Source organism: Macrobrachium nipponense, chromosome 17 (genome assembly GCF_015104395.2).
Source record: "Macrobrachium nipponense isolate FS-2020 chromosome 17, ASM1510439v2, whole genome shotgun sequence".
NCBI classification, from domain to species: domain Eukaryota; kingdom Metazoa; phylum Arthropoda; class Malacostraca; order Decapoda; family Palaemonidae; genus Macrobrachium; species Macrobrachium nipponense.
In genome coordinates, this window is record NC_087210.1 from 88,942,665 (window position 1) to 89,002,664 (window position 60,000).

At 39.8% G+C, this 60,000-nt stretch overlaps 2 protein-coding genes across 2 annotated transcripts in view; both read right to left on the bottom strand.

Moving 5' to 3' along the window:
- The window catches only part of LOC135195985 (ubiquitin recognition factor in ER-associated degradation protein 1-like), a 37,680-nt gene extending 28,935 nt beyond the window's left edge, over window positions 1-8,745 (bottom strand). The window contains 1 exon segment of the mRNA XM_064222485.1: window positions 8,656-8,745. Within this exon segment, the coding sequence (XP_064078555.1) occupies window positions 8,656-8,745 (90 nt within the window).
- A 6,252-nt stretch (window positions 8,746-14,997) lies between these two features.
- On the bottom strand, window positions 14,998-43,908 carry LOC135196454 (mucin-2-like). The gene is made up of 2 exons (XM_064223296.1): window positions 43,628-43,908; window positions 14,998-21,421 (listed from the first exon to the last, which is right to left on the bottom strand). Exons 1-2 carry the CDS (start codon window positions 43,633-43,635, stop codon window positions 15,952-15,954), a joined length of 5,478 nt encoding a protein of 1,825 aa, XP_064079366.1. The 5' UTR covers window positions 43,636-43,908; the 3' UTR covers window positions 14,998-15,951.
- Window positions 43,909-60,000: the final 16,092 nt, after the last annotated feature.

Consider the following 60,000-nt stretch of genomic DNA (forward strand, 5'->3'; position numbering starts at 1 on the left):
CCCGTAACCATTATAAATGAGATGTATCCCCTAGCATAAAAATAAGGGGTAACATCCATGAGATCAAAATCCATAATCATCTGAGTGTCCCTAGCAAAAACTAAGGGGCACCACTACATCATCATAAAAGCAGCTAAGACACCAGGTGAATGTAAATGAACACGGTAGGAATAGACGACTGTTGGGTGAAGCAGGTAGAAAGGAGGACTGAATCTTCTACTACAAATTAACTAGAATCATAGAAACTATGTTTCCCGCTGCTACTGCTGAAATTTCAGAGCTTCCAAGGACTTAAGGTAATGGCGTTTGAACACTGTCGGCGATTTCCATCCTCGGTATACTTTTTCAACTCATCGAAATTCATGTGTTGGAAATAATTAATTGAGGTGGCTACTGCCCAACTAACATCATGTGCTTTCGGGAAAGAGTCAGGATTGGCTTGTTTAATAAAGTACAGGATTTGCTGCCTGATGCCTTTAATGGATAAGTACCACCTTTTTCCCTCTTAAAGAGGGGACCCGATGAGGATGAGGAGGTCCTGGACAGAAAGGCTCGTAAGGTTGTAACTGGGCAAAGAGATACATCTTGTGGAAGGGGTAGTACCTTCCAAGGTTCCCACCTCATCAAAGGATCTTCATTCTTTGCTAAAAAGCTACGTTCCGGAGAAAGTAGTACTTCCCCTGTGGGAAGGAATTGAATATGATCCGGATCTCGGATAAAGCCGACAGTTCTGAAATTCTTGCTCCTGAAGCTAAGCTTAATAAAAACAGGGTTTTATTTTTCCTTAAGAGCATTATAAACGAGCATGTGTCATTGTCGGTTTCTGAAGCCAGTTTTAGAACATCGTTTAAGAACCATGAAACTGACGTAGGCCTTACAGAAGGTCTAAGTCTAGCACATGCTTAGGAATAGACGAGAAGTAGGAATCCGTCAAGTCTATGTTGAACCCAAATTGAAATATCTTTTTCAAGGCTGACTTGTTTGTCGTAATCGTGCTAGCTGCTAAACCTTTTTCAAATAAGGATCTGAAAAAGGATATAGCTGAATAACTGTCATGATTCTAATATCAGATTCTCTCAGGAAGATTGCTAACTTTTTGACAGCAGCATCGTACTGTCTCAAAGTTGAATCCCCCTTTTATCGGATTCCAAGAAGAGAATATTCTGAGGGTCAATATTCGTCAATTCTCTTTTGCCGCAAACTTCATGAAATCCATAAAGTTAGGGTTTTGAGAATCCCTGAGGAAGCGAACACAGTCTTTTCGTTTGTACTGACTGGGAGAGCTTGGATTGGGGGATCCGAAGAAGACGAAGGCCCAGCTCCAGAATTAGGGGATACCAATTGCTCTTTGGACAGTCTGGGGCTACTAGAGCCACTTGACCCTGAACGTCCTGAGTTTGTTTAAAACTTTCATAAGAAGATTCACTGGGGGAAAGACATAAATCTTCTTCCAGTTGTTCCAGTCTAGAGCCAGGGCGTCCGTGGCATAGGCCAGAGGGTCCAGGTTGGGGGCTACATAACAGGGAAGTTTGTGATTCGCTTGAGATGCGAAGAGATCCACTGTAGCCCTGGGACTCTTTGAAGGATCCATTGGAACGAACTGTTGTCCAGTGACCATTCCGACTCTAGGGGCACTGATCGGGATAACGCGTCTGCTATGACGTTTCTCACTCCAGCTATGTGAGTGGAGGAGAGATGCCAACTGAACTTGTCGCCAGGGCCAGAAGAAGATGGCTACCATCACATGATTTAGATGACGTGACTTGGAGCCTCCTCTGTTTGATACAAGTACTACCACTGCGCTGTCCAGAACTAGCTTTATGTGGGAGTACTTTGGTGGGCGCAACCTTTTAGAGTCAAGAACACTGCCATTGCCTCCAGTACGTTTATATGGAAACTGACTGAACTGAGGTGACCAAGTTCCTTGAACCTTTTTGGACCTGTGAATACCCTCCCCAACCGCTTAAGGACGCGTCTGTGTGGAGGGTAATCCCTGGTGGAGGGAACTAGAAGGGGTACTGACACTGACAAATTCTTGACTTTCGCCCACGGTCGAAGGCGATTCTTTAGAATCAGAGGGACTGAGGATAGTTTTGTCCCTGGCCCTGACATTTGCTCGTGAGCGCCAGATTCTGGTTAGGTCTTTCAGTTTGGCTTTCATTAAGACGTTCGTCAACTGATGCAAAACTAGAGAGAACCCAGGATCCTCTCCTGAGCTCTCCTTGACGCCAGTTTGTGACTTAGAAATTGCTTGACTGACTTCGCTATTTCTTTCCTTTTGGTTGATGGAATCGACAGAGTATGGGAGGATAGATTCCATTGAATGCCCAGCCACTGAAAGTCTGACTCTGGAGTGAGTCTTGACTTGATCCTGTTTATCTTGAAGCCTAGATATTCCAGGAACTGAATCACTTCAGTGTAGCTCTGTTGCATTCCTCGACGTTGAAGCCCAGACCTCAACCAATCGTCGAGATACGCTACTACCATAATCCCTTGTGATCTGAGTTGTTGCACTACCGCTTCGCTAGTTTCGTGAACACCCTGGGTGCCACGTTGAGTCCGAAGGGAAACTACCTTGAAGGAGAATGCCTGGTCTCTATCTTGAAACCCAGATACGGAAGGAAGTGTCTTGCAATAGGGATATGATAGTAGGCGTCTGTAAGATCGATAGAGGTGGTGACGGCCCCACGGGGAAGTAAGGTCCGCACCTGTGAGATCGTGAGCATCTTGAACTTGTCGCAGCGGGATGGCTAAGTTTAAGCGGGACAAGTCTAAGATTACCCTTCTTTTTTGTGAGCCTTTCTTTGGCACGCTGAACAAGCGACCTTGAAATTTTAATCTCTTGACTCTCGCTATAGCTCCTTTCTGAAGAAGGTCCTCTGCGTACTCTGTCATTCTTTGGAAGGAAGTTGACGGAAAGGTCTGGATGGAGGTGGGTTCGTCAACCCCAGCCCCTCCAACCCGAGGCCTTTTGACACTATCTCTGAGCCCATTCGCTTAAGTTCCACCGGTGGCGAAAGTGAAACAGCCTCCCTCCTACTGAAATTCCTCATTGGTTCTGGTAACCGCCTCGGCCTCCTCTGAAGTGCTTTCCCTCTGTTAAAGGGGCCTCCCGAGTCCTCTCCCACGAAAGGAACGCTTACCTCTGCCTCCCCTTACCCGAGCGGTCATACTTCTGTGAAGCTTGACTCTCGAAGGCTTGATTGTAAGCTGGAGAGATGGCGTAAGAGGTGGAGGGCTGAGGCTGAGGGGATATCACATAAATTGGCTGTGATTGAGCCTTAGAGGTGGAAGGTTGGGCTGTTTGCACTAAGGGCACCGCTGGAACTTGCTGAGGAAAGCGTGGCTGCTTTTTCTGGTAAGGATGGAAACGCCTAGGTTTCCTCTGTCCCTTACCTTTAGGTGTTAGGTCTTGTCTCCTCAGCCGTAAGGCCCCAACGGTCCTTAAGGCTCTGGTTCAGCCTCGTAGCCTCTGACTGGACTTCCTTCACCATAGCTTCTGGGAAGAGATCTGCTCCCCAGATTTTTTGTTAGACGAGAGTAACCTATTCAGCTCATGTCGAATGGTTGCCTCTTGTAGGACATGCCTTCCTACAATTCGTTCTAGCAGTGGCAACTCAAACATATCCGACTGTACCGTTTGAGTCAGGGCTTTGGTCATGAGCTTAAAAAGTGGTTCTGAGCCATAAGCTATGGTTGCTACCTCGGACATAGCCATAGAGTTAATAGATCTGGCTAATCGCGATTTCGCGTCAAATTCAGCCTGAATAAGGCCATCTGGGAGCCTGGGTAGCTTTTCACCAAACTGCTCCATAGCACAGTCCGGTTTGAGTTTGCCAGCTGAGAAGGTGTTTGGCAAGTCCTCCCACAATCTCCGGCTGAGGGGAGAGCAACGGAGATGTGGGATCTGCTTCCTTCAATTGAGGCATGGGTTCCCCCTTCTGGGCCGCTGGGATGGTAGACCTCGCGATCTTTGTCAGGAACGGGAGCGGGGTACTCTCAATCCATTGTGAAAATGGTAAGGGGACTCTTGAAAGGTTGTATCCTGGTATTAGAACAATCCATGTCCTCTAAACATCTGAGCCATTCTCTCTGAGCCTGGTCTCGTGAATACGAGGACTGTCTCCTTTGGTACCCTTATCATCCCGTACCATGGCTGAAGCTGTAAGCCTTGCGTAGCCTCATGAACGGAGGCTGGAGGTCTTCCGGGAAGAACTCGAAGTCCTCTATCCTTCGAGTTCCGAATTCCGGTATGGAAATGAGACCGTCTTGGAAGGGGGCGTATGACGCTACTCTCCATGGATTGTTCATCGAGAACGGAGGTAGCGAGTCATACGGAGGAAGCTGAGTTCCACTCGTATTGGAAAGTGGAGGAGAGGCTAGAGGAGCTTCTCTCAGTCCGGCTATAATGGAATCTTGGGAAGTAATCCTATCCGACAGACGAGAGATCATTTGTTCCATGCTACTCTTTAGGGACCCAACCAGGTCGCCCACCTGTTGCAACAGGCCAGCATTGGAGTCCAAGGCCGGAGCTGCTGCGGAGGTGGAGGGGTGGCTCTGAATCGGAACCAAGGGTAGCGGAACTGGTGACTCTGCCGGAGTGCGAGATCTCTCTCTGGAGGATTTACTCCTCGAGGACTTAGAGCCGGAGCTAGAAGCTTTAGATCTGTCTGCTCCGGGATTCGTAGCCGGAGACTTACGTGAGGAGGATGATGCCGAAGCCGACTTCTTAGACGACGACGACGCCTTAGTCAAGGATTTCACTGCTTGACCCTTGACCTTAGGTCTAACCGAAGCGTCAGGAGGAGTATATAATTCATCACCTGTAAAGCCTTGGAGGATGGAGAGGTTGCAGGAGTAGAAGAAACAGTTACACCCAAGGGTGACCCTTGGGTGTCCACCCTACTTTCCTCGACCAACAGGTCGTCTACACCTACCATAGGTTCCACATTAATATCTAGAGTCGCGACGTCCGTGGAGATATCCTGGTCTTGATCAGTTAATGAGGCAGCCAGCTGTTGTTGGATGAAGGCGATAGTAGGGGCCGCCTCTACTGGGTCGACGTATCCTGTCGCCTTGCCTCCGGGGAAGATTAACAGCGCCAACCGCTTCTCCAAGATGTAGGGCATACCCTTGGCGGCGTTCTTCCCAAAAACCGCCGACCCAGGCCGCAGGGTTGCCAGTGCGGTATCCTTCACTGCCGGCGCCTGGAAGAGAGGGCGTAGATTAGATTTAAGAATCACTTAAAACTAAAACTTAAATTATAACTTAAACTTAGATGCCTTAAGTTAAAGTGGATGATGAAAACTTAAGCACTAAAACGGAAGCGGAGCAGCTACCGGAGATGGGATACTCACCCCTTCTAAAAGCTGGCTCACCAGATCGTAACATATGGTACACGTTTCATGGTACCAGACCTGGATGTCCCCGTGCAGCGTCGCGCATGGAGCATGGGACCGGCAAACTTCGTGTCCACATGGGTCCTGAAGTGTGGCGGCGCATCCGGATGCTCACAGTTGTTGGTGGCCTGTAAGTGGGAAGATACATGAGTATCTTTAAAGAATAACACTTACAGGCTAAAGGACAGAAGAACTCCGTTGCATGCCGGAGCTCGGAAAAAATTTGGGCATAACCCCCCCCTGCCTCGCCTGAATAGGCTATAAACCCGGAGATATCCGGTAAGACATGTAAGGGAGGGGGGGAGGGGGAAAAGGTTTAAGGTACTTAAGATAAACTTATAGTTAATCTAATAACGCTTAAACCTAAAACACAAACGAACCGGACCAAGTCCAGTGCGTGGCGGAGTTTAGTAACTCAGCAATGCGGTAAGGTTAGCAGGGACCCACTGTATGTTCCGGTCCACTCTACTAGGTGGACTAACATCTTCCCGCTGGATGCCAGGACTCCGATCAGGAAAGGAGTCCTAGCAAGGTCGGGAAGAGCGAGGAGACATACAGGCTCGAGCGAACCGGAGCGACAAGGAAGCAACGGATGTAAAAGGCCAGTACCCCCCACCACATCACCACCGGCCGGCCGGACCGAGAAGCCGGAGAGGTCATCGTCAGTAGGGCAGGGTGTCTGTCGTCTCCCTGGCCCCCTCCGCCTCCGCCTGGGGGGAGAGAGGGAGGCATGCTCGGGTATGTGGAGCGAGCGTGGGCAGACCGACCCACCCTCCCCCGACTCTATGGAAGAGCGGGAGGAGGGGGGAAGGGGACTGGGCAGGCGTCTGGCTGTCTCGTGATCGCGTAGTGACCACGAGGCGGTAAGACTAAAATAAGATAACTAAGCCTAGGACCAACCAACTGATCAGAGAGATGCTATCGGGAAGCAACTGAACTGAAAAGCCCGGTAGCATGGAGACCTACTCTGGGCCAAAACCGACTGATCAGAGAGATGCTATAGGGAAGCAACCGAACTGATGAGCGGTAACATAGGCTCAAGGAGCCAGGACCTAGGCTAAGCCAGACGCCTAACTAACCTAGCCACAACAAAATACATGGTATAATAAAATAAAATAAAAGAAAGAAAACAATATAGTAGGAGAAAAAATCCAGGATGTGTACGACTAACCCAAGAAGAAAGTCTATCACTCAAAGCTAGTCAGAGGCCGATACTAAGAGCCGGGACTAGGGTCTGGAAAGAAGAAGCCTACCATAAGGTAAAAGACATGCATGCATGACAAACCTGAGTAGACAGTACCCTAAGTAAAAAGGATAATAAATATAGAGCGTACATAGATAGGGGGATGTTCTAGGTATGGGAGACCGAGAACGAACCCACCACGCGGCAGAACCATGCTGCCATGGCTTCCGCCCCGGGGTTCGTATTTATACCTAAAAAACGGCAAATATGACTGAGGGCCGGAAAAAACCAACTAACCATAAATACTGAGTACTTAACTTAGCTGCTGCAATAGCTGCCGCCCCATCATAGATAAATCCAACGAAAGGGCACAAAAAAACACAGAGAGAAAAATATCACGTGTGACTCGTGTGCGCTAACTGAAAAGGATGGCCACCAGAGGCGCAGCAGTCGGTAGCATGGGATGGAGTAGTAGTAGTACGAGCTGCTCACTCTGTGGGTCGGCTCTCCTCATGGAGGGTTTTTGTAGTGGGAGATTTCTATTGGCATTTGGCTCGTGGTAGTGGTCTCACTCGCCTAGTGTTCATACCGACACCCCCTTGGAGGGTGAGCGAGTCAGTTACACTGACCTTTTTCTTTATTTTATTTATTCTCTGGTATGTGTTTTAGTACATTTACCCTAGAAATAATAGATTAAAGGATATTTCGCGCAGCGACACGAGCTGAGCCCAGAAATAAGCATGTGAGCTCTTTGTAAAATATGTTTTCAAGGCAGTTTTGAAATCCAATATGGCGGAAACCGCATGAGGTGCCGTTCGTAAACACAGCAGAGCCATCATCTTTCCCAGCCTTCTCAGCACTCATTTGAACAATGTTAGTGTATATATGTAACGTTTATTGATCTTACTCAAGATTGCAGTTGTAATCAGCACAACAAAACGACATTTTGTTGCCTATATTACCTTGTAATCAGTGGTTTTATCCTCACTGCCATCACAACTGAAACTCCAAAGTGCTTATTTGATTGTAATTATACATGTTTTGGTCTTAATTCACTCCAAATTGCACTTGAACAACGTTGTGGTTCCTGGTCCCTAAGAGCTGACTCCACAAACACCGGCAGCACATGAGTACCAACCTAACCGCGTGGCTGGCCAGTCTAACCATGGACAATCCACCATCTGTCCCAGTGATAACGAAGGTTGTGACCTAACCAAAGAAACCAACCTAACCACACTTAGGATGTAAACTACCCGTAAACTACCCTAAATACATTATTGCACTTACCTTAGACTTGAAAATCTTCCATGTCAGAGTCGGAGAATTTTGGTAGGGCGATTCTGGGCCTTTTGACTGGGGGCGGCACGTCTAGCATCGACATTTCGGTTTGAACACTGACCTTTGTTGAATTTACGTTTGCCAAACTTTGACTAGTCAATTTCAACAATGTGGCCGGGTCCACCGATTTTGCAATTGTCCTGAACCAAAATGTCGATACAGACTTCATGGCAGAAATTATACCAGTCCACCATGGTGTTAGGTGAACCGATCTGAAGAATCATTTGCATAAAGGCCTGTGGTAGCTCGTGGATCCAGCCATAAATTAATTGGAGGATTGTGCCGAAATCAAGGTGTGAGCGGGAGAAGACAGAGCTGTTCCGGATCGCGATTCTTTTACAGCACGTGCATAAGCTGCACCGCCACACGAAACTGTCTTCCTCTTTAACGAGGCTGACGGTTCCGACTCTACACTGGTCGCAAGTTCCACTAAAATCTCCCAAAAGTCCGCTTTTGAATAGATATGTACGTAGTACATCAACGTCTTGACAAAATGTATAAAGAACACCGAAAGTAACCGGACTTGCAGCCAAAAAAGCAGCGAGGGACGGGTGTGATGTGACTGGAGACGCCATATTGACTGCTTTGAAAACTCGCGGGGTCGAACCAGGTGAAAAGGGCATGCTGGGTCGAAGGGACTACTTAGCGCGGCGGATGGAGTTGGGTGTTGTGCGGCCAGGGAATTTGGAAATTGGCTCCCAAAACTGTAGGTAAATAATTACGGAATACGCCTACATCATCACCCATGTTAATAGAGTGCGATATCGTAACGGGAATTGCAGAAGCAAAAGCAATGGGGGCTGGGTGAGGTGTTATAGGAGACATGTTGCCTTTTTTGAATGTTCACGCCATGTTTCAAATATTCGCTGGGTGTAGGTTGTGATAGGTGAAATGCCACCCGAGGTCATAGGGACTACTTACCGTGGCGGATGGATTTGGGTGTCGCATGGCCCGGGAATCTGTAAACTTCCCAGAGTTGTAATTAAAAATTTCGAAAGCGTCATGTCATGGAGGTACGTGTGCACTGCGTACAGCCAGACTTTCATTAACCTCTGAACATACCTATGACCTTAATTTCTAACTTTGGGGGAAATACTTTCTTCGAAAGAAGAGCAGAGGTCTCGAGCTTTTGCTCTTACCACCAACTCGTGACTGATGCCCATCTCCGGTGTCAGGACGTGTTAAAGTACTTTTTCAGAGGGTGGCTTCACACGCGGAGGAAACTGGATCCGCTGGTCCTGTCAGTTGTTTCCCCTAAGTAGCACCTAGAAATTATACATTTAGGTACTACCCTAGTGTTACATAAGCAGTCTAGAATACTTAAGAAATTACTTTATAAGATGAAATTATAAGCAGGTAAAGTGACACAAGTCTCCATTAAACTCAACAGATGACCATCATGACCATTTCTACATACCGGGGTAAAGCTGACCTTAATTTAAGGTTAAATATCCTTAAATAACGGAATAGTGCTTTAAAATACGACCAGATAATTAAAGAATATACAAAACGTAAAGTATATTACATCTATACATTACCATGATGAGGTTATTTGGCGATCACGACAACAACAATGACAGTTTATTTTGGTTATCGATAATAAGCTACATTCAAGGGTTTGTGTTTAGTTTACTATTTCTGTGAGGTAGAACATAAATTTGTCCTGCTTCTCTTACTCCATATATATGAGTTACATCACATTACCGTGAGGTATAAGCGTAAATATAAGCAAATACCACAAGATAAATGATAGGCAGAAATCCAAGTGCTTTCGTCTTTACTAAGACATTGTCTTAGTAAAGACGAAAACGCTTGTGATTGCTGCCTATCATTTCCTGTGGTACTCGCTTATTTAATGAAGTCTCATGCATCTACTGTGATTTTTAAAGCATATATATATTATATATATATATATATATATATAATATATATATATATATATATATATATATATAGTTAAAATCCCCCTTAGAGAGAGAAGAGAGAGGGAGAGAGCCCCGAGAGAGAGAGAGAGAGAGAGAGAGAGAGAGAGAGAGAGAGAGAGAGAGAGAGACGAGAGAGAGAGAGATGGAGAGAGAGAGAGAGATGAGCGAGAGGAGAGAGAGAGAGAGAGAAGAAGAAGGAATTAAACATCCTCAAGACATATTGTCTACTTCTACATTTCTCTATAATTTTTTTCCACTTAAATTGGGCCCATTCAACCAATAAGTTTCTTATTTTCTTATGTCATTCGGCAGGGGAAAATGACACAAACCGCTGTCATACATCTTTAAAAGTTCCAATCAAGGAACTATCTCCCCAAACAGAAAAATTCAGTGCTTGCAGGATGCTCCCAAACATCATACTGCTGATCTTATATACTGTGCTCTCGCTCGTTTCTTGCAAGCAATAGTGCCTTTAGCTTCCTGGGTAGTTAACGGGTCCTTCAGAGGATTTAAAAATCATGCATCCATTTGTACCACATCTTCCTGTTACCCCTACACTAGTTGATCTTTCAACAGCAGCTCTATTCCCAATATCCTAAACATACTACTAATGTGGGCTTTGGGGCAGAAAATACGGCTTTCTACGATTGTTCAAAATAAGATTTTAAGGTAAGGGGCAATATACTATTATCTACCATTACATAGTAATGCTTGAAAACTATAAAAGGAAACAGCTGTACTGTACGATGAGAAACAATACCAATTAGCAATACACATTGAGGAAACAAAGAATGTAAACAATGTAGGTTGCGTTCATTTTTCGCAAATAGTCAGTATGTCGCATTTCCGTTCGTAACATTGCTTGTAGTCAGGCAAATTACACTTGATTTTGTAAAGCTCCAGTCAACTACCTGTATATATATATATGATATATATATATATATATATATATATATATATATATATCTATATATATATATATATATATATATATATATATATATAATATAAGATGGTGTTATAGACACGCTTGCAAAATTTTAGGAAGACAAAACGTCACAAGAGCGCTAAACATATGTTTCATTAAAATAAATAAATTTTAAAAAACCGTACTGTCAGTCTCTCTGACGATCAAGCCATGCATGTCATTCTATAAGGAATGTTCGTCTCTTATATGGAATTTCATCCGTTTACAAATTCTACGGGCGCATAAATAAAGTTAATAAATTATATAACCACTCAAAATTTGCTGCGAGCTGTTAATTTCAGCAACGATAAATGAGCTCTTGAACATTTACCACAATAAAAAAAAAAAATAAAAAAAAGCGTCGGTGTATGATAAAATATAGTTTATTTGTCAAGATACCGTTTTATTGGATACTTGGATATGATATATATATATATATATATATAATATATATATATCTATATATATATATATATATATATATATATGTGTGTGTGTGTGTGTGTGTGTGTGTGTATAATTTGCCTTGGGAATTTTCTAGTTCACGCATAGCCTATTGTGGCTATTTCCGGTAGGTGATGCAGCCATTGATAATACGTTTGCTATCTTGCAAGGTCTGCAACAGAAAATCTTTCTCTTTTTAGATGATATAAGAGGTTAAAGAGGGTTCAAGTAACCCTGAGTATGTCTTAGCAGGACAACAATGTCAAGGTACCTTAAAACATAGAGAAACAAGCTACAAAGTAGTAAGTTAAAGTTAATGATCATGTCAAAAAAAAAAAAAAATTCAGTAGAGTTCTATTCATTTGTAGTACTGGGACCATTACCTATTTTAAAAATAATATTCAAAGGATTCAGCCATATTTAAGTATCAAATGTTACTTGTTGGAACAACGCACTGACAAGCAAAGACCATTTTAAGACTAAGAATACTGAATAAAATAGAAAAAGTTTAATATCTGTAATCTGTAAGATTATGGAATGGTAATACTTTAGTATTTTATGTGCCACATGTTCATAAGCCTTTGAAAATTATTTTTTCCTTGCCTACTACATCAATTATGGTACTTCATCTGGCATTTGGAACTGGGAACAAATCACCTTTCTCACCAGACGCCAGGTAGGACTCCAGGCCTGTCAGTCGTCCTGCTTCAGGAACTGTCTCCATTCTTGGCGATCATCATAGAGCCTCATCTCATCAATTTCCCGCAAACTAGAGCCTCTCCTCTCTACTCCTCTCTCTATGTTTTGTAGCCATCTCATTTTTGGTCTTCCTAACGGTCTCCTTCCTTCCGGTGTCCATTCCAAAAACCTTATAGGATATCGCTCCTCCTCCATTCTTTTGGTGTGTCCAAACCATCTAAGCTGTCCTCTCTCCACAAAATCTAGTATCCCCTCCACTCCCAGTTCTCTTCTAATGTCTTCATTTCTAGCCTATCCAGTCTTGTTACACCTTTTATGAGTCTTAGGGCTTTCATTTCAGCTGCTTGAAGTTGGCTTCTAGTTCTTGATGTTAATGTCCATGATTCATGGCCATTAGTCAATATTGGTCTTAAAATAGAGAGGTATACAAGTGGTTTTCACTTTGCGAGGTATATTTCTGTCGTTCATTAGTGGGTAGAGCAGATACAGATTGTTACTGAATTTCTGTATTCGGGTAGTTATTTCCAGTTTTGAATCGTTTTGGTCACTAAACTCTACTCCTAAGTGTTTAAAATTTCTACACTGTTTCGATGTCTGACCAAATTCTACATCTACGTTACTTGGTGTTCGTGAGAGGTGCATGATCTCTGTCTTATTCTTGTTGATCCGCATTCCATTAGCTGTTAAGATCGCGTTCCAGTTGTTGACATTTTCTTGGAGAGATTCTGCGCTGGGGGCTATCATTGCATGGTCATCTGCATACCTAAGGTTGATGGTCATATCTGCAGCTTCATCCTCATCTAGTTCCTTCATACATTTATCTAGGAACAATATAAAAAGAAGTGGAGGAAGGACGCTGCCCTGTCTTACTCCTGGTTTAATTTCAAACCAGTCTTCATTCTCTTGATTTGTTTTTACTCTGGATCTGATGTTTTGATAGGTGTTATAAATTGCTCTTATAAGTTTCTCAGGGATTCCATAGTAAGGGTCTTTTAGGGCATCCCATATTTTCATTCTTGGTACTCTATCAAAAGCCTTTTCTAGATCTATAAAAGCAATATATCCGTCCCTGTCTCATTCCCAGCTCTTCTCAAATATCATCTTGATGGGAGAAAATCATATCAGTTGTCCCTCTCCCTGGTCGGAAACCGTTTTGCCATTCACCCAGCTTTGGTTCAACATATTCTCTCAATCTAGTTTCAAGTATTCTTTCATATACTTTAAAAGCATGTGACATTAGGGATATTCCTCTATAATTGCTGCAATTTGTCTTGTCACCTTTCTTATAGATTGGGCATATTAGATCTCTTCTCCAGTCTTCAGGTGGCATTTGCCCATTCCAGAGTATGTCGATTAGCTCTAGTAGCCGGATGACTCCATCCTCCCCCGTGTTTTTAAGGAGCTCTGCAGGTATTGTATCCACTCCAGGGGCCTTACCATTTCTCATCCTCTTGAGAGCATTTTTTTACCTCCAGTGTTGTTATGTCAGGTTCTGCATCCCCAACCACATCAAATTCTACATGGTCTTCAAGGTCATTGTTTTCGTTGTTTAGTAGTGTTTCAAAGTGATGTTTCCATCCTAATTCAATTTCTCGGGGTTCGGTTAAAATTGTCCCATCCATAGGGTCTTTGATTACATAAGTGGGTGGTTGGCTTCCCTTTCTATAGTTTTTGGCAGTGCTATGTATGAGTTTTCTGGTACCTTGGAGATCATTTCCCAGATCTTCTCCTATTCTTTCCCATGTTTCTCTTTTTGTTTGAGCTTTTATTCTTTCCGTTTCTCTCGAGGCTTCTTTATAGTTATTGTGATCTTCCAAGTTCAAAGTTTTCATCCATTTTCTGAAGAGTTTCATTTTGTTTGCAACAGCGGCCTTTAGTGTGTGGGGTCCACCAAGCAGTTTGTTTTTTCCTCCTACCTCGAACTCTTTTCTTTTGCACTGTATTATTAGCAGCCCCCACTACAGCCATTTTAAAGTGTCTCCATTTTTCATTTGGGTCATTGCTCTCCTGTTGCATTTGTTTAGCTCTACTTATTTCGTTTTGATATCTAACTAAGCACTCCTCCTCTCTAAAATAAATCTTTCTCTCACTTGGCTTTTAATTGGTTTGGGTTTTTTCATCTTTAATTTAATTAAGAGAAGCCTGTGATCTGAATCGAATGACACAGAGGGGATGCTTTTTACATCTCTGACCATATTTTTGTTATTTGTTATTGCCATATCAATCATTGATTTTTCAGTATGTGCTTCTAAAGCCGAGTTCCATCGGTACCACGTCCACTTGTGGCTGTCTCTATGATTATAGAAAGAGTTCATAATGGACATCTGGTTTAGTATGCAAAAATAAATTATGTTTTCTCCTTCTCTATTTCTGTCTCCAATGCTAAATGCTCCCAATATGCTCTCTATGCCTGTCCTGTCTTGCCCAATATGCCCATTCATATCTCCAATTATTAATGTATTCTCTACATATGGGACAGAATCTTTTACTTCTTGTAGATGTCTGTAGAATTCTTCCTTTTCTTCTTGAGGGCGGCCCTAATGTGGTGTATACACCTGAATTATGTCTATTTTCCTTTCCTCCATCATCATGATTACCTCCTCCTCCTTATCTCTCAAAGTACTTAGATTAATTGTTCCTAATCTCAAAGATTTATTTCCCTGTCCATGTCCAATAACATTCCGAGTCAGGATGTGCCCGGGCATCCTTTGATCAATGGGTGTGTCCTGAAGTAAGTCGTGCGGTTCATGAGCAATTTATAGCAGCTCACCGGCTTGCTAGGCCTGTCGTGAGCCCTCAGAGCTGTTAATTTGTACCATCCATAAGCCTATTGCTTCCCAAAAGGTCACAGAGGTTCCAACATAACCCCCAAGCAGTCTTATGGTAGGTTTAAGCCATTGCACCTCTACAAGGTTATACAGCTCCTTGTCCCAATGTATGCTGGCCTTGGGATACAAATAAATTTCTAAAAATGTCTAGCCACAATCTTGTATAGAAAACACAATACAGTATATATAGTAGAGGGCTATAAAAAAGTAATCGTATATATAAAAAATCTTTAATCCTTAAAAATATAATATACAGCTTAAATAACAATATTAGTGATTCCTTAACAGAGTGACTACTATTCTGCTTAGATTGAGCCTCCCTTTAATGACAACAGACCTGCTGTGTCATACAGCGGGGTTAAATAAATTACACAAATGTACAGAATATGTACTGGTCAAGGACACTTAAACGCTGGTCAGCCCTTTCAAAATAGGTGTACATGCAAAACTTGAGAGCGTATACCATTTGTTTTTACAACATTTCGTTCAACAAAATTTACTGAAGACTGTAACAATTCTAACGCTTCGACCAATATGACCTGAACAGAACTAAGTTTAGAAGTGAAAATCTGGATAAAGAGCAGGCTTACTGATATTCAGTTTAAATTTGATATAGCTTGCATATCACCCATAATTTGCATCAAGACTTTGTATGTATTTGACAGTATGCCAAGGCATACTTCATCAAACTCATCTTTTACCATATAAACACACATAATATGTATAAGATATAGACTGGGGAATTATCAGAATACACACCCAAGTCCCTTACTGTAGTTCACATTCCTCTACTCACAAGCATAGAGAAATGATCAAGATATACTGTTTATAAAAACATGCACCTATTATGAAATGCCATATTTACATGGTATGCTTCATGAGAATTATGTATATATCTTTATGTGAATATATATATATGTATTATACCTACTTGCATGTCTACTACATGAGTACTATATATTTTGGCTTCTTAACAGGTTGCCCTTTTCGGCAACAAGAATCAGAACAGGTGTCTTGAAATGAATGGCAACTCTTAATAGAAGAAATAAATGGATTTAGCTTAAGGAGGTAGTTTTAAGAAATTCCAATTTCCTGGTAAGAGCGTTATGAACTTATCTAATAGAAAAAAATGCAACTGAAGTCATAAATAAAGAATCAAGAATGGATTTCATGGCTTATAGTTGCCACGCCTTCTCTGTCCTCGTGCTCTGACACACTGGTTATCTCGGAAACAGATGACTGGATCAGAGGAACGAATCTCTGTTACAGTAGACTGGCCAAGAATTTTAGGATGTCTACCAAGTTTCTTTATGGCAACTTCTGCTTCTTTCTTTCCAATGCTCTGGAGGCGAGCATACAATGGACGTATAGAAGCAGGTCTTGGTGTTGTTGTCGATGGGGTGCTTATATTATTAAGTACTGGAACAGTCGTGGCAGGAGGAACTGTTGTTGTAGGAACAGCTGTGGTATTCTCTGTGCTTACAAAAGATTCAGAGTCATCTAGTGTAGACACAGGTACTTCCTCCTCAGGAATTTCTGTTACTATATTATAGTAAGGTGTTACTTCATCATATTCAACTTGGCTTTCAGTAACTGGCTCATCTTCATCCTCATCCAACGATGGATAATCTGTAGTAGCATCATTCCCTTCCATTCCAACTTCTAGTTCTTCAGTTGTCATAGGAAATGCCTCTTCAGTGGTTGGAACAGCAACCTCGGAGTCATTTATTTCTACATTTTCTTCTGTACTTTCAAACTGTTCTTGTATCCAAGTTGTGTCCTCTGGATAATACTCAGTGACTGGCACAGCGAAGACCACTTGTGCACTGCTTCCTCCGAAGTTCTGATCGACGCCCTCTATGCTGCCCTCATCTTCGTAGGAATCGTATTCATAGTAGTCGTACTCCTGCAACTGGCCTGGGGAAAGAGCAGTGAAGTAATCATTAGGGAAAAGTGTTAATATTTCAGGAGGCTCTGTACTATACTCCTGGTAGGAATCTTCCCTGGAATCTTCCCTATGTTCCTGAGACTCCCCATCCATTTCCCCTTCAGCACCCTCCTCCCCCTCCCCTCCTAGCTGATAAGTTTCATTGTCAATCTCAGAGCTATTATTTTCATGACTAAAATTTGTTCTTTTTGTTACAGAATCATATTCATTTTCAACATCAACTTCAATGTCAAGATTTAGTTCAGCTGTCTCTTTGTCTATGGGAAGAAGCGCTACAAGCTCATTCTCGTCACTACTCTCATTCCCTACATACCTTTCTGTGGCGTCCTCTACTTCATCTACTGTGTGATCTATAAGAGTTTCTACAGGATTTATTTCAGAATTCTCTACAGAGGGAATTTTTGGGATAATGAGTGGATGTGAGTGTGCAGAGGTATGTATAACTGTTTGTTGGGTAGGCTGAGGGTTGGGGAAAGAAGGGGGCTGCCTACGGGGCTGGTCATGGGTGTTATACGTCTCTGATGTGTCCTCTGTGTCGTCCTCATACTTGCTATAATCGGCTACATACTTGTCTGATGATTCAGGCTCAGGCTCAGGCTCTGGTACTGATTCTGTACTCTCATAAGTGTAGTCTTCATAAGATTCAGCAGCATCTTGTGGTTCCACTGACACTCCCGCATCTGCACTGGCAATAATATCCTCTGGAATCACACTAGATTCATGGTGAATGTTGGAATTTCCTTCGGAGTAATCAGTGACAACTTCAGCAACTTGTTCATCATCTGACTTAATTTGCTTTTCTTCCTGACTTTGTTCCTCATATTTAATATCGCCCTCCTCATCTAACACTTTCTCAATTTCTTCACCAACTACAGCACCTGAAACTGCATTTTCTAAGGGCCTGCTGAATACAACTAAGGTTGACTCTGCCCCACTAAATTCATTGTTTTCTATGGCATCTAAAGGAATATCATCCTCTAAGAAATCATCAACAACTCTGGCATTTTCAGTTGTTGTACTAGAAAGGCCACGGAATCTGCCACGAACTCGTCTTCTAGCTTTCAGCCAATCGGGCAGCTCTCTGGCTCTATTGCTAACTGGTCCTCGAGCCCTTACCCCACTAGGTCTTGGTGATTCAGCATCTGACTCGTCATTAGAGCGAGCAGAAGGTGACTTTGTACGAGGTCTGATACGCCTTCCAAAAGTTCCTGATGGAGGAACAGTTACCCCAGGCTCACCAGCTGTAGAAGTTTTATCAACTTCTTTCTTATCATCACGCTGGGGGTTAAGGGTACGTGCTACTGAAAATGGAGGGAATAGGGTGACTGGTTCTGGTTTCTTGTCATCAGGAATCTTTTCCTTTTTCTCATCTTCTTCTGTTGGCCTTTGTTTTCTTCTAAAGAATGGACGCCTGTTTCCAAGGTTAAAGTTAAACTTGGGTTTGAAAGTGGTGACCTTCACTGTTGTAGGCTGAGAGGGTGTAGACAGTGTGGATGGTGTAGTTGTTGGTATAAATTCAGTTGTCAGTATCTCTGGTTGTAAAGTCTGATCTTCTTCCTCTGGTACAACCGTGGTTACTCTTGGCCTCTGGAATCTAGGGAATAATGGTAATCGCTGCCTTCTTCCAGTCTCTTGAATTTCCTTGGAATTTTCATTTTCAGCAATTAGTGAAGGTGAAGGCCTTTGGAAAGCAGGTAATCGCGGTGACTGAGACCCTCCTGGAAAACGAGTGAGTGTCGTTGTTTGGGGTCTTTGGAATGATGGAATGCGCACAGTCACAGGTTCTTCACTGGGTGTAAATTGTGGGCTTACTGGAACCTGAGGATGCGCACTTTGAACATGAGGTTCTTGTATAAATGGAATTTGAGGTTCGTTGACCCCTGAAATTTCAATGCTCTGATGTTCATGAGGTAGAGGGGGCAAAGTTTCCAACTCAGTCTCTTCAATTCCAAATGCTTGCTGGAATGGATTCCTAGGTGAACTAGTTTCAAATAATGGAAGTGGTGAGAAGGTTACAGGCTGAGGATTTAGTGAGGAAAAGGGTGGGTGTGAAGAGGTCAATATTGGCCTTGGAGTTGTTATAAAAGATGGTGTTGGAGTTGTGAAATGAGCTGGTCTTTGGGTTGTGAAGCCAGCTGGTCTTGGGGTTGTGAAAGGAATTGGCTCTGGGGTTGTGAATGGAGCAGGCCTCTGGGTTGTGAATGGAGCAGGCCTCTGGGTTGTGAATGGAGCAGGCCTTTGGGTTGTGAAAGGAACAGGCCTTTGGGTTGTGAAAGGAGCAGGCCTTTGGGTTATGAATGGAGCAGGCCTTTGGGTTGGGAATGGAGCAGGCCTTGGGGTTGTAAAAGTAACTGACTCTGGTGATGTGAAAGGAACTGGGGTTGTGAAACGCTCTGGCCTTTCAGTTGAAGAAAAACCAGATCTACCAACAGTGTGTGAATCTAGAGACACAGGAACAGGCGTAATTGTTGTTGGACTGCGGCTGGAAGAGAATGGATTTGGTGATGACAACGGGGTCAAAGAAACTGGTTCTGGTGTTGAGAAGGAAGTAGGCCTTTGAGGAAATACTGGGGATTCAGTTGAAGGGAATGGTCTGGGTGATGACTGGAAGAAAGTTGTGGGTGTTGGAGAGCTTGAAGGGAACTCCTTTTGAGGAAATGGAGAGATCAGCTGTGGACGAGGAGTATTCTGTATAACTGACTTAGGGACAGAATGAGGGGCATTCACAAGGGGTGGAATGGTCTGAAGTGATGATGATGGAGATGGTACTGGAGTAACTGACTCATGATTAGAATTTTCGGGTTGGTTTAAGGAATTTGAATTAATATCTGGGAAATCTGACTGAACTGGAGCATTGGGGGACCTAAAGACACTTTGATTTGGATTGGTGTTGACAGGTCTTTGGCCAGGGTGTGGGAGAGGGTGGTTTGGCTGTTGGAAATGTTGAATTATTCTTGGGAAACCCTGACCAGGTTGCAAGACTGGTTGTCCAGAATGCAAGAATTGTTGATTATGAGGCTGACCTGCCTGTGGGAATGGTGGGAGTGGCCTTGGGATACCTTGATTTGGAAATACCTGATTTGACTGGACAAAATGATTATCTGGCCTTGGGGTACTTGGGTTATGCTGTACAAATTGCTGACCTGGCCTGGGGAAAAATTGACCAGAATGTGGTAAAGGTTGCACTACAGGTTGTCCAGGGAATAAAGGAAGTGGTTGACCAGGTCTGTGAGCAAAGGGATGTGGCTGATTCAAGTTTTGTATAGACTGTTGGGGAAAATGAGGAGGTTGGCGTGGCGGAAAGAATTGAGTCTGAAAACCGTTCTGAGGAAGTGGAGCTGGTCTCTGTGGAATAGGACGCAAAGAGTTCAGGGGTCCTGGAGGGCGCCTAGGTTCAGTAACTGCTTGATCTGATGGAACCAGAGACTTGGGTGGAATTGTGGGTTTTGATTCCTCCTTGGGAATAACTTGAGATATTTGTGCACCGGAAATTATATTTTTTCCTGTTCGTAAATTCTGGGCCTGGATATTCAAAGCAGCATCTGGACGGATGGGACCTGGAGTAGAAGAAATGGTCGGTCCACTGAATATAACATTTGGTTCTACTTGCGAATTTGGAACCACAACAGGAATGTCCTTCGATAATTTACTAACAGTTGATGGAAGGTCAAATTTGACAAAACCTGGAGGAGGATTACGTGAGTCTGGTGTAAGAAATGTGGGCGGAAGTGGCTCATTTCCATGAGATTCTGACTTTCCTTGAGGAACCAGAGGAATCTTTACATAACCAGGAGGTGGAGGTACGTGTGATGGAGCAATGAAAACTCTTGGTAACTTCTCACTCTCTTGTTCAAGGGGAGCAGATAAAGCTGCTTCTAAAAGTTTCAACTTTTCTCGGGCATCATTTTCGTGGCCACGTGTTGTAATCAATGACATGGGTAAGGAATTAGTTGCTCCACCAGACACTATACGTCCTTCATGGTCACGCTTCTGTTTATCCGAAAAGTCAATTGACTGAATAACTTGCGGGGAGGGCAGTGGCGGAATTGAATCAATACTTTCTCGTATTTGGTTAGGGACCTGAGATGTAGGAATGATCCTTGCAGCATTGGCTGATGAGAGTTGTTGAATGGAACCTTCTGGGAGGTACACCAACCGTACTTGGTTGACTCCATTAGCACCTGGCACAGCTGGTGTTAAAGGAAAACCTGGTTTTGTTGGTGGGAATGAAATAGCAGGTGTACGAGGTGGTGTAGATGGGACCAAGTTTTTAGCATTGATTTCGGAAGGATTAGTCTTGAAAGTAGGTGGTATAGTTTTGACAAAGTTTTCAGGCTTGATCTCGGGAAGATTTGTCAGGAAAACAGGTTGAAGTTGTATCACAGAAGAAGAATCTTCAGGTTGAAGCTGTAACACAGAAGAGGAATCTTCTGGTTGAAGCTGTATCACAGAAGAAGTATCCTCAGGTGGGGGTTGTGCCACAGCAGAAGTTTCATCCTCAGACTGTGGCAAGATAGGCTTCCCTACAGCCACTGTAGATATATGTGCAGGCTTAGCTTCCAAGATCCTTGAGTGTCTGCAGGTAGGGCAAGGTGCAAGGATGGGCTGCCATTCACTGTAATCCCACTTCACTTCTCTAGGGAGGTCTTGCTGACCTAGACAACTGGTCAGTGACAACACCAAAACCAATCTGGAAAAAATGGAAAGGATATAAATACTTTGTAACGACGAAATTTATCTCGTAATCTTTAAAATTCAGTTCACCACTGAAATACAAACTCGTATTAATATTCATTTAATAAGCCAACAATTAAAAGCAGTATAGGTCACTATAGTCCTCAATTAACTAAACGACAAATTGATGTACTAGGACGAAATATCATAAAAAAACCCCACAATATTCCATACTGTTGAAATATCACATGTCAAAAAGTATGAGGATATGACTCAAGTGATGATTTCAACTCTGAAACAAACTAGTCTATGGCAGAATAGCTCCTGGTTTAATGAATCTGTATTGATGAACGATTTGAATAAAATGAGATAAACACACAACATACTATATATCCACCATATGACTTTTTCTCCCCATTACCAGGAGTGACTCCATCAGGTGTAAACCTTTCAGTTCTAACGAAGTTGAAATATATATATAATATATATATATATATATATATATATATATATATATATATATAATATATATATATATATATATATAGTATATGAATAATTATCACATCACCGTGATTCATATAAATTACCTGAGCTACAAATGTCCTTTAATATCTAATTCGCTCTACCTCGGAATTAATATATTTTCATATATGTATACCGAAGGGGAATTTTTTAGTTGATAATAATTTCGTCCTCTCGTTAGTTTGAACCATCGCCCAGCGGACATAAAAGAAATCAGGGCTTCAATGTTGTTATCGATTCGGCTAACAAGTGAGGTTATAAGTTTATAAAACATTCTTCGTGTCTGTCTTGAATGGTAAAGAAAAAGACACTTTATGAAAAATATTGTTGTACGGTGGTTTTTTCTTAAACCATATTTCTATCAAATTTAGTACCTCAAAAACCACTTCATAGAGCCACAATTACCTCTGCATTTCCTTCGATCACAAGAGTCTGGTTCCTTCCTTTTTCCCGTAAGTCCAGCAGGAAGTCCCAATGCAAACTGAGCTCAAGGGCTCGAATTAAACAAGGCGTGGTAATAATATTGAAGGAAGGTGACGCAGTATATTGGCCCACGCTTTCACCAGCGGGTTTGTGCATCGCCTTCTTTTTTATTTAATTTTTTTTTCTAAATTGAATGGCGTCCTTTTGACAGCAAGAATGCGATAGACATTTGGTTGTTGTCGGCGTGGTGTGCTGTTGCCAACTCAAGATATGAACTGACAGGGGAACCAAAACTGATAAAAATGATGAAATTATTGAGATTTTATTCCAATAAAACTAGAACTACTGAATTTGTTACCATATTTTAAATATTGGTCGGATGGCTGTCACTCCTTTGTAATATACATATCTGAGGTTTCACTCCTTTGAACTACTCCCAAATGATGACTTTAAATATTCGCCCTTCCAAAGTTGCTTCTCTTTTTTCAGAGCTTTTGCACACAAGATTAATACTGCAGTTTTATTTTTTCTTCATTTATCCTGTAAATCACCTCTTACATCCTGCTACCATTATTATTATTATTATTATTATTATTATTATTATTATTATTATTATTATTATTATTATTATTATTATTATTATTATTATTATTATTATTATTATTATTATTATTATTATTATTATTCAGAAGATGAATCTTATTCATATGGTACAAGAACACAACAGGGGAAATTGACTTGAAATTCAAGCTTCCAAAGAATATTATGGTGTTCATTAGAAAGCAGTAAGAGGAGGTAAAGGGAAATACAGAAAGAAGTGGTCCCACTAAGTAAAAAAATAAAAAATAAATCAATACATCAACAAATAGATAAAAATTTAAATGCATGACACATTCTCCTAAATACCGGTATAACAGCATGTTGCAATAGCACCAAAGTCCTGAATGAAAAAAAAAGTACATAAAGACAAACCTAGAAAGCTGAATTACCAAGAAAACGTAAGGCTATGACGTCAGGTTTAATTACTACGCCATCGTGTATATCGTAATTTCGCGACCACCACTTTTAGAACTAAATAAACAAAGTAATTACTTAAGAATGTCGAGTGTCATTAAAATAATTGTGCAACTCCTTTCACAAATAGCGAGAGCCTGAGGTTAATAATTCAGTTGTACCAAAACTAAAATAAAAACACAGGGATTCATTTTGGAATGAAGTTGCTTGCCCAGTTCTTTCTTCCACTTTGGTTGTAACCCACAACAACCGACTAACTACTTGTTTAGGTCATCAGAGGCGCCGGAAACGCCCGGGCTGTTTTGAGGATCGAATCCAGGACCTTCTACTGGTAAGGCTAAGTGTCATAAACACTGGGCTACAAAGGTGTGTGTGTGTGTGTGTGTGTGTGTGTGTGTGTATCAGTTCAAAACTGATAATACATAATATATATATATATATATATATATATATATATATATATATATATGTATGTATGTATGTATGTATGTATGTATTTATTATCAATTCAAATGCTAGAAAGCATTCAGATAACTATTGTTCATATCCAACACTGGAAGAAAGTTATTACTGTTCATTTATAACTTGAAAAATGTTAAGATATTTCCTCTTATATAGCATGATTTGGTGTAATATCTATATTATATATATATAATATTCTATATATATATATAAATATATACTATATTATATATATATAGAAGAGAGAGAGAGAGAGAGAGAGAGAGAGAGAGAGAGAGAGAGAGAGAGAGAGAGAGAGAGAGATAAGGGGAAATATCTTAATATCTTTCAATGTTAGAAATTAACAGTAATAGCTTTCTTCTAGGGTAGCATATGAACAATAATAGCTTAACGCTTCCTAGCATTTGAACAGATTACATTATTTCTGCTTTTGCTCTTTCCCTACTTATTATGTTCAGGCATCTAAACAGCACGACTCTTTTCACTGCCACTTAACTAGACGCATACGCCAAAGCTCTTAAGCTCACCTGTGCGCGAAAATTACACACGACTTTAATGTATCAAAAATAACATATGCATTTTGCCGTATGGAACAGCAGGTCTATTACACCACCAAGCGACTCCATTCGTCTCGAGTCATTCAAAATAAACCGCCAAGCTTTCTCATAAAAGACCGGACAAATTCATGTCAGTAAAATAAAAAATAATGGTCAATAGTCTTACTCGGCCTTACTATACCACAGAAAAAGTCCAAGAGATTACATCTAATTTTTTTTTCTCATTTAAGGTCAAAGGTCAGAGATCTCTTATGTAACTCTTATGTGACACTAATATTTCCCGTTAATATTTCATTGTGTCGTCAGGTGCGTAACGTAGATTAACCGGTACAGATCCGTCCACCATCGAATTCCACTAATTTAAGCTTTCCTGTTCCCGAACAATGGAGAGGAACATGAAGTTGAGACCTAGAGAGAGAGAGAGAGAGAGAGAGAGAGAGAGAGAGAGAGAGAGACTTAAATAGCTACATCAGTGATACCATCTAAGCCACATTACCATTATGCGCAAATCGTTCCTAGGTTGTTGATGGCAATTTATTGATTATTACGCCCACAAATCGAATTCAATTTATTCAATTTGTTGTTAACGATACGTTAATCATTTGGCTAATGGGCGCGTTCAATTGGTCCGGAAATCAAACAACTCCAAAGTACTCGTATTGCAAACCTTTCTATTCCGCTGGCGCTTGTCTGATGAAACTCACTGCGTCCTGATATCGAAAGCGATGACAATCAGCAGGCAGTTGCATCTGAACGTATTGCGTAATTGTGCATCCCATCACACGAAAAATTACCCCCCTTTTCAACATCTTAATAACGCTTCCATAATAATGACATTTGCTGTTATAAGTCATTACTGTGCCAGTTTGATTCTGTCACATTAAACGTACGGGACTCAGAACGAGTAGTACGTCAATGTTTACCAGAGGGAAAAGTATCTTGTGTACGTATTCAGATCTCACAAGAGCATTGTCAAGTCATGCAAAACATTATGGGAATAAAACATACGGTAGTACATTTACAAGCAATGCGTTACAGTCCTCCTAACGTTCACGGTTGCATAGAGACTATATAAAAAAAAGTTAATCGTTACTTCCGGTACTTACCGATAATAATGTTCTGTGGTTTTGTCGAAAGCGAGATCTTCGCGTCGCGCGCGCGCGCATTCGAAAGTGAAAACCGATCGGTTCCCGCTAATGCGTTTATGTCACATCGAATGCTAATTAGACGAAAGTGTTTTATTTTTTTAAACACCTCCGAGAGAGAAGATGCCATATGTTCGTCCTCGAAGACTTCTCTAACGATAAATAGTTTCTCCTAAACAATTTTTTTAAGTATTAACGAATGGTGCTGGAAAGGCATAAATCTTTTACAAAGCACTGTTAGTGACTTGGCTTACCACAACGGATTGTGGGGGGCGGGGGGTGTTCGCGTTAGCTAAGACTCTTTTTCTTCTTTTGAAAGCTTATGAGTATGAAACTGAAGTTTTAAATGTCAAGTATACCTATCTCGGAAGTGAAAAGTTATAATACCATTTTCGCCGAGTTCAATCTCTCTCTCTATCACAGATATATATATATATATATATATATATATATATAATATATATATATATATATATATATATATATAAGAGATCGTATTATCTAAATATCTGAATGACCAAGAGAGAAGAGAGAGAGAGAGAGAGAGAGAGAGAGAGAACGCTATACATATAGTTTACACTTCAAGAAATCAATTCTTGCAACAGTAAACGTAAACTTGCAACAGTTGCCAAAGACAAAATAGTAAACCGCCCTCACACCAAAACATCTTTCGCATTGCAATCGAAACCCCCGTGCTATGCTTGCTCGATGTCGGTGACGGTCATCCACTGAGAGATAAAAGCTGCATTCGTAATCCCTTTGTGAATCAACTGCCGAGAATGGACGATGGCTCACGTATACGAAAATTGCCACAGGTCATATTCAGCGAGTTACGCCGAACACCGCTGCTACCACAAATATGGATTGGTCAAGAAAGAAGCCTAGATATTCCTACCTTTCTATTATTCCTTGCGCAAACCTTTCCCCCGCCCCCCTCTCATTTTCACATTTATTCGTAGGCCAGTCGTAGGCCAGCCCTGAAGGCACAAGGGAAAGGAATGGTGAAGGACAAAGAGCAATGCCTCAACCAGGTTTTGACAATTGAAAGTGAAACTATTTTCTTTTTCTTACTCAAGTAAGCCTTTTCACTTCTTTTGCCTTGGGTTAGGAATCAAGGTTGGTTCGTTGTTTTTCCTTAAATAAGAAATGTGAATGACATCACAAACAAGAACGAACGTAAACATGTGGTTATTTTACTTCCAAGAACCACAAATAAACTTGGCAAAAAAAAAAACATACAAAGAGGAGGTAATGTTTAACTGAAATCTGTTTTAATTTCTATAACTCAAACAGACAGGTAGCTATATAATATATATATATAGTATATATATATATATATTATATATATATATATATAATATATATATATATATTCTATATATATATATATATATCTATATAATCTATATATACAGGTATAAGCCACGAAGGAAAGTGAAACACTGGAGTATACGTGGCTTATACCTTTATTTATGCATTTATCACGTTCCAAACTTTCGTGATTCAGTTATATATATATATATATATATATCTATATATATATATTATATATATGTGTGTATGTGTGTGTAAAGTTATATTATTTAAATAAATATATATATATTATATATATATATATATTATAATAATCTATTATAATTCTACACAAATCATGCTAATGCATTACGCACAGTAACATGTACAAAGGTTGCAACAGACTCCATCGAAACAAACATGACATAACACAATATATCTCTCAAGAGCAAAAACTACAAAATTGTAAATAAGGGCTGCAATCACTTACTCTAAATAAGAGCACTTCCATGTCATGATTTATATTGTTTTTGAGCAATAATTCTTACGAAAATAGATGTAGATGGTTTTAGGTGGAACAAAACTACACCAGTTCTTTCACAGTATCAACAAATCAACACGTTTAAAGAAAATAAAATGTTGGAAGTGAACTTCTATATACTTTTGAGGATATCTTTGAAGAAAAGAGAGAGAGAGAGAGAGAGAGAGAGAGAGAGAGAGAGAGAGAGAGAGAGAGAGAGAGAGACTCACGAATTCCTCAAAACAAAATTGTTTAAACAAACACACCACAAACAAACGAAAACAAATACGCGACATAACAGCAGCCCGACCAAGGGTTCGAAGGAATGCAGGGAAGTTAAAAGAACAATATGTTTAGTAGAGACGGTCACGCCTCCCTCGAGTCACTGCCGCAGGCCATTGCCTCATTCTGTTACGACATTTCTTCCGTAAAACTCTTTAGTTACGCTACGCTACGAGTTTACCTGGGAGGGGGAAAAGAGGGAAGGTTGCCATTCAAAATGGAAAGAAGAATGAATTTTAAAAAAGAACTTGATAGATTCAGGGATTTGTTTCCGTGGGTTTTATTTGAAAATGGTAATCAAAATATAAAACGAATGACAAAAGGTGCGGAAAAATATATACGAAAGATTGGATAGAAAACCCTTCCACGCAAGATAACCATTTAAACATAAGCTTTGTAATGCAATCGGTTTCACCTTGGTTTTCTACGTAATACGAAAATAAGAAACGACATTACCTTTCCTACCTCAGTAGAAAGAGAAAAAAATACTGCTTTAACTTCAATGAAAATATAAAAACTTTGATTTCTCACGGGGCCGGGGGGAGGGGCACGCTGGAAATGACTTCCTTTCTCCTTGAGAAAAGAGAAACATTACCTTTCCCGATCAAGGGGCCACGAAGAAAAGCCAAAACCCGGCGATTCAGTTACGCCCAAGACGTATAACTGTCAGTTTCGAGGGAACGAGTGAAATGGAAAGTGATTTGTCGGTTGAGAATTGTTACAGCGAGAGAAGACGCCACTCAGGAAGGAGAAAAATTACATTATTGAGGGTAGATTGACAGTAGGCAACTGACTATAAGTAATGGGTCCCGGAAGTCTGAGAACCCTGTGGGAAGGTCGTAAAATCTATTCAGTTAAATTTCTGCGTTTTTTTTTTTTCTTTAAGTTTGTCTTCAGTTCAGACTAACGCTCACTGCTCTTACTTTTCCAATAATCGTGTTGTAGTTTATTTCCTAAGCTATATTATAATCAATTTAATGAGGAGAACTTTATCATTTTAATATTAAAGGAATTAGGGATATTTATCAATGTACGCAGTCGCTGTTCAACTGAATATTATGTTATAAACAAACATACACAGACATTCTCTCTCTCTCTCTCTCTCTCTCTCTCTCTCTCTCATCATATATATATATATATATATATATATATATATATATATATATATAATGCATGTTTACAATAAAAATTATCATAAAATTAACAATAAAAAAACTGCTCGCCTAAACACAGACAGCGTAGAAAAAATGTCCACTATAAATGTCTAACCTTCAATCAGGAAACGTTAAGCTTGTTGAAAATAACGTTCTCGTGAACCTATAAATATATATCACATCCGGGTAACCACACCCCAAATATACTTCTAATATGCCAAACACCTCTTCGGCTCTTGTCTCTATCTTTGTCATTTCTCTAGAAAAGAAATGGAAATGAAAACAAAAGCAGGATGTGAGGTAACGCGTCAAGATGACAAATAATGAAGTAATACTTTCCTTTCTTCGTAAATGAAGTAATACTTTCCTTTCTTTTTAGAGACGTACACAGAAAATTAAAAGGGGAATGCCATTTAAGAGGCATTTCTGGTTAACGAAGATATATCCAAATCTGTGTATTGATAACCACCAATTTCGTAATATCTGCTTGCCTAAAAAGTACTAATAAAGGAAAAAAGGTTTCCATCTGTAGTGAGAATGATTTTTACTAAGATATATTAAAATCTGTGTACTGTGAACACCATTTTCCTAATATCTAATTACCTAAGAAGTATTCATAAGGTAAATAAAGGTTTTTATCGGCAGTGAAAATAATTATTTTACCAAGATATATTAAAATCTTTGTACTGTGAACACCATTTTCGTAATATCTACTTGCCTAGGAAGTAATAATAAAGTAAAAAAAGTTTTCCATCTATAGTGAGAATGGTTTTATATATTTAAATCTATGTACTGTGAACACCATTTTCCTAATATCTACTTGCCTTGGAAGTAATAATACAGTAAATACATGTTTTCATCTGCATTGAACATTATTTCAACCTCGAGCTATGAAGGGCATATTCATTTCAAATTAGAAAGCAGTTAACTATTACTAGTTTAATACCGTGTTGTTCCTAGTTCCGTTGCAATGTCATTCACAAAAATTCGTTCATTCCAGTCTTCACTCTCAGAACCTCTCCTCCAAGATGGGTGTCTCCTACTTCGAGGAAAACTTTTGCGCCACATTATTTCCCCAACACAATTCTGTAATAACAATCTTGGCCTTGCAATTATCATAGCTAGCCTTACGATTGTCCATTGACTCTTTTGCCTCATAATGAACCAGTAATGCATAGCGGTTATTACAGTTGCAATTTACCAAAGTGTCTCTCAGCGTCTGGACACAAAAACCAGCGAGTTGAATTATCGCTTTCGGCTGCGCTGCGCGCGCAGTGGTTCCCGCCTGAGCTGAGCTGATAAAAAGAAAACACTTGAGCACTATGTGGCTCTTTTAATCCCTTTTTTTTCCTTCTGGCTAACGCGCATTCCACTGTTTTTCTTTTGTTGTGGCAAATTACTTTCCTTTCCCTTCTCTCACACGCCACTCCCAAATTCGTATAATCTTCTCAGGTATACTTGATTAGAAAGGAAGAAAAAAAAAAATACTTCAAGCATGGTTTGGTGTAAGGAATTACAGCGGTAATACGACTGGTTTCAATCGTGTCTTTTTATGCACGTGGAAATCTGAGCTGAACCTAATATATTACAATAAGAGAGGAGGGAGAGAGAGAGAGTGGAGGAATACTGAAGAGAGTGTATGGCATATAATACCGCACAGTATTAAAGAACGTGTTTTTTAAACAACAGGGTGCCAAGTAATTTCGTGTATTTTTAACACATCTTCGGGGCACAAAGGTATGTTCAAAATACACGAAAGTATTTGGCACTCCGTCGTTTCATTTTGAACTTTCCCAGTGTCTTCAGCTAATATGCAGAATCGTACTATTGTAACTTCTAATTATGCGTAAGGAGATGGGCAGACATTTGCTTTGAATTCACACTGTTGTCGAGCCATCTAATTTCTTAAAGCCAATAAATAAAATAAAACCTCTCAATTAAATAAATAAAACATCTACCTTCATTTGAAAGGAAAAACGACTCCAATACCGAATGCTTCATTCGAAATAAAAAAAAAATAAATAAATAAATTAAAATTAAAATCCGTAAACGGAATCATAGCCGTCTTCAACAACTGCACAACAAAAACAACAACGTTCATACCTGCACACCTCCGGCAAGGGTGAGAATGCAACAACTCCCCCTCACATCCCCCCCCCCACCCCCCCCCCCCCCCTCCCCCCCCCCCCCCCCCCTGTCCTCTAGTTATATTCTCATTTCTCGCAAAGTCTCGTTGTCGGTTACAACGCATAAATATTATTAAGATCAAGGCTTTGAGAAACTTCGGAGAGACAGATCACTACCTCTGACGCATTTAAATCTCTCAGAATTTTGAGTGATTTATGAGGCGAGGGCTATAAGAGCTAATTAGAAGGACAAGATCACTACCGCTGACGCATTTAAATCTCTCAAAATTTTGAGTGATTTATGAGGTGGCGGTTTTAAGACTCAATTGGAAAGTCTTATGCAGCCCTAACTACTTCAACCTTGTTAAGTTTCAGTGACTAATACTTTTCTCTGATATCTTGTAGGTGGGTAAGTAAAGGTTTAGGGGAAGCACACGCGTAAACAAGCGGGTGTAAGAGATTCAACATAGTGGTATTTTCTAAATAAGCTTTCTGTTGCATTTTAAAAGACGAAATGAATTCAAGATACATAACCTTAACTACAAATGTCTAGAAATAGCACGTTTTCACATCAATAAATGCAGCAATTACCTATACCGAACAATCTATAGAACTGAAACATCAAATCACACTACTCAGTTATACATCAATATGCGAACGGATCAACAGAAATCTTAAATCACAAACTACGAAAATAATGAGCGCCATTCAGATTGTAAAAACGGAAGGAAAAATAATAAGGCGCCATATATAGCCCACAGCAGCATTTAGTGATGACGTCTACCTCTCTAATGAGGCAATGAAAGACAGGTGTCACAGGTAACCCAGGTAATCCCCACCTCTTCCAACATCTCGCACCTCATTCCCACGTTCTCAGCCATTCTTCCTTCCTTCCTTCCTTCCTCCATTCATTCATTCATTCTCCACGCATACCGTAATATCAGCTGATGACATCACGACATCCGCCATTGGTGTCTTAACTACGTGGAAGGCTGAGTTACGACAGAGTGAAGAAGCTATAGTAGATTCACATCAACCGTGAATCTCATGTCTAGGCCAGCCCCTTACGACGCTCCTGATTGGCTGTTGATAAGCCAATCACTGGGCTGGAAACTCTCAGTCTCTCGAGAGAGTTCACATAGGTAGGCAGGATGCATAGTCCACCTCTCCTGAGAGATACTTTTGAAAGACGTATCCCTCAGGAAAGGTAGAACATACATCCTGCCTATGAGAACTTTTAGAAAATGCAAGGTTGTAAATAAAAAGTATCTATAAGGGACTGGCCTAGACATCAGATTCACGGTTGATGTGAATCTACTATAGCCTTTGGAATGAAGAGCCTGGGGTAGTTAAGTGAGCATATGATATAACTGGAATGAAGCACTTGGGACAAGAAATTTAATTACTTGTATGCTGGAAGTGTATTAGTTTAATTAATAAAGTGAAGCTGACGCAATATATTATGGTTCAAATTTCTGAATTAAGTTTCCATCGTTGGTAAAATACCCTTAATCGTTGATTTCTTGCTAATGGCCTTAATTAAAAAAGCGCATTAATATACACATTTAAAGCTTTGTTACTCTTACATATTCCCAAATCCAGGCACTTAGCATTTCTTGGTCCATTCAGCTATGAAAACTCACTAAAAAAAACTATATTCATTCTGTTTTCTGCTTTCACTCACTTGGGTATTGATTGTTATTGGGAGAAACGCTAATGGATAATTACGTTGGATGGCCTCATTTTATGCGGAAATGAGAATAAACTGTGATCAAGAAAGCCAGAGAAAACGTTGTTTTAATGAAATTACAAAAATTTCTTAAGGTTTTAAACTATCGTTGGTTTTTTTGTAAACAACTGGACAGAAAATATACAATAAATTAGAAGTAAAAAAAATGTTATAAATGCGTTTACGAAAAGGACAAAGGACAATGATGCCCCCTCAGAAGATACGAGTCCAACATTGGTTTCAAAACGCGAGCACTTTAATTTCTGAATAAAAAAACAACACAGGAACACTGAAAACACCAAAGGACACTGATACCCCTCAGATGATACGAATCCAACATTGGTTTCAATATACGAGCGCTGTAATTTCTTAATAAAAAACCGACACAGGAACACTGAAAACACCTGAATTTCGCACCCAATTCGACATCACTTTGTAACAATTGTAAAATGACCTCAAATAGCATCTACTTTTCCAGGTCTCTTCAGCCATCCATGACTGCCAAGAGACTCAAAACAGTCGAAAAGCGATTTCTCTTTCCTTCATTTTCTCTTAACTTTTCCGTTATTCCCAGATTCATTTTGGCTTTAAACTCGTGCTTTTTTTCCCTCATTAACAACCAAGCAGCAACATAAAAGAGCAACCAGCTTTCACAAGAATAGCTTTCTTCAAAGCATCACGACGTAGGAATTAATGGTGACCATTATTGTTTTGAAGATTCGTTCGCTGCTGTGAGGAAAAAAAACTAAAAAAAAACTAATAAAAATGAGTCGCAATGCGTCATATGATTCAGCATATTTGAAAGACCCCCTTTGGTGAAGCAGGCACTTAAATCTTCTCTCGATTTCGTGGAAGATTATAAATAAACTTCTCTTTCTGGAAAAACTCTAATTGAATGACATTAATCGACATTATAGTGTGGAAAAATCAAAATAAAAGGAACAAAGGAACCCAGAAGTCATTGTTGTGAAACAACAATTCTGTGTGCAAATTCTTTTCGCAGAACTTCCGGTTATAATGCATGGAGACAGCTTTCAAATTTGAGTTCTTAATTCTGAATATTATATACAAACGAGAGAGAGAGAGAGAGAGAGAGAGAGAGAGAGATACTCTGTGGTCTACCAAGCTTAAAGCTACAGACCAGAGAAGCTGGACGGAGAGACCAAAAGTTGAATATGAAATGAGACTGGAGAAAGTGAAGGCTGCGGTGGAGCTACGCCCCCGGGGGAGAAAAAAAAACAAAAAGGATACTGGAAGGGTTACCGACGTAAATGGGACGGGGAGGAGGGGGAGGGGGGAGTGATGGGAGAGAAAAATGACGCAAACCCGCGAAAAGGGAACGCAAGGGAACAAGAAAGGCACCGGAAATGGAAGACATGTTCACTGAAAAGAAAGAAGGGAAACGTTGTAGCAATGATAGCCTCAGGAACTATTATTGCTGCTAATGCCGAATTAAAGTGGTTGCCGTTGCTATTTCTGATAATCCCCCCATCCCCCAACAAAAAATAAATAAAAATAAAAACAGCTGTAGGTCAATAAAATACATAAAAAACCTCTTAAATCTCTAGTACATGGTTGTCTGCATACGTCAGAAGTCCCACTCTATACATAAAAAATTAAGTTAAAACAACTTAATATTGTTGGACTGCTAGTATCCGAGATTCTCAGCAAGAAGCAAAACAAATGTCTGACAGACCATATTTTTAAAATCTATCACGTTTCACATTACTGACTACAAAAGAAGGACACCTACTTACAATGAACCTCTTAGAATAAGCGAAAATATTCTAACAAGGATTTATGCAGACATAGGTACGCAACCTTTTAGAAAATACAAGGTTGCAAAGAAAAAGTATCTATTCATCCTTTAAGCAAAGCCTTTGCTTCCTTTCCCGATTTATTCTTTCATTGAAGTAAATAATCGAGAATCCTATATGGCATCATTCACATACTGAATGAGGAGAGATAATTCTCGCCCTAATCCTACCTACATCTTGAAGAGGACTGTCTCCTGGTCTACGTTTCCTCTTTTTAAAAACGGGCTATGAAATCTCGAAGAGAAATTTCTATTTTAATCGTTGTGTACATCTGTAAACATTTAACTACCTGAGGAGAAAACACACCTTCCTTAACGGCGGAGGTCAAGATACCCAAGAGTCACTTCCAAGCTACCAGATAATAAAACCAATCATTTGGATAAAGGCCCAGCAGCTGATAATCCCGATAACAAGCGAAAGCTTCGCTTGCGTGCTTGCGAAACTTTCTCGGGGTGACAAGCACCCGGAAGAATTTGGGATGTTTGTAGAGAGCCAGAGCAGCAAATACCCTTTAGATAAAAAAACAAACAAGATGGCATACTTCTGAAGAGTGAAGATAAACAGTATATTGAACAAATGACAACTGGAGAAAACGTGCATGCAAATCAAGCACAACATCAAGAGTTGACACTTGAATATTTCAAGAGCTATGTCATGGATGATGATGGTCGCATAACAGCACGTTTTCTATTCTACTGCATCATCATCATCATCATCATCACCACCATTTTTCCAATAAGCTAGCAAACCCATTATAACAAACAAAACGAAACCAAATATCTTTAGGGTAATTTTTCAGTTACGTATCAGTTCTAGGGAGCAAATAAAAAGGACTAAGTTCCGTAAAGAGACCAGCGTCTATTACAACAAAACAGGGACAAAACAAATACCACCAAGACACAGGAGATCCTGAAAAGAGAACAAAGTCAGCGCATAACTGTAAATACTTTACAGCTCGTTTCCAAGAGCAAAGATTAAGAATTCCGACAGCTTTCTTCCCAATCTACTGAACAAAGGAAGGTTCTATAGCGCAGGAGGAATCCCACAGAGAGCGCCTACAATTGAAACGGATCTAAGGTAAGAGGGAGAAGAAAGAAAGAAAGAAAGAATGAGAACCCGTGGGCAGGAGAAGAGAAAGTTTTACCAGGGAGTAGATAGATACACCCCGAGTTTGGGAAGGACATCTCAAGAACACTTTCATTTTTGTTTTACTCTCGACAGCCTCATGTAACATCCTGAGGAGAAACCGGCAAAAGAGAAAACATTTTTGTTTGTTTGTCTTGCAAATTCTGCGTCTTTTTAACTCATTTTTCTCTTAGGAAGCTCACAGTGTTCCTTACTTTATCTGATCTTTGTACCAAACACAGTTTTTTTTTAAAAATATTAGAATCTATACAAACGTATCAAGGTTATTTAAAAACATTCATTGCAAGAAAAAAAAATCATTATTTCTATGAAGAACACATCTCAGCTGCTTCTAACTTTCTATGAATACAAAAATTTGTATTTTGTATTTAATTCTCAGATTAACCATTTGTTTCTTTAGGGATATCTGTATTGACAGTGATTAACTATGTATGACATGTGAACTTCATTAACTTTAGTGAAGATAGGCTTCTGTATCATTTTAGGATGGGAGGAACGCTTTAGCGGTTGCTCCATAAATACTCTGTAACCTAAAGAGGTCCACAATATGAAATGACGATGTATTCACAATAAAAGTACTTTTTATAATCTGCGCAGGAAGCAAGACCCAGGGAAAGCATATGCTGGTTTAATTTTAGGTAAAATAACAAGCTGTTACTAATCTAATGATTTCTTGATTTCAAAAAGGAATAATTGAACGAAAAATAAATTTATATATAGTTTAAGATATTAGCCAAAGTATTCTACAAACAAAAAGCACAAATATGTTAGCAATATACTAAATACGAAATAATATGTCCTCAAAGAATGCAAAAGGTATTGTGCACAGTCATTGTAACAAAAGGAGAGAGAGAGAGAGAGAGAGAGAGAGAGAGAGAGAGAGAGAGAGAGAGAGAGAGAGAGAGAGAGAGAGTCTGCCTCAACAAGTCATGAAGTTACTAATATATGACAGGAATAAAATGTACTTCATATAAATTACCTCGAACAAGATGAAAGAAAACGTCGAGATGGAAAGAGAAAAGAAATAATAAACCGCTTTCGAGAGAGGAAAGTGGGCATCACAAACCCGCACCACGGAGAAAGCGGCCACGAAGCCAGGGCAATAATCACGAACAAGAAAATGTGACCTGCTGATACCAGGGTAAGACCCACGCAACTCTTCACCATCGCAAATGGGTTTTTGCAATTATAATAGTAGACGAGATGCGGAATGGAAAATGTAGAACCTTGCTGAAAGAGAAACTGAGAATAAAAAGGTCTGAAAGAAGCAACAGGAAGAAAACCTCGCTGTTGCACTTTGAAACAACTGTAAGGAGACAGTGGAAAGGAAGACAGAAGAAAGAGAATATGAACGGAGGTACAGTAAAATGAACGAAAGGTTTGAAGCTAGGGGCCGAAGGGACGCTGCAAAGAACCTACAGTAATGCCCACAGTGCACCACATGAGGTGCACTGACGGCACTATCTCCCCTACGGAGCTAGCCATATTCTTCTTTACATACACAAGAGCACTCAAGAATGACCTGACATTGGAACCTTTTCAAGCCATAATTACAGTGGTCTTTAATTAACTCTCTAACATTTCAGTCTTTTCAATAAGGTAATTCGGTAATCAATTCACCTTTCATCGAATGCTAACTCTCTTCGCTACCCAAGACCACCACTAATCTCATACAGTTGTCAAAACACTGTACCTGATTTCTATTTTCTATTTCATACCTTTTACAAGTGTCCAGCATCTTTGTTGTACATTTCATAAGGTTTTATTGTATTACTGATAAAAATATGAAAATATATATCATCTTAATCTTCGTCTAGCTATTTAATAATAAGCATAAACGAATATAATAATAATAATAATAATTAATAATAATAATAATAAATAATAATAATCAATATGAATAATAATAATAACAATAATAATAATAATAATAATAATAATAATAATAATAATAATAATAATAATAATAATAATAATAATAATAATAAATAATAAAAATAATAATAATTAATAATAATTTTAAAGTCGCCAGCTTTGTCTTCAAGTGTCATCACATAAGGTGCAGGTAATTCTATTCATCAACCTTATAAGATCTGCTTGTTAGAATACATTTATTAATTATTACATTATGCATTACCATACAGTTACTGGACCTAACTATTCTCGATAAACTAGATAGATGAAGTCCTGGCAAAATATAAAAAGCTGCTCTTTAATAAGCAAGCACTAAACTCAATAAAAAAAATAAATATTCATAGTAGCACGAGCCTTGAAATGGAGAAACAAATCCACAGTTATGTATGGGTACATACATTTAGAAATAAATCTAGAGAGCTATCTGTAGAAATTTATTTTTTAAATGTATGTACCCATACATAACAGTGGATTCGTTTCTCCACTAAACTCATTGGTGTTTACTTCTAAAAAAAAAATAGACACAAAACTCATTCTCCTTCCCTGGATAAACAATACCTAGATAAGAAAAAAAAAAAAAAAAAAAACAGTAAGTTGAAAAGAAAGTGAGGGAAGAATAAAAACTGGGTCTTCTACAAAAGGCGTCCCCAAGCGATTACGAAACGGCCTTTCCCATCTCTTGGAGCATGTTCTGACCGGTCTCCAGGGTCTCCTACCCCGCCCCCTTCATATATGTATAAAAAAAGCTTGCTCTGAAGAAGAAGAAAAAAAGTCTTCTGGAGCAGGAAACTCTTAGTACCCAAACCACTTTCTTTGCAATCAGGAGTGACCGGTCGCGACTGGTAAGTGTATATCCCTTAGGCACCAGTCCAGAAAAAAAAAAATCTCACTTTCGCTGGCGCTGGAAAAGCGAGAGAGAGAGAGAAATATGATGAAACTGCTTTCACGCATGTATTAATATCAGCCGATCTTTTCGGTATATTGGGACGTCTCTACAATTGCTGGCAAGGACTCCAATGAGAGAGAGAGAGAGAGAGAGAGAGAGAGAGAGAGAGAGAGAGAGCCAGCTACGACATAAAGCACTTCCCATTTCGTAGCTGGAGTATTTCTTCAGAGAGCGAAAGTAAGCGATCTGAAGACGCGCATATACATCTTCTATCATTCTCGCCATATCTTGCTTCTACGCCTCTGAGGAAAGGAAGCAGACCCAGAATAAAGAATGTCACAGAATAATGAATGTCACAGACAACGTCCTCCTCCTCCTTTTCAATGGGAGGCACGTACACAAGTCAATCCATTCCCTGGAAATGGGTCGCTTCCTTTGGCTTCAACGCCGTGACACCGAAAAAGGTCAAAAAACCCGAATGAAAACTTGTCAGAGTTTCATTTCGGGGCCTTTTTCCAAGCACTTGGGAAACTGACAGGTTCGAGTGCTTTCATGCGTGGTGTTGGATTGCATGACATTCGCAAAATATTCTTAAAAAAAACACCAAATGTTTTTTTTTATGTTTATCTAAATAAAACCTCGTATTAAAATACTTCAATATCGCACCGGATTACATGGATAAATTGGTTTCATAACAGACTGAGTTTAGAATAAATAAATATTTGAAAGAAGGGGTTTAAAAAAAGGGTTATATATTTTCAATTCAGCTGTTTCAAGTTAAAAGGGTTTAAAAGAAAACCCTGGATTCTAGAGGAAAATTCAGCGTTAAAGTATCTGAAAAACCATGACTTTACCTAGACCAAGAAACTCTTACTTGGCCTAGGTAAAAAATTCCACGCCTTTTCATAAATATATTGCAGTCTGCACTAAAATATCGGAAAACAAGAAAAATTTCATGATTTTTTTATACTTTACTACATAAGACTTGGAGTAAAGTGACGACCTCAACACACACACACACACACACACTATATTATATTATGTATTATATATATATGATGTATATCTATATATATATAGTATAATGCTATATATATATATATATATTATAATATATATATATATATAATGTGTCTAAAAAAATGTTTTTGCATTCTTGCCACCTAAAAGCTCTTGGGTACTTGGGCCCTAACGTTTTTTTTTTCCTTTTTTTTTCTTTTAAAGTCCCCCTCGGATCTACCTTACATTCTGGCTCCAATCACCCCCTGACGAACCCCCTTCCAAATTCGAGCTAAAATAGCGTTTCTCACCGACGGCAAAAAAACCTCTTTACCCACTCGATCGCAAATCACATGTACGCGAGTGGCGCCAAAATCTTGTTACGGACTTGTAACTGCGCGCGCGTTCCATTCGCGCGAAAAATAGAAGAAAGAAAAATTCGCCAGCAGAGATCCCGCGCCAAGACTTGTTTCCTAACCGCGTCACAATCCGGGTTACGTATACGTACTGGAGGAGGTAACTACATGTTCCCCAGCGCTGACCAATCGGTTTTCCACTAGACGGGCGACAAGGCTCTTACATAATGCGTCAGATGGCAACGCGTGAAGAAAACTTAGATCATAAACTTACTGAATAGCCGTTGATAAAACTGAAGATATTAAAAGATGTCAGTTTACACACATGAGTAATGTAGCTGAGATATATCACATCACGAAAATTTAACTTTACTGAAATATACACCGAATTAAAACAGTGTAAATAAATCTTTAAACTATGCCAGTTAAAGATGGCAAGATCGACAGATGAAAGACTTGAAAGATAATAATAATAATAATAATAATAATAATAATAATAATAATAATAATAATAATAATAATAATAATAATAATAATAATGTTATTATTATTATTATTATTATTATTATTATTAATTATTATCAATGGCAACTGCTCTCCATTGGAGAAAAAAATTGCAACAAAATCTGTTGCAAAAACAAGGGCAAACAGTGAATTATTGCAAAGTCATTACAACTAACACGAGCTGTTTTTGTTTTTGTTTTTTCTGTTTTTTTTTTTTTTTTTTTTTTTTGCGAAAATACAAACCAAATTTACTGCTGATACCACTATATTACTAATGGCAATCAAACTGGCGAGATTAATATATCATCAAAGTCAATCTTTGACAGCAGGGGACGAATTTCGTCACGTTCACGTCATGTCGTGCCTGCGAGAGAGAGAGAGAGAGGAGAGAGAGAGTGAGAGAGAGAGAGAGAGAGAGGAAAGTTACCTAACCGTTATTTTCACTGAATAATCTGCATCAACTCCATGGAATAATGTGGATATACAGGACACAAAAACTGTATGCACATTTATATATTTTTTTCAACATTAAGATTTTCCTGCAACAGCGAGTGGCTTTGAACAGAATATATATATATATATATATATATATATATATTATATATATATTATATATATATATATATATATTATATATATATATATATATACACACCACAAAGGTCCAGGTGGTGTTTGATAGAAAAAATCACGTGTAACATTATTTTATAAACACATACGCATATATATATATATTCTATATATATATATATATTATATATTTTTATATGAGTGTGTGTGTGTGTGTGTGTGTGTTGTATTAAGGTACAAATGTCCTTTAATATCTAATTCGCTATACCTCGGAATTAATATATTTTCATATATGTTAACCGAAGGGGAATTTTTTAATTGATAATAATTTCGTCCTCTCGTGGATTCGAACCAGCGCACAGAGAAGAAATCAGGTATATAACCCTATTACTATGCATACATGCGCCCATGAGTGTATCTCTACATGCAATACATCCGTCCATATAAAAAAAGGGCTAAAAATACGAAAAAAAAAACCACTTGGAGAAATTCGTGATTACCGAAAATAAGGATCCTACGAATTCTGGCAGGATTCCCACAGGAACAATGGGGCAAAAACCAGTAAGTCATTGTCTGTCGCAAATGGTGTGAATAAACGCCATGCTTGAGAGGCAAAGGGGGGGGGGGGGAGGGTGTGCGTGCTTGCCTTGAAAAGTCACGGAAAAATTAGGGAGAGAGAGAGAGAGAGAGAGAGAATACATAAACTAGTGTACCTTTCTGTGTACAGGTATAAACCAATAGTAATAGAAAAGAGAGAGAGAGAGAGAGTATATGTATAGTGGTGTACAGTTACTTATTGAGAAAAGTATATGAGAGAGAGAGAGAGAGAGAGAGGAGAGAGAGAAAGAGAGAAATAATATATAAACATATAGTAATGTATAGTGTGGTTATTTAGTGTAGTAAAATTAAAAGAGAGAGAGTAGAGAGAGAGAGAGAGAGAGAGAGAGAGAGAGAGAGAGAGAGAGAGAGAGAAAGCGCGCTATATAACATCGCATAACACTCATTACTTGTTATTATGTAATGCTGTGAAGTCTCCTACTTCCTCATACTCGCTTCCCCAAACAATAAGAGAACTTAATTGGCGACTTGTTACGTGTTCGTATACCATAATGGCTCCGTTCATAGCGGGATTAGCATCGTCTTCATCACGGTTATTCAGAATCATCTTCCTAACTGGGCGTTTGCTAATGGAAGGGGGGGGGGGGGGAGGGGAGGCGGAGGCGGACGGTGGGGACTTCCAATCGTCGATAAACGTAACTCGATTGATTTTTACTACTTGATGATGCATTTCCCTATAAGGAATTTTGAAAGAGGGTACAAAGAAAGCTCTGTGATGTCACCATTTTGCAATCAGAAGCTCACGTCTCCCGGTGAAAGCCAAGCATTATTATTGCGTCATCCACTCTATTGATTATTATCGAGACCTATATGTTGTCAACAACGAGCGAGCGAGGATGATGCATTCGGTCATCTCTTCCGTAGCTTCCTCTCTCTCTCCGCTCGTTGGGCTGTTTAATGAACCGTTCGAGAGATGGCGTTCGCTTCCCAAGGTTCAAAGGATGCGCGCGCGCCACATGCATAGGGTAACTCTCTGATATCTAAGTATCCCACTGTATATATATATATATATATATATATATATATATATATATATATATATATATATAATCTACTGGTCATAGAATTTGAGAAGTTAAGAGGGCATTGTGGCTATTACATATAAAATATATATGACCGGTAAAAATGTTGTTACAAACAAAATTCCATTTAATAAAAGGATCCCATAAAAACGCAAAAATATACAGGGAAAATACTATATTTCAGAGATAGTCTCTGAAACATAGTATTTTCTCTTAAGTTTTTGGCGTTTTTATGGGATCTTGTTATATATATATATAATATATATATATATATATATATATATATATATAAAACACAAACAAATCTAATATTGTGAGACCTCCCAAACGTATAGTTACGTTCAATTTCAACACGCCAACGAAACATTAACCCTTTTTTGCTCTGACAGCTAAAACTTTCTGTCTATGACTACCGATTGATATTTGTCATGAAACCTTTAATACTTGTCACCCTATACGACACTGCTGCTGGTATTATCACATTCCGGGCGTTTACCCTTAGTTTTTCGTGGTTTATATATTCCTATACGTTTACAGATATCTGTCAACGAGCACTGCAGTTTCTGCCTCTTTAACATCTACATAATTTGATTGATCAATAAATTGTAATTTATTTTTTATATAGAATTACATCTGAAACTGTTAGAAAAATATTTTAGATACAGATATATATTTGATCCTTAAAAAGTCAAAACAGATTGTGACTATTAGTACTTTAAGTTTTCTTAATTTCAACCAATTTTTTTTTTTTTTTTATCTAGAAACATTACTACTGACTGACACAAGCCAATCTGATAATATAATTTCTACGTAGCTCCAAGTTTCTAAAACTATTAATTTCAATAATCCTTTTTTTAGATCTAGAAACATAATTACTGACTGACACAAGCCAATCTGATAAAATATTTTCTACGTAACATCAAGTTTCTAAAACTATGTAGTATCTATGATTCATGTGAATCATTACTGACAGATAGAGAGGCTAAATAGATCTTAAAACTATGTATCTACGATTCATGTTTGTGGGATGTCTGTAGTCAATGAAATATATTCCCCAGCTGATACACATTGTTACTTTTTCAAGTTGTGTTGCCGGTCTCCGTGCAATTAATAATAATTATAATAAAAAAAAGGACACAAGGGAAGGCGCCTATACTCACAGCTTCATATTGGAGGCTTTTATTCCCGTGAGGCCTATAAACAGTTCTAGCACATGGTACACTTCTCTCCAAGAGACACAAAAGATTCTTCTTCTTTTACGGATCTGCTCCCGAGAAAACAATAAAAGTCCTTCCAGAGGTATAGTACTAAATACTTCGGACACCAAAGAGGAGAGAGGAGAGGATGCAGGCAGAGGCCACTCTCAAGAGGCGGGACAGTTCACTTCGCCAGTCCGTCCCAGGCCACGTCTTCCGGACTTCTAAAGTCGCACTCGGTTCCCTCGCGCGCGGAGACTTCAGCGGTGGAAAGACAAACCGCCCCCCTTCCCTCTCCCCCTTTCTAAATCCTCCTCCCTCTCTGGCTTCCTCCCCTCTCCCTCCCGTCCCTCGGACCTCGAAAACACAGCAGCAGCCTTCATTGGGAGAAAGTGGTTTAGATTTAAACCCGTCCAACGATCTGATTGGTGAAAGTCCCGCCCGGTTAGGCTACGCCTCCTCCTCCACAACCTCCGCGCGCCGAACGTTGTAGTTCGCACGGTCGACGCTAGGTGGTGTTTTCTGTCTCTCCAGAGGTTAAGGGCGGGTATGTGGTGGTATCGTGCAAAGGGGCAGGGGCCTCGCTCGCTGCTGGGGTCACTGGGCATGTCGTGAAAGTAGTAGAGGAGGGCACCAGTCCACCTGAATTGTCATGTCTCGAGTTCTCTAAGGCATATTAGAGAACCTGAGTCTACTTCTGCCTCCATTCTTGCCAAGCGCTTAGTCGGGTCCCCTTAGGAGGTATTTCTTGGATCCCCCTACACCCTACCCCCCAAAAAAAAAAACTCTGGGACACCTGGGCACTGCGGTCAGTGGGCATCGACCTCAGCGGAGAGGGAAAGTTGAGAGCAGATAGACACGGGGCAAAACAATGTTGGTAAGCCCAAAGAGGTGCCTGAAGAAGGTAAGCATAATAATGCATCCGCAAAGAACGCCTAATGCATCCATAACGAACGCGAGCGCTGCCGTAATGTTTACATAAACGTGGAGAGAAAATCGGAACCACAAGATGAACACATACACACACACACACATCAAGGTTTCTCAAGGTTGATGGCGTGACAGCAAGGAAAAACCATAATCTTCCATAATGCCATGAAATGACATCTTTTTTCCGCTTATTTCTTTCGGCATCGTCCACTACCACCTCAAAAATCTCATAGTACGCTTAGTACGACCCACGTTGGAGACATCACCATTCCTTCCTCCTCCTCCTCCTCCTCCTCCAGATGACGACAAATGAGTCCTACACGACTGACCCTTGAGATGATAATTAGCAGGACCTCTCTGACACCCGGAGGCTACCTGTCTCGAGGAGCTAATGCTGACTATAAAGACACGTTTGTTTTTCTGATTCAAGTTCTCTCCTACCTATGGGAAAGTTTTCTACAATAACAAAAAAATTCACGATTTCTCCCTTTTTGTCTGTGCGGCGTTCACGATGGCTACTTTTGCTACTATCAATTACAGTCCTGTTCTAATCATCTTTAGGGTTAACAGAGAACTCGACTGCACTAACAGTAACAGACGACGTCAAATTATCTTTGGAGTAAATAAAGTGCGTGGCTGTCCTTCACAGTCTTCAGCAACAATCATAATAAAGACAACTGGAGTGAATGAAGACCGTGGCTGTTCTTCACAGACTTCAATAACAATCATAATAAAAGACTAGAACTTGGGTACATAAAAGACATCCACCAATAAAATGAACTCATTCTGTTACACCATTAAACTCAAGAGGTTTCAACGCAAATCTCACAATGACATCTGGTCACGATCAATCAACTAACCCCCCATCGCCCCGCCCCTCCCCTCTTAAACCATAGCCGCCGAATTTAACCCATATGTTGGAAACCCCCCCCCGCCCCTTCCCCTAACTGGGTGAATGAGCCCGTGACTTTACATATTTTTGATTCATTCATTTCCATTACTTTTCTTGCATATCATTATCCTCGTCATTTCCTGGGTGTGTGTGTGTGTGTGTTTGCGGCTGCACTTTTACTTTTCATAACGGAGAGAAAGAGAGAGATAGAGTCTGTATATAATCGCATCGTAAATGAAAAATTAATTCAACACTCAAGACAAGAAAGGAACGTCGGCCTTGAATAACATAACAGATCCTTTCACGAGAATGATTATCATGAATAATAATATAAATGTTAACAGCTCACGAGAAAGGTTGTGGTTCGGTCAAGCTCTGCCTCAGAAGGAGTGAATGTGACCCCACTGAGATCTAATGAATGAGGCTTTTGATCTTCCTGCCCATATTTGAGCACAGAAGCGAAATGCGGCTGTAATTAACAAAGCTTATTATCTCGTAAACCGTCTTGATTTGATTGGACCTTTTGTGCAATAATAATTGTAATTATAATAACCGCAGCAGTGTTGGTGGTGATAGCAAAGTTATTAATCTCAGTGGTAGTACAAGTATTACAAAGGGAAAAGAACGCATTAATTATTATAACAAGCAGCATGACCTGTCAGATTTCCATGTTCACTGTTTTGTACTTTCATGTAATTATGTATCCTAGCCTATGCTGATTCAAGCAATATTATAATACAGGATAGTTCCACGCTGGACGAGTGGTTTTCAAGCTCGGCTACCAATTCGTTGGTCCGAAGTTCGATTCCCTGCTTTGCCAACGCGTAATCAGAGGAATTTATTTCTGGTGATAGAAATTCATTTCTCGATATAGTGTGGTTCGGATCCCACAATAAAAGTAGGTCCCGTTGCTATGTGACCAATTGGTTCCTAGCCACGTAAAAATATCTAATCCTTCGGGCCAGCCCTAGGAGAGCTGTTAATCAGCTCAGTGGTCTGGTTAAACTAAGATATACTTAACTTTTTTATAATACAGGATGACACAATATTATAATACGTATATATTTGTTTGGTGTTTTTACGTTGCATGGAACCAGTGGTTATTCAGCAACGGGACCAACGGCTTTACGTGACTTCCGAACCACGTCGAGAGTGAGAGTGAACTTCTATCACCAGAGATACATATCTCTCACTCCTCAATGGAACGCCCGAGAATCGAACTGGCGGCCACCGAGGTGGCAGGACAAGACCATACCGATCACGCCACCGAGGCGCTATATATAATAATATGAATTAGCTTTCGAACACTACCTTTATAGTTTAATAATAATAATAATAATAATAATAATAATAATAATAATAATAATAATAATAATAATAATAATAATAATAATTTTAGTTGGGAAAAACTCTATCACGAGAGTACAGCAAAAAGATTGAAAGGGGGTGCAGCTAGGGACGAAGGAACGCTGCAAAGAACCTTAAGTAATGCCTACAGTGCACCGCATAAGGTGCACTGACGGCACTAGCCCCCTTACGGAAAATGGAGATTACGAGTCATTTAACTTGATATTCGCATAAACTTTAGTTAGACAATACTTTGCCTTAAAAGGTTTGCATAATTATGCAGCCTAATAGAGAACTGCATGGTGCCACAATTAGAATCACAAGCAGAGATGAAATAATGTATTCTAAGATTATTCTACGAGTGAAAGTGGTCCTGACCAAATAAAAACATTCGTTGCTGTACATAGTCATTGATTCAAGCAGGTATTAGACTTAGGACAAAACATGACGGTGACATTTTCGTATATTTTTCATGACAATGATGAAGATGAAACACTGCCATCAACGATAATAATCATTCAACTAAATTCTAGTCTCTCGAAATAAAAAAAACATCGGAAGTTAAGATATAAAAAAGACAATAAAAATACGAGGCAAATCTTAGGTTTAACGCGGCCAGTGAATACCAGCTTTCATATAAATGAAAGTAAAACCGCGGCTACTCAGGAAGGCTCATACACGGTCAAGTGGTGCTTTTTTCTTTTTTTAAGTACAAGCAAGAAATGTCCGGTTGTTCCCTCAAATTCCTCGGCTGAAAGGGTGAGACCGTTTTCCGTTTTTTGCCACCCCTTTTCTCAGAACCTGAACGACGCTCACTTTCCAAATCGTGTTGCTATCTTGTGAGGGATATGTCTAGATCGGATGTGCCGTCTCAAAGGCGAAGCCCGACTTTAACTACTACTACTACTACTACTGCTGCTGCTACTTTGCAACGGATATCGAGATAAGAAGAGTCATTTTAAAGGTAAATACCGACAACTACTACTACTACAAATTCTTCGCAAAGGATATCGAGATTGGTATAGATGTAGAAAATATGCAGCAGATAGAAGGAATAAAAACAATTAAGCAGATGAGATACTTGGGTGTAACAATCAGCAACATGAAAGCAAAGCAGATGGCAAATATGGCTAATGCAGTCATTAGTAAAAGCTGTAGTAGGGTGAAAATAGGAAAACGGTATTGGAAAGGATTAATGATGCCATCATCCTTCATGTGTGCCATGGAAGACATGAAACTCGACAAGAAAGACGTAAATGAACTAGAAAAAGTAGTCATCTATGTTTACAGGAAAATTCTGAAGGCACCAAAGTAAGGGCCACTTCCTGCCACTCAAGGGATATAAAGAATAAACTATACTATTTGAAACATTCACTTAAGAGTGGTGGAAATAGGCTCCTATACGAGATAACTATAGACCAACATGAAAATAAGAAAACCCTTGGATTCTGCAAATAAAAAGAATATCTGAAAGAATTAAACAAATTCAAAACATTGGAATTTCGATACAAGGCCCGGTGGAACTTAACTGAGATATACAAAACTAGGTCAATTTATCTCGAAAATGTAAACAATGCTGGTTTCTCTTGGTGAAGAATGTCATCCAGATAACTTGGTGTTTCACACAAAAAAATAACGGAAGTAATACCTTAATACTGGAAGATGCCATGAATCACAAATAAGTTGCTACTTAGTTTTTCTTGATTTTGAGATGAGAATTTATTAATTAAAATAATGATCCCAGGTTATAAAGCGTTGCCAAAACAATTAAAAGTTATCCAGTTATTCTGCGTTATTTGTGTTTTCTTGCCAACCGCATAGTAAATTATTTGTATGATTTCCCAAGTACTATCATTCATATCTTTTTTCATAAACAGCAGGGAGCTGATTTTTTTTTATTTATATAGATTTTTGGCGTTATGCCAAGTACTGGGGCAATTAAGGCCATTCAGGGCTGAAACGGAAATTAACAGTAAAAGGTTTGAAAGGTGTTACAGAAGGAAAACCTCGCAGTTGCACTATGAAACAATTGTTAGGAGAGGGTGGGGAGTAAGATGGAAGAAAGAGCATATGAACGGAGGTACAGTAAAAGGAATAAAAGTGGTTGCAGCTAGGGGACGAAGGGACGCTGCAAAGAGCCTCAAGTAATGCCTACATTGCACAGAATGAGGTGCACTGATGGCACTATCCCCCTACGGAGAGCAGGAAGCCGAGGTTTCCCCTAAATGCATACTATGAGACAGTAACTTTATTATATTTGGTTTTAACCAAACAGACCATTTTTCCCCAAGAGAACAATGACAGACTTGATAAAAATTCCGAGAATTTCCCTAACTATTTGTCCAGAATCCTGTAGCCAGACAAAGACATGCAAAACCAAAACAAATATATAACTCTCCGGAATTGGTTAACACCAAACTTGATTAGATTTGGTGTTAACCGGTCTGATCATTTTTCCCCAAGGAGAACAATGACACACTTGATAAAAATTCAGAGTAGTTCCTTAACTAGTTTTCCAGAGCCCTGTAGCCAGACAGACACAGACAGAAAGGCAAAACCCAACCAAATATATAACTTCCCAGGCCAGGGAATCAAATGCAAGAGCCGAGTCAAGGAGAGAGAGAGAGAGAGAGAGAGAGAGAGAGAGAGAGAGGGGAGTTGCTTGTCATTTTGTGCTCCGGAATATATACACAAGACTGACCAGCAGGAATTCTGTCAATACTTCCAACGGGCAAGTTTATCTCTTTCCTTTGGGATTGCGTCGCTTTTACCATTCCACCTTCAGTTAAATCTTTCAATTTGGGCCTTAACTGTATTAGGGCATTCAGGTGAATGTATCACTGCAACCAAGTCTATGAAAGCGATTAACTTTTAGGTTGTTGGTCATTTATCAGTTTGTCAATTTTATTAACTCTATCTTTCCACTTGATCCATTTCACCCTTAACTGAATACATCATCATTATTCATCAACTTATCAATTTCATCTGCTTTTAACTTAATTTCCATTTTTTTTTAAACAAGAGCATTCCACTCTGCGTACGCTTTTTGGTCAAGCGGATCGTCTTTTGTCTTGACCATAAACAAGATGTGAACTGGATTTGGAATATAAGATTTACGTCAAAAGCTACGCGCTGAGATACAGGACACTTTTCTGACATATAAAAAATCAAATAGGCATACAACCTCTTCGGCTTTATCTCAACAAATTCTGGAAAAGACCAAAACTACTTCATATATAATAAAAGAATTAACATCAGTTCAAACTCTTACACAGGTTTGAAGAACTCTTTGAGTATAAACGTATTGTAAAAGAATGAAGACCAATAATTGCTATTATATTATATATATATATATATATATATATATATATATATATATACTTATATATATATATATATATATATATATTGATATATATAATATATATATATATACACCCTTGTCCAGTGGTCGTACATTAATTTCATGGTGTATTAATCATGGTCATAATCTACCGATTATATTTCATGTAACTCGGTTTGACCAAACACGTTTCAGAGGTACTGTACTTTCACTAATGGCTTAAATTACGTTGTAATAATGAGTGGACGGCAATTACCCAAAGACCTAACCCTACACAAGATTTTGTGCTTTCTATCCTCGTGATATTAGGTGCACTTTCACTAGCAAGTCCAGCGCAAGTATCATGACCTGTGTCTAAAAAAAAACGTACCAAATATGGCTCACATAATTACTAAGCATTATTGATGCATATATTACACGCAGACATTCCAGACTCGACAAACGACCTGTTAAAAATAGAACGAACTGCGGCGTCCGACATCAGTTGCCATACGGGCATCATACGCATCACTTTCCTTCATCTCTCCAAGTGGTCCAGATCAGGGAAAAAAAAAAAAAAAGTCTTTAAATTTCTTCCGTCGAAAGGTCACTCTCGTTTTACTTTCACTCTTGGGAGGGCGCTACAGACAGGAGGCACCCGCCGGCTTCTGCTACTACTACTCCTACTTCTTCGGCGTCAAAGGCGGAGGAGAAGGAGGAGGGCGAAGAAAACCCACACCATCATCATCTCCTGAAGTCGCTAAGGCCTCTTCCTCCTCCTCATCCTGCATTCCGATTTCCTTAGCTCAGAGGCGGTAACGAAAGTTGCTACAGTTTTTTTTTCTTCTTGAGGTGTTCGCTGGCTTTCACTTTCGCTCGAGATGTTTGCTGGGTGCGCGCGATCAGACTATAAACAAGGGTCGGTGCCCGGTTCGACAAAAGCCGTCATTGCAAATGCTGCTGCTGCTGCCGAGACCTTCTTCATAGCTATGGAGTGGAATATAAAATCTTAGGCCAAAGGCTAAGCGCTGGGACCTTATGACGAGGTATTTCGGAGCGGAAAGGGAAATTGAGGGTAAAAACGTTACGAAGGTGTAACAGGAGGAAAACCTCGTAGTCACACCATGAAACGAATGTTAGGAGAGAACAGAATAGAACAGAATATAGGTTTTAGGCCAAAGGACAAGCGCTGGGATCTTATGACGAGATATTTCCGCGCTGAAAGGGGAACTGAGAGGTTACAGAGGTGTAAGAGGAGGAAAACCTTACATCAGCTGCACCATGAAACAAGGGAAATTGAACGGAGGTAGAGTAAAAGGAATGGAAAGGGTTGCAGCTTAAGAACCTTAACTAATCCCTACCGTGCATCGCGTGAGATATACTGCGGGATTCTTCCTCGTTGTGAATAACGAGATTCCTTAAACGGCGCAGGCACAGATTGCGTGACGTAAAGCGTAAACGTTCTTCTACTAACGAGGTTCTTTTATGTACAGTCAGTTTTAAACAACAACAACAGGTGCACGGTCCGTGTGAGTGCCTGTTAATATAGGCGTAGTATACTGTAACGCTATAGCTCTGGTGAATAGAGACAGTAAGAACTATGGATGAACGAAATGAACGTAAAACGTCCAAAAATATGAGACTGGTAAAGATGTTCTGTTACAACAGAATTACATCTAATAAAAGGAGCCCATAAAAAACGCCAAATTATAGAAAGTAAGTACTATATTTCAGAGACTGCTGTCTCTCTTCAGGTAGGCAATGAATGAGAAAAGTTACAGAAAAGGCGGTGTTTATACCGAGAGGTCCATCCACAGGTAGCCGTTTTACTAAGTCAACCCCACTGACAATTCCTCTTTAATCTTCTTAAGCGTTGGTTGAAGGAAGATTTTATCTATGATATCTGAATCCCAGACGCCCTTTGAGACGTTCAATACCTGTCTTTGTTTAATCAAGGGTGACTCTATATATATAAATATCTTTCAATGGGAAACGAAACTCGTGGAGAAAAAAACAGGCGACCTTCCTCCCTGCACCCTTTTCACCAATCCACGAAAAACATAACGGGTCTGGCTATAGTTTTCATCTAATTACGGAAAAACATCCAACTGGATGATTACCTGGGAAATGGCGTCTAAGGGTTCAAGGCTGGAGACGCCAACAACAGCGGAAGTTGGAGAGGCGGAGGCGACCCACGGCGCCGTAATCCTTTTAACTCAGAACCTCGAAGAAGCGACACAGACCGCCGTAATCCTTTGGACTCGGAACCCTCCAAGAAGCCATCCAGGTTGCCGTAATCCTTTTGACTCAGAACCCTCCGTGAAGCGACCTAGAGCACCTTAATCCTTCGGCCTCAGAACCCTCCAAGAAGCGACCCAGGTGCCGTAATCCTTTTGACTCAGAACCTCCAAAAATCAATCCAAGGCACCGTAATCCTTTGGACTCAGAACCCTCCAAGAAGCGACCCAAGGGCCCGTAATCCTTTGGACTCAGAACCTCTAAGAAGCGACCCAGGGGGCCGTAATCCTTCTGACTCAGAACCCTCCAAGAAGGGACGCCGACCGCCGTAATCCTTTTGACTCAGAACCCTCCAAGAAGCCATCCGAGAAGCGACCCAGAGCGCTGTAATCCTTTTGACTCAGAACCTCCAAGTAAAGTATTTAAGAAATATAACACAGTTATAAAGGACCAAGGACGACACTGATGCACCAAATCATTGGGAATTGTGGTTTGGATCTGGAACTGGAATATAAAAAAACCTAGGCCAAAGGCCAAGCGTTGGGACATACGAGGTCATTCAGCATTGAGAGGGAAACTGAGAGTTAAATGGTTTAAAAGTTGTACGGAAGGAGGAGAATACGAACGGAGGTATAGTAAACGGAATGAAAAGAGGTTACAAGATTAGGGGGTGAAGGGACGCTGCGACGAACATCAATTAATGCCTACAGTGCACCATGGGAAAATAGGAGTCTGGAATCGGATCAGACAATGGATCTAGGTACACGAGCTCACGGAGAGTAATGTGTCTCATTTTCTTGATTCCAGTTGTTTAATGATTTTGTAATTGTTTGTCCCTGAATGAGTTCTCATGGAGCGTTGTACATATCACTGATATTATTTCCTTCTAATGTCTGCTTGCGTTCCTCAGTCACGATTCCTGCTTTCATATTTACACGATTATCACTATTTTCTCAGTATTGTTTCAAACTGGCGTCTACCACTTCTTACCTTTTCTTCAAAAATAGAGTCGCTATTGTTGTTGATCTAATTCTAAGGACATATTATTCACCTAAAAGAAAATAAACCATTATCAAACGTAAAGCGAGTCACAAATAACTAAGTAATAAAAAAAATAAAATAAACAGCACGAGAAACGATAATCTATTTTATTTCCAAAGAAATCTGATCTTAATTATTTCCTAAGGCTGACGGGAGAGGAATCATCGTGTCCTTACCTAATTCAGCTCCCAGTCCTAAAGCGTTGCCAGAACCATGACCATGGCTAACTTTAATCTTAAATAAAATATAAGCCACTGAGGTTAGAGAGCTGCAGTCTGGTATGTTTGATGATTGGAGGGTGGATGATCAACGTACCAATTTGCAGCCCTCTAGCCTCAGTAGTTTTTAAGGTCTGGGGGCGGACGGACAGACAAATAGCCATCTCAATAGTTATCTTTTACAGGACACTTGAAAATCACAGCGTTCAATAACAGACAAGGCAGAGAGGGAAAGTTCATTCACAAGAATGAGCTGTCTGATGCAGACAGGGCGATTCTAGACGAGCGCAAATAGCAGAAGAAAGTTGGGCATTGAGGAATGAGGATACACTGGGGCCTGAAATACGGGAAAACATCAATATGAGAAAAGCAGACTGAAGTATTGATAAAAAAGTATGCGAAAGAAAAGAATGTGAAACCAGTTTTTTTTCCTTCTCTCTTGTTTTTATAGAGACGCTTAAACCAGAAAATATAGAGAACAAGATGTAAAAGAGACCGAATTTTAAATTGTAAGCAAAAAATAAATATATAACTAAATAAAATAGATAAATTAAAATAAAAAACTTAATTTCAGTTAAATATAAGCCCTGATGCCCTTTTCTTAGCAACACAAAAGGTTTAGTGAACTGTATCCTTAGTGAAAAGAAAAGAAAAAACAATATAACCCTGGGTATAGACGAGAATTTACACATAGTAAATCCACACACACATAAACACAATAATACATAAAAGGAAAGGAAATGAAAAAGATGACAGATAAAACTAAGAAATGACAGATGAGATAAGCAGATAAAATGATAGATGAGATGAGATGAGATCAACAGATAAAGTACTTTAAACGAACAAACTAGCAAAGTGAATAAAAAAAAATATTTCGCTCGTATCATAACACGCCGAGACCGGTTTCGAAAGCTGGCAGTGTCAGATCTTAACGACCACTGAGCTTTTCTCTTCTCTCTCTCTCTCTCTCTCTCTCTCTCTCTCTCCTCAACCTCACAATGATAAATCATTCACTCTCTTTAGTACTCACACTTAAATTCTCTCTCTCTCTCTCTCTCTCTCTCGTAAATTATTCTCCCACACTCTCATGCTCACAATGATAAATCATTCTCTCTCTCTCTCTTGTAACTTATTCTCAAAACTTTTACGTTCTCACTGGAAAATCTCTCTCTCTCTCTCTCTCTCTCTCGTAAATTAATCTCCCTCACTGTTTCATCCTCACACTTAAAATTATTCTCTCTCTCTCTCTCTCTCTAAAGATTTTAAGATTTCAAGTTCTAAGAAGTCACAGTTTGTCAGTAATTGAATCATTTTGCAATTCTCATTATTGTAGGTTGTAAATTTTGTTTTTTTTCTATTTAATCATACTTATCACTTGTAACAACACAAGCATATAAGAAGTTTAGGACGAATTTAGTATAACTCAAATGTTGCTGGCAATAAGGTTTTGCTAGTCTGGCGATATGTATTAGTGTATTATTTAAAACGTTAAATCTCCTTTCATCATGTATATAATTTTAACTATGACATGTAGAATAATGGAAATAAAAGTTTTTGATTTTTTATTTGATTTGATTTCTCTCTCTCTCTCTCTCTCTCTCTCTCTCTCTCTCTCTTTAGCGAGGAAGTAGAAGAAGCAGCAGCAGAAGCAGCTCTGGGAGAGGCAATAATTCTTACACAGTTTCTGCTTAAGTCTTAATTACCGGGATTTCGACTGCGCAATTACGTCGTCTGCTAAACCACGATGAGTTTCCTTATGGCCACACTTCGCGGTCGAGGCGATGAGAGAGAGAAGAGAGAGAGAGAGAGAGAGAGAGAGAGAGAGAGAGAGAGAGAGATGGTAAGTGTGAGGATGAATGGGTGGAGAAGAATAATTTACAAGAGAGAGAGAGAGAGAGAGAGAGAGAGATGATAAGTGTGAGGATGAATGAGTGGAGAGGAATAATTTACAAAAGAGAGAGAGAGAGAGAGAGAGAGAGAGAGAGAGAGAGAGAGAGAGAGAGAGATTGCTACATATGGGGGAGAGGCAGAAAAGGGAGGGATAATAATAATTCACGAGAGAGAGAGAGAGAGAGAGAGAGAGAGAGGTAACCCACCCATCCCCCACATCTTCCCCGACACAACCACAGAACTCAAGCATAACTGAGGCTTCAAAGGATGCTGGAACAAGCCAGCGAACAAGTAGCAGCACCGCTACTTGGCTATTAATAGGTAACAGAATAGAAAGCAACTCTTCCGAATTGATTACTGGAATTATTTCAATCTTTAGCAAAGTAATGACTACTTAAATACGAATGCTATGTTATTAAGACTTTCTCGAGGTCATTTCAATTATCTATTACAGTCCCATTGCTTGGAGGTGCGCTGAAATATCAATAAATTCAAACTTTTTAAAAATATATGTTATTAATAACAATAATAAAAAAAATATCAGTACCTTTCGACTAATCTAGACGTTGTCAAACACATCTTAAAGATCAACACTAAATAAATATATAAATAAACAAGATAACATATTCACAATGATTTTTTAAAATAGATGCATTCTCTGGTAAAATGATAAAGGTATATATAAAAAAAACACAAAAATCACTCCAAAGGATAATTTATATATATATATATATATATATATATATACAAATATATATATATATATACTATATATATATATATACATATACTACATACAACTATTATAAAAGACGTTACATCTCTTCGTATATACCGTTTGCAAGCAGGTGTCTGGAATAAAACATAAACACAGACACACGATCTTTTCAAATACGCCCAAGCAACAGCTCCATCTTGTCAGCAAAGAGGAGCTGGCGTCGTGTAAATCTTGCAAACATAATTAGTACACGTGGGAGTCAGAAAGCGTCTGCCCGAAGGAAACTTGCTTGGTCACGACCGACTCAGAAACAGAGGTTTTTCTCACATTGTTGTTATTATTATTATTATTATTATTATTATTATTATTATTATTATTATTATTATTATTATCGTTCAGATGAACCCTATCCATATGGAACAAGCCCAAAACAGGGACCACTTTATCATTATTATTATTATTCTGTTAAAAAGGATGGCAGAATTAAGCGAGTTGATTTTATATATTGTTTTTTCTATTTTCCTTACAATTCGCTTCTCAGGCTCAGCGATGTTTCTGAGTAACTGGCCAATATTCATATTGGGAATTTTCAAAAATTGTAAATGCTGAAGGAATCTTTTATTAGAACAGGATATCAGGTCCAGGTCAAGCAGGGGTCGTCGTCAGTGCCGGTATTATTCCGTAATCGTAGTTCACTTCGGGCCAGGGTCGTCTTTGGATTAAGGGCTGGTGTTGGTGCTGGTATAGCTGGTATTACGTGACGTTTCGACCTTCTCGTAGGTCATCTTCGGACGAGTCGATGGAAGAGACTAGCAAGGAAGTTTGCGGAACGGTATTTATAGCGGCACGGGCCTAGAGTTGCATTCTCATTGGTCGGGCCGGTCTTGGGCGAAGCCGTGGATCTCGCCCCGAAGGTCTCGGGGATTCTCTTGTGCGAGCGCCACAGTGGTGTGCCTGGGGATGAACGTCAGGAATTCCGTCTGTAGCAGGAATCGTATCATCCTGTGGGGGCTCCTGATTATCTGGCATCGTCGGGGGGTCGCTCGCTGCTCTCCGGGCGGCGGTGGGAAGGAGAAACGTTTCTTGAGTTATATTTAAGTTTGGTTTCTCCTTACCTATATGAAGGGCTTCTAGGAGGCGCAGACGTCGGGGATCTGTTGTCTGATCTATTGTTATGATATTAGGGATAATATCATTTCTTTTTATCCGTTTGTTATGAGCAGTCCTGGCGTGGTTGAATATGGCTCCTTATTGGGCGTGGCAGGAGATTCGCTTGGAGAAACGCATGGAGGTCATACCGACGTATTTGCCGAGGCATCCTCGGACGGGGCATGTGTAACGGTAGACCACACTCGTCTTCTTCAAGGGATCCTGCAGGGGCGCCGAAGGGTTTTTGTTTCTCAATCACCAGGCTGCTCGTCTTCTTCGTTTTATAATATATTAATTAATTTTAATATTTCTGTCTGGGTCGGCGGGGCTGACGTTTTCCTCGATGATCTTTTTGAGGGCTTGTTCGTCCTCTTGTACCTCCGGTGGAAGTGCCCCTTGTAGAAAAGCTTGATGGGCTCTGCAACGTCGGGCGGGGCGGGGTTCCTGGTGGTACCAGGCATCCATACTTTTCCTTATTGACTCATCAACAGCACGATTGGTGTGTCCGTTGTCGACGAGGACCTGGGAATCATGGCTACTACGAAGAGTAGTGGGGACAGTGAGTCGCCCTGGAAGATCCCTCTCCTGATATTAACCTCTGCTAGTCTTATTCCAGAGCTTGTAAGTATTGTATTCCAGTTGCGCATTGTATTTTTGAGGAAGCTGATGGTGTTTTCCTCTGCCCCTTATATTTTCAGGCATTCTGTTAGCCATGTGTGTGGTATCATGTCGAAGGCTTTCTTATAGTCTATCCATGCCATGCTTAGGTTGGTTTTCCTTCTCCTACTGTTCTTCATTACCATTTTGTCTATCAGGAACTGGTCTTTTGCGCCCCTACACTTCCTTCTGCAGCCTTTCTGTTGGTGGGGGATGGTGTTTGTCTCCTCTAGGTAGTTAGTATAGCCTTTCACTGATGATACCTGTTAGTAACTTCCACATTATTGGTAGGCAGGTGATAGGCCTGTAGTTACTGGCTATATTTCCCTTACTCTTGTCTTTTTGTACTAAGGATGTTCTTCCTGTGGTCATCCATTTGGGTGCATGGTGATCTGAGATACAATGCTGGAGTTGTTCTGCTATTCGTGGGTGTAGGGCCTTGAAGTTTTTGAGCCAGTATCCATGGACTTCATCGGGACCTGGGGCTTTCCAGTTTGGCATTTTCTTTAGTTGGTGTCTGACTGTGTCTGTCGTGATCTCTGTGAATCTTTGTTTTATTCTCCCTGTTTCTTCTTCCTTGACTTCCTGGAGCCATGTTGCATGTTTGTTATGTGATACCGGATTGCTTCATATGTTTTCCCAGAGTCTCTTACTTGGTTCGGCTTCAGGAATTTCTTTTAGTTGGCTGTATAGTCTTTTCTGGTTGGTTCCGAATAGTTTGTTCTGTTGGTATCCCTTATTCCTGTTCATGTACCGTTGGATCTTATGCGCTTTGGCCTTAAGCCTCTGTTTTACATCTTCTATTGTGTTGTTTAGTCCCCTCTCTTGTACTTTGTATTTCTCGTTGAGTTCCTCCCTTGTTTTCTTGCTTCTTAGCCTTTTTCTGTCATCTCTTTCAGTTTACTCAAGTCAGATCTCATCACCATGATTTGCTTTTCCAGGCGCCTTTTCCAAGGAGGTTGCTGTTTTGGTTTCTGTTGGGTTGGTTGTGCTGGTGGTGTTGGTTTTCGAATCCCCATCAGTTCTGCTACTAATCTTGCTCCTGCATATGCCAAGTTATTTGTTTCTGTGATACTGGTGGTGTGTATTATGCCCATTATTTCATTGACCTCACTTGTTTTCTCCCTTAATTTCTTGGTGTTGTAGGCTTTCATGGAGGGGATCTTTGTTCTCTCTGTATCTGGCTCCTCTCTGTTACTTCGTCGGTGTTTCTTCGTGTGTCGTTGTTTGATACCTCATCATCCCTGTCGTCTTCTGTGGCATCGTCTCTCAGTTCGTCTTCGTGTAATTCGTTGTCGTGTGACATTTCCCTTTCCAGTTCTTCTCTTTCTGTTGGGGAGAGCCAGTTCTTTTTCTTTATGTTCCTTACTTGGTCTGCCAGCCTCTGCTCTGTTCTCAGGCTGTTGATTACTGTCGTTGTGGTGGTCAGTTGCTGGATGACGACCTCCATGTACCTGACCGTCTTCCCCTTCAATTGGGTTGAATACCTGGTTGCCGGACGAAGCTCCTCTGTTGCCAGAGGTTCCATTCACGTCGTTGTCGTTTATTCCTTCATTGCTTTCCATCATTGCTGAGTTTTGCTATTTAACCCATAGCTGGACCCTACCCCATCAGGGATAGGTACTCATTTACAGCTGAGTAGACTGAGGAAATTATGGTAAAGATCCTTTCCCAAGGCATCAACGCCGAGGAGAGCGGTCACCCATCCAACGACTGACCAGCCCCTATGTTGCTTAACTTAACTTAAGTCCATTGACGACCTAACCCACTCCTCCACGGCGCCACATTTATTTTTATTTAACTCTTACAATATTTTTTTTTATTTAACTCGAGGAATATGTTTCATTTAACTCGAAGAACACTTTTTTTTTTCAACTCCTAGAAAATTTATTTTATTTAACTCCTAGAATATTTTCCATCTATTTGTATTTCCCA